This window comes from Protomyctophum bolini (genome assembly GCF_963924005.1).
Source record: "Protomyctophum bolini genome assembly, chromosome: 6".
Classification (NCBI taxonomy): domain Eukaryota; kingdom Metazoa; phylum Chordata; class Actinopteri; order Myctophiformes; family Myctophidae; genus Protomyctophum; species Protomyctophum bolini.
The window spans coordinates 2110-74198 of NC_137867.1; the positions used below are offsets into that span (position 1 = coordinate 2110).

The 72089-nt window shown below is 41.5% G+C and overlaps 2 protein-coding genes and 1 long non-coding RNA gene across 3 annotated transcripts; 2 read left to right on the top strand and 1 right to left on the bottom strand.

The window, feature by feature from the left end:
* Positions 1-3822: 3822 nt before the first annotated feature.
* Positions 3823-22130, top strand: LOC308317793 (troponin T, fast skeletal muscle-like; the record flags this gene model as incomplete). Its single annotated transcript, XM_080767070.1, has 12 exons — positions 3823-4070; positions 5939-5956; positions 6675-6692; positions 8161-8179; positions 12764-12812; positions 15220-15336; positions 16990-17067; positions 18918-19028; positions 19288-19400; positions 19536-19626; positions 21268-21308; positions 21825-22130. Coding segments are annotated over 12 exons (940 nt in total), but the record flags the coding sequence as incomplete, so codon positions are not given.
* Positions 22131-23121: 991 nt separating this feature from the next.
* On the bottom strand, positions 23122-42120 carry LOC308316475 (myoblast determination protein 1 homolog 1-like). Its single transcript, XM_080765123.1, has 4 exons — positions 42108-42120; positions 25792-26555; positions 25520-25589; positions 23122-24783 (listed from the first exon to the last, which is right to left on the bottom strand). Exons 2-4 carry the CDS (start codon positions 26365-26367, stop codon positions 24506-24508), a joined length of 924 nt encoding a protein of 307 aa, XP_080621249.1. The 5' UTR covers positions 26368-26555; positions 42108-42120; the 3' UTR covers positions 23122-24505.
* On the top strand, positions 39035-43188 carry LOC308316477. Its single transcript, XR_013964163.1, has 3 exons — positions 39035-39161; positions 41081-41248; positions 43159-43188. It is a non-coding gene; the product is annotated as an uncharacterized lncRNA (long non-coding RNA).
* The last annotated feature ends 28901 nt before the right edge of the window (positions 43189-72089 follow it).

Here is a 72089-nt window from a genome sequence, read left to right on the forward strand (position 1 = left end):
CACAGTTATATAGATTCATGCAAACGGATATTATAATATAATCCCTCACAGAGGACAGTCACCTGTAGTACCACACCCTTGGAGCAGTTCAATGGCATGCTCAAGAGCACTGTGGCAATGTTGATGGTTGGGGTTCATCTGTAGATGTGATACATTGAAACCATGTTAAATTCCTGGCAAGAAGCGACAAGAAAAAACAGCATAAAATTTGGTATTTTTATGTTTCACGCATTGTTGGCCTAAAACTGGACTACACTGATGTTTTTCAGAAACTTGGATCTTTCATTCATGTCCAGTTTGTCCACTTTGCATACACAGCCAATCACTGCACTCACTGAGCATCATTTAATGACCAACCAACCAACCAAATTATTTGCGTGTGTGGTGGTGGTGGTGGTGGGGGGGGGGGGGGGGGGGGGGGGATTATTGTATGTAAAAAGAAAAAGGATATTTTTCGTATTTGTTCTATAGAGTTTACATAGGCCTATGTATATGAACATGCATAATTGTTCCTTAACGATTATGTCTGGTTTCAGTATTTATATAATGTTGTACTGTATGTCTGTATTTTATGTTATTAAGGTTGGGGGGGGGGGGGGGGGGGGGGTTGTGAGACATGCTGCCCAAAGCATTTCCAGGGGTCCCCAGTCAAAAAGGTTGATAAGCCCTGAATTAGATGGTGTGTGTGTGTGTGTGTGTGTGTGTGTGTGTGTGTGTGTGTGTGTGTGTGTGCGCGCGTGTGTGTGTGCGTGTGTGTGTGTGCGTGTGTGTCTGCGTGCGTGCGTCCGTGCGTGCGTGCGTGCGTGCGTGTACGTGCGCATGGGGGATGTGGGCCTACATGGCACTGCAACACGTTATGGACACATTATGGAAAAGCTGCATCCGTGTAGGTCTGTGATCTATACTGAGTGCATGTTTCATCGGGTGTTTTGTTACAATCTCTACAGCGTATAACAGGAAAGACATGCCACATGTGCAAGTCATGAGTCTGATTAGAAATCAGAGGTTAACTAAAAATGGATAAATGAACGCTGAGTAATTTATTTTTTAGGATTGTACCTTGATCCACCAGTCATTTTGTCAGCCAGGCCACCTCTCTAATGATGAACACACTCGCTGTTGCAATAAAGGGGATGTTGATCCTGAACCTTTTTGGTTGCAGGAAGGGTCTTATAAATGCAGCAACTCATCCATAATGTCTTCTTCTCCGTTAGGTGATAGAAGTCTATTGTTGTCACCATGTCTGACACTGAGGAATTGTAAGTGTTTTTAAATCACTCAATCAAACATATATATATATATAGCAGTTTTTATACTTTGAAATGTAGTGAAATGTGTCCTTTAAGTTTAGTTAACTTTAACTAAATGGTTAAAGTTTGCCTAATTTTTATCAGGCCTGTGGATTGCCTCAAACAATGCAGGACATTCAAGTATAGGACATTCTGCAAAATGTCTAAAGAATATCCTTTTCCCGTTTTTCAGGGATCAAGTTGAGGGTAAGTGTTAAAAATTATAATGACGATAATGATGAAAGAAATGTTTTGTGTTTAATGTTTATTACAGATGCCTTTTGTGTGTGATGTTTTTCATAAAGTTAATTGATTCTGTTGTAATCTTTAGTCTTTTCTGTCTTCTTAATGCATTACTTCATGTACTAATTTCTTCTCCTCTCCGACTGGCCCCCTCATCCTCATTTCCGTCCTCTGTCCCTGTCGTCTCTTCTCTTCTTCTCTCCTCTCTCCTTCCTTCTCCTCCCTCTCGTCCCATCCTAATGTCCTCCACCATTATTCTTCTCTTCCTCTTTTCGTCCTCCCTTTTGTCCTCGTTAGAGTCAATTTCTGTCCCCTTTTGGAGCCTGAGTCATACTTGGCTGCGTGCCATACCGCGCACACACCGGAAATAGCTGTATAAGCCCTGCAATGCATTGTTTGTGTATCGGCTATTTTCGGAAAGTGACACTGACTGTCGCGCAACTAACTATAAAGCACCCTTAGTAATAGTATATAACTTAATATTATTATTAATACACAATTATTCAGTGGTTCACAACTCTGGTCCCATTGAACCGTAGTGTCTATTATTGGTTGTCTGTAGTCTGAATATTTAACCCGTAAACAATGATGTCGCATAAGTCAGGCTTATTAAAGTGGCATAAAAGGCCAAGGCTTCACCTGTAATGACATGTATCGATCGATTGAATGCTTTATTAGTCAGAAATATAAACAGCGCATACAGTGTCTGTACTGTCAGACATTAAGGGTAAAAGGATATCACAAAAACACCCTGAAATGGCTTGTTTCCATTGTGGTCATATGCATTCAATTAATCAACATAGCATTTTTTTTTTTACAAATTGAAACAGTTGACTTTATAGGAGACGAGAACCATTGACTTTAGAACATCTAAACATAACAGTTCTTATGCATATTTAGCAACAATCCAATAAAGAACTGTATAAATAATTATGTAATAATTATTCTGCTTGTTTTTTCCCCCCCTTTCACCTCTTCTTTTTGCCAAACGTGAAGACGAGGAAGGTAAACCTGACTGAATCAACTTAAAAATGTTCTCCATCCATACAGTACACTAATGAGACCAGCTGTTCCCTCGCCACACTCTTAATCTGACGTGTGTTTGACGATGCCCAGTGTCTGCTTAGCCAGTCGTCTTTATGACTCACCAGACACTGATGTTTACCGTATTCATGATTTGCTATCGATTTTATTCTTTTTTGACATACAACTCGTAAAAACCCTTGTTTAATTACTGATTTAACATCAACTGATTCTCCTGGGCAGATGGACAGATAAACATGACGGATGCAGACGGACAGACAGACAGACAGACAGACAGACAGACAGACAGACAGACAGACAGACAGACAGACAGACAGACAGACAGACAGACAGACAGACAGACAGAGTTACAACTAGGCTAAACATAGTGTTAATATTACCTTCAGATTTCGGTTTCTGAAGATCTAAGCTCACACTGCTACCTGTCAAACACTTCCACATTAAGGGTGACATCTCTGACTGAGTGACCTTTTTTGTTTTGAATGACAAAATGTGGCCAAAAAAAGAAGGAGACTTTTGTCTGGGCTTTTTCCACATTCTGTGTGGCGTGTGGCGTGTTCTCCCACCATAGGAAATGATTTCATCAACCTATTAATGTCACATTCTGTTTTTAATGCACAACGGCGTTAACTTGATCTCTTTCCCATCAACTGTTCCCAACCCCATCTCTCCATTCCATTCCTGTCCCATCACTGTTCCTTTCTCCAGCAGTGCTATCTCATGCTCATCCACCAAGTCAATGAATCAAGCTTCACTATTTTTCTCTGTGTAAAGCCTAATTTATGCTTCAGCGAAAACAGTTTTTTTCTTTTTTCAAATGAACCAACTCATTTTAATTGACGCACATTTTCAGTTAATTTTTTTTTTTTTTGTCACGTGACTCGTTTTCGCCAAAACATAATTTTTTTATAGGCTTACCTCAGCCCCAGTGCCAAGACCAAGCTGTAGAAGGGATTTATACTTGTGTCGCACACCAAATATCACAGATTCTGTACGACGCTGGTGCGGAAAGCAAGTATAATGGCACGTTTGGGCAATAATTCTACTCGCATAATAGGAATCCATATATATTTATTTTTAATCAAGGCACGTTGTTATACAGGACACACACACACACACAGCAAAATCTGGAGATTTTATTCCAACCTTATAGAGTTTAAATTATTAGCATTCCGGGATTTGACTGCAGGGCGCAATATGCACCCGCACGCACACACCCCGGCACTGGGGCTGACCGAGGTTAAAGTGTTGTGTGTGTAATTTGCTATGTCCCTGTCTCATCCTATGTGGTCTTCATTTATCACCCTTCTTTTGAACCTATCTTCCCTGAACCTGGTGGCTTTACTGCATGCCCCGTGCTGCCCCAACCCCACCTAGCCCAGGAGGAGGAGATAGTAGAGGTAGAGGTGGCCCCGGAGGCCGAGGCCGAGCCAGAGCCTGAGCCAGAGCCAGAGCCTGAGCCAGTAGAGCCTGAGGTGGTTCGTGAGGTAGAAGGTATGTGGCATCTCGGGGGGGCGGCTCTCTTCATCAGAACCCCCCACCAATTATATATATACACCTATATACAGCAGCGAACAGAAGGTTCTGGAACCGGAAGATATCTCCCCTATTTTTCTGTTCCCCAGGGGGGTCGTTTATAAAAGGCGTCCTTAGCGAAATGCCGACAGTTTAAAAAGTCACTGTTATGGAGTCCAGCAACGGACATTTATTTATTTTGAATTTCCATTCCCACTGTAAACAGACAGACCAAAAACATATACTGTAAATATCACAGAACAATTATCTTTTACGGGGGTCCCTGGCGCACTGAGCCTCAGTTCAGATTAACAATCCAAGTCTTTCCACACCGTGCCTCCCCTTCATACAAGCCCAGTATGAAGACTGCAATAGATGTGCATCGATCGTGGTGGAGGGCAAGTGGTTTACATGCGCACGATACTGTGATTATTGGGATTAATTAGGTTGAGGTGCTCAAGTTAAGTGTTCCCATAGTTTGAGGGTGCACCGTTTCCCCTAGACATTATATAAACGTCTTGATTTAGTGAAATCAGTATGCCACATGTAATTGGCCCTTTCAAAGTGAAGGTACTGTAACTACAGTAAGTAACTGTTACTCAAAGCCATATTCAAAGTAACTATACTTTTGTAATTTGTACTTTGGCATCAACAGTTTTCAACACAAGTAATCTACAGTAACAGTATCATTCTTTATTAGAATCTTCTAGTTAAGTATACTGTACTCTTCCCATTTTTAATGCCTATTGTTCTTATTCTGATTAAGATAATCACGCTAAAGTGACACACCAGAATGGTCAGAGTCTTAATTGGGTTCAGTACAAGGTATTTGTGTGTGTGCATGTAAAGTTTTCCACTGACAACATCCTAGACACTGAGCACTGCATTGGCCTTGTCTCAGTCCCTTCCTTATACCTGTGCAATGCACATCTATTGGAAAATATGGCGTGCCAGCAGCATCAAGCTAGCACCTAGCCATTATCTGTTTAATTATCTGTTCCCTACAGAAACCCAGCCACCACCCTACCCAATGTCATCATTCTATGACGGCAGATGCGACTTAAATTCATTATTCCAATGAACATAAGTCACATCTGCTTTAAGACTCACAAATCAGTATCTGTCTGGCAACAAAGACTTTCATCCTATAGGATCCATCACCAGCAATAGCAAACAAATCCTTGCAATTCTCATTGTCGTTAGCTAGTCCAATTAGGTAATCCAAAAAGGAAAAAAAAAAGGATTTGCCTTGTTTCCATCACATTTATTTCATGACACATTTCCCACGTGTGTTTTGAACGTGTATTCTGTGTATAAGGGGAGTTAAAAGAAAACAAACTGCTCTTTACATGACTTAACGCTGCTCTCCATTGATGGCCACCTATTGACATACAGTATATGAAATTTGCAAACATGACCATCCCTAACAGAATGGAGGGCGTGGGCGCTGCTCTCATGTAAAAGGCCATTTCTTCATCTCCCATTGGTCCATGTACTGTCCATTCTTATCTATGTGCTTGAATGACGAATGTGGTGGTTTTAAGCTGTTTGACACTGCTATCTCCATTTGCTCTGAAGCGTTTACATTGGGGTGTTGTAAGTCAATGAAATTCAGAATCTTATATCTATTTGCTCTAATGCTCATGTGCATTGTTTATTAATTTCCAAATTGTGTTTGTACACACAATACACATGTAAGAATATAAGAACACCTCAATTTTGGTAAATGCGCTTTTTAAGCTCTGCATTGTAGAGACACAAAGCTGCAATCTGCCACCGCAAGCCTCTGGAGTGTTGGCTAATGGTGTTTTATTCTGCTCTTGCTTTGGACGCTTTGCTGCATGCAGAGGCCTATGAAGAGGAAGGTACGTTCACTTGCATTCTTCTATCTGATCTTCTGACTGGACAAATTGCTTTATAATCAGGGGCGTCGTTTGGGGTCCCAGACGATGGTAATTGCCCCCCCTGTCGTGTTTAACATGTCACAGACATGTGTCTTGTCTGGCATCATACTTTCATTAAGCCACCTTCAAATTGATGGCCCTATTTTGAGAATGTAATTACAGGCAAGCTAAAATAGCTGATCTAGCCTGCCCTACACACGTCACAATGCGATGCGATAGACTGGCTATTTATGTTTTAAATATAGGGCTTAAGTGGTCACTTTCTTGCAGAACTATTTTTTTTCTAAAATGACGCCTCTGGTTGAAGTTGGTCTTTCCATTATTAGTCAGACATGGAGGTGTTGTACAATCTGTAACTGGACACTGCAGTCCAGTTAGTCATCCAAAAGTACTGATCAAAGGTTCTAAAGGTTCATGGGTGTTTATATACACAATACATACTATGTACAGTATGTATATATATATCCAAAACACATGGCAATAACAAAATAGACATAACAGAAGTACAGAATTAAATTATAATGCCATTGGGAAAAACTCTAGTATTCCAAATCCTCAAGATACAATATCAAAATGTAATGTCTGAGCCGAGGGCACCAAGCTATAATGACCCACAGCTCATCTATGCTCTGCTTCTTTCTCCTTTTGCATGACATGACATGATCATATGCCCTGCCAGAAGAGGGAGAACAAGATGGTACTTTGTATTTCCTGCTGATTCGCTCTTGCCTTGCCTGTTGTTGATTTGAGTGTGAGCGTCAAGTCAAATCCAAAATTCCTAATTCGAAAAAATAACAACTATTTTGAAGTTTTCATTAGCAATACAATTAACTATTGTAGGACAGTCAAACTGACAATCCTGTTGTAGTGGGTTTTTTTGTAAGTGTGTGTTGAAGTATATTTAGAGCACCAAGCTCTAAACAAGTATTAGCATATTTACACACTAATTCAAACCAAAATTAACTATTTTCTGAAGACAGCCCATGATAGTCAATTCATGGAAAAGGTTTGTACACAACAATATTCTTCTTTAAGAACTTCATGAAAATCTCCCTAAGATATTCAAATAAACTGTAAAAAGAAGGCATGGTTGATTTCATGTAATATATAGTCCGGCAGTTGGGGTGTGGACTGGGAAAATAAATGTATTGGCCAAAAGTATTGTCTATATACATTCATGAATCCACTTGCTGACTGGCTGTTGGTATTGAGCAATTTGTTTTATAGGGGTTTATATGTGATCCTAACATCCTTTAGAAGGCAAAAATGTCAAACCTTCCTTATGCTTCAAGTATAGCATGTCAAACTAGGGGGTTTTCATGATTCTGAATCCATTCCAAGCATTAGTTTTGCACAAAAAACACTCCTTGGGCTAAACACAGCCATAGCCACTTGCCCAAATGTGCCCAAAATGTGCTGACCTCATCACATTTGTCATGACGGCTATGGCCGTTTTTAGCCCAAGGAGTGTTTTGTGTGCCTTATATAGGATGTTAATGGTATGGTCACATGTAAACCCCTATAAAAACATTTGCTGAATGCCGACAGCCGTTCAGCAAGTGGATTCATGAATGTATGTACGTATAAGCCAATGAAAAAAGACAATACCAAATTTTGTACATTAAACAAAAGACACCTGTTGGCTGCCGGACTAATACAACCCCTTGTTATAAACTTTGAAAGCTCCCCTCTCTTTAAATGACATGGCTTTATGGTAGAATCACTTAAGTCTCTATTCTGAGTATTCTCCACTTCCATGCACGTAGTAGGGGAATTAAAGTTGTGCATGTTATAAAAATGTACAACTTGAGGTGACCAGACCACTATTGGTTACAAAAGTGCATTAAAGTTGTAATTCTTTTTGGATTATTGTATTTGCTGAGATTGTCATGGAATTCTTACTCTTTACTATTGTGTATTTACAATTATTTTTCATTGGTAAGAGACTGAAATATGGCCACATTGTGAAGTGTTACAAAATATAACACAACTGAAAATACAGTCTACACAGTATGTAACCACATGTACAGTTTGCCCGATTAACCAAGCAAACAAAACACCCAATTTAGCCTTTTGAAACCCGGTTACTCTTTACAAATGTGTTTCTCTAACGAAACCAACTCTTTTTTTCTCCCTGTTGTTATATGTTGGGACCAAATGAACAGAGGAGAAGCCAAAGTTCAAGTGAGTATGTTGTTCCAAATGTGATAATGTGTTTAGTTATTTTTTGTTTGTTATCAAATGTTTTTTATTTAAGACAATAAATCACAATAAGACACGTTAACACCATGAATGACTAAAGAAAACCAAACACATATAAAAACAACACATAACAGCAAAAGCAAGGAACACAAAAACAAACAAACAATCCCAATGTCATTCCTCCATACAGTATCGACAGGCAAGGTCCCATAACTAGATTCTAATAAATAATCATACAATATGGAAACAAAACCTCTTGATCTAATATCACAGATAAGTCTATGCAAAGGGGGGTCTGCCATGGAACCCCATATGTCCTCATGGCAGTTCTGAATTGTAAATAGAAAAAAAAAAAGAGTTACCACCAGGTAAGTTAAAAATATCACATAAATTCTGGAAAGAACGTAAACCATTAACATCAAATAAATCAGCCAAAGTATGAATCCCCTTGGAACTCCATCTGGGAAAATGAATAGGACGATTGTCCAAAAGCAAACCATCATTGTTGAACACTGGGGAAAATTCCATTTCAAATCAATCTTGCACAATTTTTCAGCCGCTCTCCACACTGTTACTAACTGAGAAATTATTGGCCCAAAGCAAACTTTGCATTGACTATTCGTTATGTTTGAATAGATCAGATCTCTCAATTCAACAGGATGAACCAAACTCTCCTCAAGCTCTCGCCAACAGACCTTCAGAGTTGAAATGTGTTTAGTTCTTAATAGTACATAGTTGTCCCTACAATGCATGCATGACATCATGGAACAGAAGCATCTCTGGCCATGGACACACACCGTATGGACAATCTGCACTATCGTAGTGCAAGTGAAATGAAGAGTGTGAAAGTTGTATAATGGTTGATATATATATGGAAGCATAAAGCTGCTAAAATTCTAATGAAAGGGCAAATACAAAAAGTCAATTGCTTTTTCATTTTCAGGTCATTAACGCATTTCTTGAGACAAAAATACAATAGCATTTACATTTAATAATAATAATTGTGAAGTTGCCCGACGGCCAAGGCTCCAAGAACAGTCAGAAATTGCCGTTTCAGGGTATTTATTTCTCCCCCAAAACTCCTCCACCAAAGTCCAGTACAGGTTCAACAGGAGAATAACAATAATACTGAAAAATGATTAAACGAAATAAACACTTGAGCAAACACTACTGAACAAAACCCAAATGGATAAGAGCTCTCTTCAGGCTGTACCTTGATCACACAAGGCCCTGTAGCTCTCCCTCAGGGATGTTACCTGTGTCATTGCCCACTTCTAACTAACTAGCCTGTCCCTGCAGCCTCCTTTAAATAGGAGTGCATCCTACCACTGGGCACAGACTCAATTAGCACATTTCTTCTCACATACTTCACTAATATAAATACTTCCATCAACAACACCTTGAATAAACAGTAACCTAAGCATTCTCAATAATGTGTTACAATTAAACAAGTATAAATAAGCATGAACTCAATGACAAATAATCAAAGCATAAGGAGGAACCCCTCTCCTGCATTGCACTTGGCCCCTTCCTCATCAAGGGAAATGCCACCAGCAGTGCAGGAGAGACAACTAACCAATCAGTGATTACAATCTCAATGAAGTTAATTAAAACCATAGTCCTGGCATGTTATAGGAAACAGTTTCATGTGTGTTTGCATATAGGGCACGGGTTGCCCCGTGACAATAATAATAATGAATTGCATTTTTATAGCGCTTTTCCAAGTGCTCAAAGTGCTTTACAATGGTTCATTCATTGGGAGGTGAAGCGGCAAACAGTCTTCCACATTCACACACCAATGGTGGCAAGCTCACACCGACGACTTTTTGGAGGGCAATGTAGGGTTCAGTGTCTTGCCCAAGGACACTTCGACATGTGGAAAGGAGGAGCTGGGATTCGAGCCGCCGACCCAGGGTTCATTGGACGACCTGCTCTAACTCCTGAGCCACAGCCGCCCCGTTTTAACTGTGATGTGCTCATTCTATGACACAATTAAAAAAATTGATTTGATTTTTAAATGCCCTGCTAATTAGTGGACAATATTAAAATAAAAAAATGCAATTCAGAAATGTTCTAATGAAATAAGATATATGATAATGAACGCTTTCAAGTGACTATATATAATGCAATAGCATTACATTTCATCTACACTAGTGTGTGTGCTCATTCTGTGTGGATGGTGTCGTCGTGTCGTCCACAGTAACAGTGGTTTGTATTACCTTTCGTTTTTAAATCGGCTGATAGAACCCGATCCCCCTCCTCCGGAGACGCACACACCCGTGCAGGCGTATAGCGTGTGTGCCCATCCGCAAGGGAGACCAGCATGAGGGGCGGCTAACCAGGCCATCAGCATGGTAGCCAGTAATTAATCCCTAACTAAGGAGCCGACAGCTCTGCTGCCTTAGGTGCTCCGTGAAAGGCTTGATGGTTAACCATCTCATACGCCGCATGAGACGGGTGAAATGGGTTCCCCCTTCCACTGGGGGCCCCAAGCAACAAAGAGCTGATCACTCATGTCTAAAGGTCTCATGAGAGCCCTGCCCTGACAGGGCAGAGACAGTTCCACCGAAGAGAACAGAGGTGGGTAGAATGCTGCCAGGCTGCCAATATACCCTGTAGTGGTCTGCAGGTGGCTCGTGGTACAAGGCCAGGTCGTCCAGGGGCTGCTCTCTGTCCATCACGTCCCCCCAGACAGTCATAGTCAGCGGAGAGCTGCTAGAGGAGAGCGGAGAGAGAGAGATGGGCGGTCTGGACTGTGGGGCCTGGCTGTAGTATGTAGTAGGTCGAGTCCTCCCTGTGGTCCCACAGGGTGGAGCGGAGGTCCAGAGGGCTGTGGGCCCCTCTCAGCTCTGCGGGGCCGCTTAAGGAGTGTATAGGAGAGCTGCCGGTGGTGGGGAGCTAGACGTGGCTGTGCCTCCACATGGGACGAGCTCAGTTCTGGTACCAACCATTTTGGTCCATTTACCATTTTGGCAAATGGTAACGCTACAAAAACATTTGCCAAAATGGCAACCACAAGTTACCAGACGGCTCACTTGTGTTTTATGTGTCCGTGTGCTGTGCATCTGCGCCATCTAGTGGCTGGACCCCATATGACTCTCTCCGAGAGGGACTTAAGCAAGTTAAGCTATAACCAATCAGGAGCCAATGGAGTCAGCACCATCAGGGGAATACACTGGGGATCGGCTCACATAACCAGCTGTCTGTGCTGCTCATCCTACAAATGCAGGATGATTACAAATGGGACATAAGTGTAAATGGACAAGCTTCCCAATTATATAAAGAGACCACTAGATAGTACGCTACAATAACAACAGGTTATGGTAATCGCACAAACACACATTTACAAACGTTTCCCCCCCTCCGTTTATGAAGGTCCCTTTTCCCATTTGGCCAATAGAAGTAGAGCACACCACACTGACACTATAGTCAACATAACCACAAGCCCATTACCTGTACTGTATGACTTTTATGCTATGAGTAATGTAGATAATGAGAAAATAACTCCTAAAAAAATATAAGATACTGAAACAGGCGGAAGAGTGTTCTCTGATTAGCCAATGGATACGTGTCAATATTATATGGTGTAGCCTAAAACAAACAAAACTAAAACAAAGTGGGCAGAGAGAGAGAGAGAGAGAGAGAGAGAGAGAGCCTTGGCCTATTTAGTGTATGGTCACAAATGCATGAGAGAACAGGAACTTCTGTCTACATAGCAACATCACTTCACTTGGAGTTCAACTTGGTTGAACTTTGACTCGTTTGACGTCACCTCACCATGTGTTGACCACTCCCCTGCCATCGCGTGTGTGACCATAGCCTTAAATGCCTGTACACAGCTGCCTGCAGACAATGAACTCGTATAGTACACCTGTCTTAAAGAAACAGAGAGAAATATCAGGCAAAGTGCAGGTCATATAATATAGGCATGGCCGAGGGTTGTTAGCCTGGTAAAACCACTCCCCCTGCTGGACATTTAATTCGGCAGGATGCAAATCTGGCGAGGGAGAAGGGGTTTACCCAGGCTAGAGGGTTGTAGCCAAGGGGCCAGCTAGGCACTCCAATGTTGAAGCGCTGGGCCCTAGTGGTAAGAGGAAGGACTGCAGGCGGACCCGTGGATTCATGACGAGGAAACGTGCAGCTGAGCTTTAACATTGAGTGCTCGGTTGCACTTCCGCATTTGACCTCCAAATTTTGGAGGTCAAATGCGGAAATGCGCCCAAAAAGGCGGAAATAGACGGTCCCTCCGGCGGCTTCAAAACGCCACTGAGCAACTTACACTGACATGAATAGCGGAGGGGGCAGAGCTTCGCGCCAGTTCAGTCTCTATCCTTTTAATACTCTATGGTTGTCACACACTGCACAATGCATTTGTACACAAACAGCACCTTACAATCAATATCATTAAACTATATCTTGCATTTTTCATATTATTATTATTAGTATTAATAATAATAATAATAATAATAATAATAATAATAATAATAATAATAATAATAATAATAATAAACAATGTTCACTTCACCTTAAGAATTAAACAATTTTTGTTTTCTTACTGTTCTATAGACCAAGTGCACCACCTAAGATCCCTGATGGTGAGAAAGTCGACTTTGACGTAAGTTAACCGAGCATCTTCTTAAGCACTCTTCTTTACCTTTACCAATACCAGGGCACACGTTCTTACCTGGTAGCTTCTAGGTACAGCTATAGGACCCTGACTGGGGCCCATTCAGGTACTTCTAGGTACAGCTATTATAGTAGGCTACCAGAGAATAAATTGGGTGTTTAATACTAGATTGATTGTAGTTGCTCATCAATGCAATTAAACTGCAAAGCCGTTATGTTTCATGACGTTTTGGTTGCAACTTGGAATAGGCCTAGGGCTATATAGCCTATACAAGTTTAAGGGGATAGGATTATAGCGATAATAGCGTATTCTTGGGACTGTGTGTGTTTGTGTGTGTGTGTGTGTGTGTGTGTGTGTGTGTGTGTGTGTGTGTGTGTGTGTGTGAGAGAGAGAGAGAGATTACTGAACAGCGGACTGACGGCATTTCGTCTCTCGCTCCTCCGTCTTTCTGTGAGTCCCCAGATGCACTGTAGCCTGCCCTAGGGCAGGGTTCCCCAATTAATTTTCCTCAAGGGCCATATTTTGACTACCGTACCAGGCTGGGGGCCGAGTCGGCACGCGCGAGGTCGAGGTCTTGCCCTGAAATGAAATTGTTCAGGGCAAGACCCCATTTGAAAAGGACCCCCAGTTTGACATGCAGAGGCTACTGACCCCAATTTAGTGCCATTTATATCTGGGACCCCCCCCCCCAAAAAAAAAAGACAAAAAAAGAAAAGAAAACCCCTTTTTTTGGGCCACAAGGGCGCAGATGGCCCGCGGGCCGCTAATTGGGGAACCCTGCCCTATAGGGTATAGCATCAAGCATCCAGATACATATAGGCTGGCTATAGGCCTATAACCTATCAAACATGTTTGAACATTATCAGAGTGATCATCAACTCGGGACGGTTGGATCTTTGAACAAACAGATCAGGGGGATCACTGCTGCTGCTCCACGTTTTTATTTTATTTTTTATTTTTCGGAGCTGCAAAATGCACGAAATAACCGCTCTATGTGCAAACTCCTCGGCGCACCTCGGATATGAGCGCCTTGGAGTTGGAGCGCCTATAGCTTGGAAATGAGCATGCTCGGAAAGACCAGAAATACATTTACATCCGAAGCAGTGTATACATGAGTCCAATTTTCTTTAAATCGCATTGAACATCGGAAAAATCCGGCCAGTGACGGAATCGGAATGGTTTTTAAATCGCATCGAGCATTTTCATTCGGATTAAAGTTTTTGTAGGTGTTTACATGACAGTACGTTTAATAGGATTTAACTTCTATTCGGAATGAAAAGGGGATTTAACTGCCCATGTAAACGTAGCCATTTTGTCTGCACTACTTGGGATTACTATCCAGCGTGTGTGCAGTGACACTGCCAACAATTCATTTCCAGTGCTTCACAATGCAAATCAGCACAATCAGCGCTCATATTCAGTATCGACTAACTGAAACGTCCAAGTGACTTTGGTGCTAGAATGCAGTTGTTAGTCTCTTTATTTGAACATTGTGTTAATTAACCCCTAAACCTAACCCTCTCTACACCAAATCTAACTATGAATGCACCAAAGCTCTGTGTGTACGTCTGTAATCCACGTAACTCGAAAACCATTTGCCCCACCGACTTCAAATTCGACTTCGTCAGTCGGACGTTTTGTGGCGGTTGTCCAAAACCGCCACAACACTCCATATTTGGACATGGCTGACACAGAACTCCATATATATAGGAATAAAGGGACACAGAGAGACACATACTGTACAGAAATATGACATCATTCTGACATCGGACATAAAAGGGACACAGACATATCTGAGTGGGGCATTCATTTCCAACTTGCATCATTCCAAGTAGGCCAGTGCACCACGGACACCTCTCTAGTATAATATAATTTGCCAAAAATCATTAATCTACATAGCTAATCTTGTAGATCTGCTATTTCCCCCAGTTCATATTTAGCACTCCCAAATGCCTGGCTAACCCATGTACCACCATCAGGCATCAGAGTGTTGAAATCAGTGTTGTTTTTGTCGACTGACTAAAACGAATTGGAAACTAAATGAAAACTAAGCTATGATGACTTAAACATAGACTAAATGTATTGACAATTGTGAGCGGCTTGTAGATCGGCTATTTTCAGCAAGTGTAAAATCAGTCATTAGGACAACATCAGGCCCACCAAAATACATTTCAGTCGACTAAATCAACCGTAGATGTAGTCGACTAAAACTAGACTAACACCAAAACATTGCAGGTGGCTTAAATGTGACGGAAAGTAAAAATGAAAACTATTCAAGAGACTAAATGACTAAAACTAAAATCAAAATTTGCTGCCAAAAAAAACAACACTGACGTTGACTTGAACTGTCTCTGGCTGACTATAATGTATACGTTCTTCTTTTGGCTTCCCGCAGGACATCCAGAAGAAACGCCAGAACAAGGACCTGAATGAACTGCAGGGGCTGATAGACTGTCACTTTGAGTGCAGGAAGAAGGAAGAGGAGGAACTTATTAGTCTCAAAGACAGAATTGTGAGATGAGATTCTGCTCCCAACTGTTTTTGAGCGATGCCTATAGCCGCTCCAGTATACGCAGCTGTGTGGGTGCATGTGTGTGTGTGTGTGTGTTTTTTTCTTTTTTTTTTTTTTTTTTAACAGCATACACAGCCAAGTAGAAAATATACAAAAGCAGCTTGCTTGATTAATCGGTAATTGACTTTAGAACACTTTCCTGGGGGTCTTTATGTGTGTAATATGTGGTTTTAGATATTTTAGATTGTAGCAGTGAGCGTTTTGTCTCTGATGTCATGGACAATGGGCTCACTTCCTTCCTGGACTACATGTTGTCTCAGTAAGACAGCTCTCCCCCCCATCCACAAGGAGGAGCAGTGCACCAAATAATTATGGGAATTGTAGTCCAGGAAGGTAGTGAGACCAGTGTCCATGACATCAGAGACAACAGGCTCACTGCTACAATCTTAAATATCTAAAACCACATATTACACACATAAATACCCCCAGGAATGTGTTCTAAAGCTTCTAAACGTCATTAACATATATTTTTTTGCAAAAAGGGTGAAGTGTCCCTTTAAGGTATAACTGGAAGGCAGCATACAGGCTATACAATGATGCAATCGCAACTGTCAGTTATAACAATCACATAGTTGCACCGCTCAGTTCACACGGGTGTGATTTTGTAAACTATCCAGGATATTTCTCCTGAAGGGCATATGTTCGTATCTAAATTACATCTAAAATCAACCAATATTAACCACATTTTAAAGCAAAAAGAAAATGTGGTTTTTGGTGACTGTAAAGTTGCCAGAGGGCCAAGGCTCCAAAAACTGTCAGCGATGCTTTTTGGTGGATTTTATTGCTCCAAAACGGAAAAATCAAACAACAATAATAATACAAAACAAAGAACTCAAAAATACTTAACGCACAATGTAGGAAAAAAGGAAAAATAACAAACTACACTAGGCTATGCCCATGACATGGGCCCTCGCAGCTCTCTCACTGGGCTGTCAGCATGAGGCCTGCCCGAGCATAAATGACTATAGCTCTGCCTGCAGTCTCCCCTTTATAGGAGAGGATCCTACCACCAACAGAGAAGCAATTAAATATACACAGCTTATCTACAAGCTTACAGATATCAGCTGTACCTGAATAAGTAACCCCCATACCTAGATGTTCTATTTTAGATTAATCATCATATGGGGTTACATTCATTTCCCCAGATAATAGACATACTTTGATAATTGACATTGTGGAACACCCCTACTCCTCAACAGTACTTGACACCTTCCACCCCTCTTAAAGTGCCAGCACTGGAGAGGCCATACAAACACTGAGGTTACAATAAACACACAGGTTAATAAACGGAATGTTTTCCCTGTGTGTATCATTTCATTTGTACATCCTGTAAATGCATACATCAACAGTATTGAAATTATATGATAGGACCTGTCTGCTACCCACAGTCTGTGTGGTGTGTGTGTGTGCGTGCAATGTCCTTAATCAGTGTGTGTGTGTGTGTGTGTGTGTGTGTGTGTGTGTGTGTGTGTGTGTGTGTGTGTGTGTATAGGGCACGGGCTGCCCCGTGACAGTGACATTTTTGCATGCAGTACAGTACTTCATATTTAGCCCCAAGCAATATTAAAGAATACCTTACTGTACTTTGTTTAGGAGAAGCGCAGGGCTGAGCGTGCTGAAATTCAGAGGGTTCGTGCTGAACAGGCCAAAGAACGCGAGGCCAAACGTGAGGTATGTAATTGGGAATTAGAGTTCAAATATGCAATTCAGTCAGACAACTCAAGGAGGATGTAATATATATATTTATTGAATATAAGATAATCAATGCAATATATTTATTATGGTTTGGCGATGTATTGGATCTGCTTTTTAGGTACGGGTCAAGCGCATCAGTCCCGACCATAGGGACTCCGAATCCCCCGTACCTAAAACAGTAGATCCAAAACGACAGGTGGTAGCTGGGGTGGAGGTGGGTGAGCACGCATTTGTATACAGCAGCGCACAGTATACAATAAAGCATTAGCAAGTAAGCAAGCAGAATGAGCGCAAGTTGTATGACAACAGCACGCTGATACAGCAGCAGTGGGCAAACAAGAAGGCAGAGGAATGCAAACCTCTGGTTCAAGTAGCCGGTATGAGAGATGGGGTGAGCTGTGATTGGCTGAGTGAATCATGTGGACGATGCTGTGGTGGCCCAATTAACGGCCGGCGCGCTGACTGAGGTTCCCTGACTGAACTTGCTCTGCGCATGTCTACGACAGGCGCAAATGCTCATGTGTCTTTCCAGCACTCATAAACATACATGTATATCTGTTTTTCGGTGATTCCATTCATTGTACATGTTACAACGTTCAATGTTTTTGTTTGGAGTAAATTGAGGTCACAACTCTAATACAACATTTCAATGCACATACATAAATGTACAGTATGAGAGTAATGAATAAAATCTCATGAATCATAAATACCCGCAAAACATGCATCTTCATTAGGGCGGACAGACAGACAGACAGACAATCAGTAAGAAACAAACCAATTATCTACATATATACACATAGTACTTGAGGTAAGACATTCTATTTTGCGTGTCTTAAGTACCAGGTCTTATTCCCTAACTTGAGTAAACTAAAGACCTGGAGGCGTGATCAATGCCATTTGGCTATTCTGAGTGTCCAAAGAGCATTGATCCACACCTCCAGGTCTTTAGTTTACTCAAGTTAGGGAATAAGACCTGGTACTTAAGACACGCAAAATACAGCGCCTTCAAGGTGTACCTGAGAGGTAAGTAGTAGTAGTAAGCCTTGCCGAGCCATGAGGCCCATAGGGCAGGAGCCTATCTCCTGTTTCTGTAGCGTGAGGCAGCTTGATGTAAGTAACACCCCCTGGACATGACGCTAGTATGTCGGAGGGACTTACCCCCAATCCAACCCGTGCATTGACTGAGTGTCAAGCAGGGAGGCATTGGGTCCCATTTTTAGAGTCTTTGGTATGACCCGGCCGGGGATCGAACCCCGACCTCCTAGTCTCAGGGCGGACACTCTAACCACAAGGTCACTGAGAGGTAAGACATAAAAGTGCATGAGCATAGCAGCAGATATACTGTACAATGTACAGTAAAGTCCATAGCAAATCATGTACAGTGTACATGATATGCTATGGACTTCATGTTTTTTTTTTTTTTTACGCCTGTGTGGTTTGAATACCTGGATTGAATAATACAAAAAATATCTGCTTGATAAAGATAAAGAAAACGTTATTGCCCATAAAATGTAACATAAAATGGCACACTGCCAGTCAGTATACAAGAATAAAAACATTTCATAGAATAAATACAAATGCCTTAAAATACTATATAAAAATGCATTCCCATAACACAGCAACATAGTGATCATGGGCTGTATGGTGGATTTGGTGGTAGAGCTATTTAAACAAACAAAGTCTTGCAACCCTTTTTTGCTAACGGTAATGGCTGATGGCAATATGAGCGATCGAATGACGGTGGGTTAAGATGGTGTGTAGAGTCATTTTTAAATCTGAATTGCCATTTGGATGATTTGTTTACATTTTGATTGGTCCTTTGACAGGCTGAGAGGCAGAGAAAGGAGGAAGCAGACATGGGGAAGAAGGCTGTGGATGATGCCAAGAAGAAGTCCGCTCTAACCAACATGGGATGTGGCTACAGTGGCCTGCAGAAGGTACGATGGAGAAAGAAAAACGCTCTTCCTGTGCTTCTCTCAATGTTGACATATTCCACGTCTATATGACCAGAGTGGTGCAAATTGCCCAAGTTGAGTTTGTTCCTATTCAAGCGATTTTCACCAAACCGAACAGAGGAACAGCCATTGTTTAATTCAACTGCATTTTTTTCCCCATCACATCCGGTTTAAATGCACCTTTTTACCTGGACATAAACCAAACAAGCCTGGTTGTTTGTGATTTTTTATTCTGTTCAAGGTGGAGGCGAAGAGAGGGAAGAAGCAGACAGAGAGAGAGAAGAAGAGGAAGGTCTTGTTGGAGAGATGCAAAACAATCGACAACGTTGACAGTCTCAGTGATGACAAGCTTAGGTGACCCACAGGAGGGATTTGACAACAAATTAATGAAGACAAAAAAGAAAATACAAAAAATACAATTTCTGGTGTGGCGTTGTTATATATATATATATTTGTTGACATTAAGATTGATGTGCCATTGCTTCTCAGGGAGAAGGCCCAGGAACTGTGGAACTGGATGCACAACTTAGAGGCAGACAAATTTGACACCGTTGAGAAACTTAACAGGCAGAAATATGAGGTCAGTAGCTAACTAAATGATATGATGATATGAGGTCAGTAGCTAACTAAATGATATAATGATATGAGGTCAGTAGCTAACTAAATGATATAATGATATGAGGTCAGTAGCTAACTAAATGATATAATGATATGAGGTCAGTAGCTAACTAAATGATATAATGATATGAGGTCAGTAGCTAACTAAATGATATAATGATATGAGGTCAGTAGCTAACTAAATGATATAATGATATGAGGTCAGTAGCTAACTAAATGATATAATGATATGAGGTCAGTAGCTAACTAAATGATATAATGATATGAGGTCAGTAGCTAACTAAATGATATAATGATATGAGGTCAGTAGCTAACTAAATTATATAATGATATGAGGTCAGTAGCTAACTAAATGATATAATGATATGAGGTCAGTAGCTAACTAAATGATATAATGATATGAGGTCAGTAGCTAACTAAATGATATAATGATATGAGGTCAGTAGCTAACTAAATTATATAATGATATGAGGCCAGTAGCTAACTAAATGATATAATGATATGAGGTCAGTAGCTAACTAAATTATATAATGATATGAGGTCAGTAGCTAACTAAATGATATAATGATATGAGGTCAGTAGCTAACTAAATTATATAATGATATGAGGTCAGTACGCTAACTAAATGATATAATGATATGAGGTCAGTAGCTAACTAAATGATATAATGATATGAGGTCAGTAGCTAACTAAATGATATGATGATATGAGGTCAGTAGCTAACTAAATGATATAATGATATGAGGTCAGTAGCTAACTAAATTATATAATGATATGAGGCCAGTAGCTAACTAAATGATATAATGATATGAGGTCAGTAGCTAACTAAATTATATAATGATATGAGGTCAGTAGCTAACTAAATGATATAATGATATGAGGTCAGTACGCTAACTAAATGATATAATGATATGAGGTCAGTACGCTAACTAAATGATATAATGATATGAGGTCAGTACGCTAACTAAATGATATAATGATATGAGGTCAGTAGCTAACTAAATGATATAATGATATGAGGTCAGTAGCTAACTAAATTATATAATGATATGAGGCCAGTAGCTAACTAAATGCTGCATGCCAGCAGTGGTGGAAAAAGTACTCACTTGGTTTTACTTAAGTAAAAGCACCAATACTGCAATATAGAACTACTCCGTTACAAGTAAAAGTCCGGAATTTAAAATCTACTTGAGTAAAAGTACAAACGTATATTGGTATATATCAGAATGTACTTAAAGTACCAAAAGTAAAAGTACTCATTATGTAGAATGTCCCATTTCAAGTTTTCAAATGTGATCTACACGTTCACAAATGCGACGCGTTGTGAGCTTGTAGATCGGCAATTTTCAAATGGCTGAAATGTATTATATGGCTGAAGGGTTTAATGTATGTTTTTATATAATCTACAAAGTAACTAGTAACTAAAGTTTCCAAATACATGTAGTGGAGTAAATGTGCAATATTTGCATCTGAGATGTAGTGGAGTAGAAGTAAAAGTATTGGAAATACAAAAAAATGTAGCCTACAGCCTACTAAGTAAACGTACTTAGTTACAGTACTTTCCACCACTGGTCAAATGTCTGTCTGTCTCGTATGTTCTCAGGTCATCTCGCTCAGAAACCGAATTGACGAGCTACTGAAGCAGTAAGTCCCCACAGACCATCACTGTATCCTTGTCCCCTATCTGTCTGTCTTGTCTTTCTGTCTGTCTGTCTGTCTGTCTGTCTGTCTGTCTGTCTGTCTTGTCTGTCTGTCTTGTCTTGTCTTGTCTTGTCTTGTCTTGTCTTGTCTTGTCTGTCTGTCTGTCTGTCTGTCTGTCTGTTTGTCTGTCTTGTCTTGAGTTTTAGTGTGACACTGACTGAACAGTGACTGAAATCAGATTCTAAAAATGTCTTCTACATCCTGACAGTTTTCATTCTGACCTGAGATCAGATTCTAAAAATGTCTTCTATGTCAGTCGCTCTTCGATTTTTCAAAAATAGCAGACCTACAACCTCGTAGCGCGCCATTCGGTGGCGCGCTATGGCTATGAGCTTGTAGATCTGCTATTTTTCAATAGCTAAAGCGCGACATGATGCCAACACCAAAATGGGTTCCCGGCCCCAAAATGGTTCAACACCACTGACAATCTGGCATCATGTGCTTATTGACACTTTGCAGCAGCAAGAAGGGCGCTCACACCCGTCGCAGGAAGTGACCGGCCCCGTGCTGGCGATCACCACCAGGAAGAGGTGCCTTGCCCCCATGGCTTCCAACCAACAACCCACAGAGCCTGCCAACCACTTGGACGTCTTACAGTGTTATTTCTTATGTTAGGCTATTGCAAGGAAATTGGTGGATTTCTTGTGTGTCCCCCTATAACACCGGACCGTTGTTACATTATTTTTTTTGTAAATACAATGTGACGTTCTGGCACTAGTGCAACTCTGCTCTCCGCAGCATAATAAAATCCCTATTCAGCCCAAATGGTGTTGTAATTATGTTTGAATGGTCTGGGGTTATTGTTGTGAAGATTTGTGCAGACTTTGTGTTCACTGCACACCTATTCGTTTAATTAGTAGGCCTTAGTAGTAGCATTGTTAAAACTATTTTTTGGCAAATCACAAATGTGGTCTTATATTTCCTCTGGGTGTTGCTCAGTTGAAATAGACCTGGCTATAAATATTTAGTTGTCAAGACGTGTCTATATAATTGCCCACAAAATCAATCAATTAAACGTGTTAATAGTTATTATGAATTACAAAAGCAGCAGATGGTCCAAATTTAAAGATATTCACTGTGTGCATCTGATATAAGGCTATAAGTCATGGGTTCCCAAAGTGAAGTGGGGTCTGGGTCCCCCTAGGGGTACTTGAGGGAGTTCCAGGGGGTACCTAGCTAGAGACAGGTCCATGTGGTTCCATTTGTACACTCTCAGAGTTAAATGAACAGTGGATTTACAATATAACTTGGGGTACCAGATAGAAATACCATCGGGTTCCGTAGCATAATGCGTGTGAAACTGGGGTTCCGTGAAATGTCCCTGTTTCGGAATCACTGCTAGAGCAGTAAAAATCCTCCCTTATTGGGATTACTGGCATGTTCTCAAATGGGGAGTCCGTGGCCTAATAAATGTTGATTTGGGGGTCCTTGACACGAAAAAGTATGGAAGTTGCCACAATCCTCTTCCAAATGTCTGTTGTGCTATGTTCTATATATGGTTCGGTGAGTATGTTGGGTTTTTTTTCGTGATTTTCATAATGTTTTAATCGTCGGAAATCATGAAAAACGACATACTATAGTATGTTTGTTAAAAACCATGAACTATAGTATGTCGTTTTTTCCTGATTTTCATCTTTTGTGTCGCTATTAAGATTATTGCAAGATCAGCAAACAATATTGAAAGGATTTTAGTAAACGAGATTTTTAGGAATCTCTGTGCACAATTACAGACCATCACCGACACACCATTTTTTTTTATAAATAATGTTTTATTGAAATAACATTCACTCAGTCTTAAGAATAAATAAACATTTTACACAACCTTTTCCATATAGCGGCCATGTAGGCCAAATAGTTAATTTCAGCAATTTGTATGTACAAATCTACAGAATGGTCCTCATTTTTATAGCATTTCTGCCCAAACAGGAATCACAAAAGTTTTCCCCCTCAAACGGCATCATAATGGCATATCTTTATAGAACGCTGTTTCCAAACAGTGGGTCAGGACTCAGGACCCCTTGACCAATTTGAATGGGTCACGGGTAAATATCCCCTATTTTCATTTCATAAATATATATATAAAAATTTCAAAGGAATTCTAAAAAGGTTTTAACGGAAGAAAAAAAAAAAAGCACAACGTTTCATCAATTAAAAACAATTCCCAACATTGTTTTCAAAAGAATTTCATAAATAAAATTAAGAAATCAAATAATTTCCATAAATTATATAAAATAAGCAAGACAAAATTAAAAAAAAATAAAGTTTAAGAAGTATAGGCCTATAGTGAAAATAGCAGATCCGCAAGCAACGCAGCCTTGAAGGGACAAGTCGTGTGACTGAGCTTATATAGATCTCCGGGCAAACGTCTTAATTTCTCTTTTGGGTCTTAAAACTGTTTTGGAACCACTGGATAGAGTATAAATGGCAGTAATGTCCACGGAGGAAACAGCAGGCCTTGCATTCACGTCATTCATTCATCAACAGCCGTGCAGGGCAAGGCTCGAAACGAAGGATTTAGGAAATTGGCCTCGGCTTGAACTTACTTTTTTTCAGGTTGTGTGTATAGCTGTGGTTCCCAAAGTGGGGAGGGAGTTCCAGGGTTTCCCCAGCTAAATGATAATTAAGAACCAAATGGACCCTTATGGGTCTGTAACTCTGGAACAAATGTACACTTTGTACACTCTCAGGGTTAAATTAACAGTGATTTTACAATATAAATTGGGGGTCCCAGAGATATAAATGACATTTAAGGATCCGTATAGCCTAATTCACTTCAAATCGCGAGGGTCCTTGAAATGAAAATGGTTGAGAATCACTGCTAGAGCCGTAACAATGGGGGGGGGGGGTCCGCCATACTGGGGGGTCCGCCATACATTTTACAAATGGGGGTCTTTGACATGAAAAGGTTTGGGAACCACTGGCCTATACAGTTTAGGTCAACGTCTTGCCTCATGGGAATGGGATATATGACTGCACGAGCACTGCCTAACATACCGGTATGTTCTGTTGTCTATACCCTGGGCCTTGTCCCCCTTCCAACACTGTCCGCATCCACCCCCAACCACAGCGCGCTGTGTTGTTGGTGGTCAGGGCTATATATTCTGCACGGTTCTATATACGTATAGCTCCTAGGGGCTCACTCACAGCACTTCATAGACTGTTAATTTGGGGTCACTGGGGGTGGGCACTGTCCAGCTGCTCGGGGAGGGAGGCAGAGAGGCCCCCGAGGTCGAGGAGCACTCCGAAGGAGGACAAGAAGAGCCGGCGCTGCTGCTGCTGCTGTCCTCTGAGCTGTCCACTAGCAGCACCACGGGGCCCGTGGTGGAGGAGGAGGACGTGGTGGTGTCTGTGGTGATGCGCTCCACGATGCTGGACAGGCAGTCCAAGCTGGAAATCACTGAGTTTTTACTTCTGGAATCTGCATGGAAGACAGGGAACATTTGGTTAATATTTTCTCCGCAGTGGTGGAAAAAGTAAAAGTATACCAATATTGCAATTTAGAACTATATGCTTCGTTACAAGTAAAAAGTTACGGAATTTAAAATGTACTTGAGTATAAAAGTAACAAAAGTATCGACATCAAAATGTACTTAAAGTACTAAAAGTAAAAGTACTCATATTGCAGAATGTCCCATTTCACGAGTTCAAAATGTGTACAGAATCTATTGAAAATAGATGCGACGCATTGTGAGCTGCTATGTGTGAGCTGCTATTTTCAAAAGGCCGAAATGTATATAGGGTTGAAGTGGTTAATGTATCTTTTCTAATCAAAATTAAAATCGCCAAAGTAACTATAGTAAATAAAGTTTTCAAATAATTGTAGTGAAGTAAAAGTACACATTTTGCCTCTGAGACGCAGTGGAGTAGAAGTAAAAGTACTGGAAAATGGAAATACTCAAGTAAAGTACAAATACCTCAAAAGTACAGTAGGCCTACTTAAGTAAAAGCACTTAGTTACTTACACCACTGAGGCCTAAATAGGCCTATGGGCTTATAGTACGTTTGGGTGCAGAGTTCTATTCACTATTAGAATCAAAAGTAATCACACTTTATAATGATAATTAAATAAGGTTAATTAAATGACATTTAGCTCTCGAGTCAATAGAAATTGTGCCTATATAGCCAAGCATTTTACACACACTCACGTGACTCACCATTCGATGTTTGGTTCATATAGTAGTTTTCATTTTTGACTGGACACCGCTGAAGCCCGCTGAAGTCCATCTGTAATGAGGAGAAAATTTAAATAAATACAAACACATTAACAAACAGGCCATATCGCATTAATTGACTCATATAGTCTCCTCAAAGTCAACGTAGGGAGCCTATACATATATTAATGGACAATCAAGTCAGGACTATAGTCTATAGCTATATCACAATTGAATAATAATAATAATAATAGCTTATGGAATCTATTACATACCATGCCATCAGAGCAGTTGGAGCGCGGACTGGACGCGTCCGAGTCCCCACTGTAGTGATCCAGAACGGGGTAGTAGCTGTCCTCCTGTCCGCCGCCTCCTCGCAGCAGCGCCTGGAGAGACTCGATGTAGCCGATGGCGTTGCGCAGAATGTCCACCTTGGGAAGCCTCTGGTTGGGGTTGGCGGAGGTGCACCTCTTCAGGTTCTCGAAGGCGTCGTTCACCTTGGAGAGGCGTCTCCTCTCTCGCATGGTGGCCGCCTTCCGTCGGTCCTCGTTGGTGGACTTTCTCTTGCAGGCCTTGCAGGCCCACAGCAGGCATCTCCCGGCCTGGTGGTGTCCGCTGGGCGCCCTGATGTGCCCGTCCTCCGAGTCCTCGCTGCTGGCGGGCCGATGTTGGTGGTGGTGGTGGTGGTGGTGGTGTTGGTGCTCCTGCTCCGTCGACTTCAACAGTCCGACGTGCATCAACCTCGGGTCGAGGTCCTCGAAAAACTGCATGTCACCGATGTTGAAACACAAGTCGTCGTTTAAATCGTCCGCGGCAGGGGACATTGGGAAAGGAATATCTGTCAACTCCATGGTGTTCGATCTTCTACTTCTGGCTCACTGAAGACAACGGTAAAAATGTAGCCTATAGCCTTGATACAAGACTTATTATGACCGATTTGATCTAAAAATGTGTCTTAATTTTGCATGGCAAAGTTAGCAACACCCTAATTGTGGGACTATATAGGCTAGTGTAAAAACCCTGTATGTCTGTTAGACCTCTGTGCCCTTGTTGTTTTGCATGGTCACATTTTGAGGCTGGGGTCTTTATAAAGGGGCCTGTTAGGGGGCGTGTCGTGGGCCGGCACACTGTTATCCGAGAAGGACAATGTGACGTGCCAACTCAAAGGGAGACGTGAAGTGGTTTTATTATGACACAGTGACAGGAATTATCAGCCTTTAGTAGGCTACAGCGAAAGAGAAACCAAGACAGTGCATTTGTGGCTCATGCTTCACTGTTGGTAGCGGCCTGTCAACATCAATAATAATGTCAGATAGTTTTGGATAAATATCAGTGGAGAAACCGCCCACGTCACGCACACGCACGCGCGCACGCACGCACGCACGCACGCACGCACGCACGCACGCACGCACACACACACACACACACACACACACACACACACGCACACACACACACACACACACACACACACACACACACACACACACACACACACACACACACACACACACACACACACACACACTCCCCAGTCTTGTTGGCCTAATACAACTACAAGGTTACATAATATGGGCCTTGTGTTGAATTTCACTATACATTTCTCTTGAAGCATCACAGCACACCATTTGCCCTATATACTGACCTCTTTGATTGATTGAATGCTGTATTATTACCCAAATAAGCCCATTCAGGTTCTGCATATTCAATTCATGTGTATTAAGCTCTCTTATCAAGGCATAATGTCAGATTCTCTATAATAAGTAAGCTGTTTTAAAACCTACTAAAAAGTCTACTTTTATTTACCTGGTGGTAATGTGATGGCTGATTTGTTTGCACACACTATAGCATTTCATTCTAGTCTGGTTGGAAGCTAATGGCATTTTGATTGTTGTTGTTGTTAATGATGACATAATACTCCGATGTGGCCACAAGGGGGCAGCCAAGAGTGTATGCCTCCCTGCCATTTTCAATGAATACTGGACAACTCACCCCGGTGCTTGCCCGTTTTTCCTCCCGGAATTTTCCCCAGTGAGGGCGATAACTTTGTAATATGCTATTGGCTGTTTGTATTATTTTTGGAAAAATATAAAAAGTTACTCCTGTGGAAAGGCTATATTATTTTACTTATATTGACCATAAACAATTTAGTATATTGTTATTATTTAGTATAATTATAATGTAAGGTTTTGCACACTCAAATGGTACCTCGTCAGATAATCCCCACAACTTCTGTGAACAGACTTCACTGTATAGTAGCTTTTCATAAATTAGCTGTCTGCTGTCATGAAAGTTTATAGTTAGAGAAATTCAAAGTCCAGCCGTCTGCTGTCCAGCCTCTCCCACCCCTCACTGGGGAACATTCTGGGAGGAAAACGGAATAGGGGTGAGTTGTCTTGTTACCCTTTTCAATAATGATAACAATAATGATAAAAGCTTTACCAGTTCTCATACAGTACATAAAATGTAATGTTTAAAACCAACATCAGAATATCAATCATTGAGTATTAAAGCCATCGTATTTTGTTTCTCTCTCTTTTAGGCCATGATATGGACATTATTTTTGTCAAAATGATTCATTTTTTCAGATGTTAATTTCTCTTTCTTTTGAGATGATCTTTAACGTATGTGCTTCAGTGGATTGAAAGAAAGGAAGGATAGCTTTCAGAGAGAGAGAGAGAGAGAGAGAGAGAGAGAGAGAGAGAGAGAGAGAGAGATGATCAAGGAGAGGAGTGAGGACATTATGCATGCATGAGATGGATTCCACCACATGGTGTGAAGAATGCATACCAGAGACAGGCCACGGTACTTTTACAGAAATAAATACATTAAATAGACATTTACTGGGATTTTTTCATGTATATTCACGGATATACAGTGTACGGCATGTGTGTGTGTGTGTGTGTGTGTGTGTGTGTGTGTGTGTGTGTGTGTGTGTGTGTGTGTGTGTGTGTGTGTGCCTACATGTGAGTTCCCCCAGGCAGGGAGGAGTGGCATGAACCTGGGCCCTCTTTAGAGAGAGAGAGAGAGAGAGAGAGAGAGAGAGAGAGAGAGAGATGTAAACATATCTTTTCTCATGCCAAAAAATCCCAATTGAATTGAATTGAATTGAATTGAATTGAATTGAATTGAATTGAATTGAATTGAATTGAATTGAATTGAGAGAGAGAGAGAGAGAGAGAGAGAGAGAGTGTATGTGTGTGTGTGTGTGTGTGTGTGTGTGTGTGTGTGTGTGTGTGTGTGTGTGTGTGTGTGTGTGCGTGCGTGCGTGCGTGCGTGCGTGCGTGCGTGCGTGCGTGTGTGCGTGTGCGGTGTGGTGTGGTTGCCAGGCAGATGGTCTGACTCTCTCAGTAAAATGTTCATCCCTCTAACAGCTGCAGAAGTGAGATGAGCTCAATCCCCAAAAACAGACCTCAGTTACACTACAAACCATTGGGTTTACTTCAGTTCTAGGGGTCCTTGAGAGAGTTCCAGGGGGTCGCCAGCTAAATGGTGATTAGGAACCAAATGGACCCTTATGAGTCTGTAACTCAGAGAGTGTATAGGCCTATACAAATGGACCTGTTCACTTAACTTTGATTTTATACAATATATATAGATTCGGGGTCCCAGAGATAGAAATGCCATTTAATTGGGGGACCGTAATTCAGGTCAAACCTGGGGGTCAAAACTGGTTGAGAATCGCTGCTAGAGCCATAAAACATCTTCTCTTGGCATATATTTTCAAATGGGGGGGGGGGGGGGGGGGGTCTGCGGGCATGTATCATTTTGGGGGGCCCTTGACATGAAAACGTTTGGGAACCACTGGCCTATAATATATTAGATGGGATTGAAAAGTGCAAGTATGACATACGAAGTTCAAGCACTCAAAATACACTCAAATCCAAGACAACTGGGCTGGCTTGGATGTCACAGTAATAGGATGGATGTCACTCTGAGAGTTAAACGAGCGCTGAAGCTTTTACTGTGTGGAGGACAGGTCACCCGAGGCCCCCACGGGTGACACTAGTGGAAAATGACTCCCTGTCACTTTGGAAATCCAGTAGCAGCTGCAGCCATACCGGAGACAGTGTCCCTGTATTTGTGTGTGTGTGTGTGTGCACACACGCGCACGCACGGACATTAAAGTGTGCATGTGCTTGCATGTGTGACCAATGCACATGCCCATGCCCACGCATGTGGACATTTAACGTGTGTGCGAGTGTGCGTGCGCACTGACACAGGCACTTTCCTTTGCATGCAGTTGTATATACCTGCGCTGTTATTTTTATACTGATAGTCACACACGGAAAATACCTGATCTACAAGCTCACAGGATGTCGCGAATCGCAACGCCACCATATACACAAGGTCTATAAATTAAGCATAATATGTCTCAAAATAATCTCTATGATCTGAATGTGTGAAGTGCTGCACATGTGTTTGTGTGTGTGCTGCATGTGCAAAGTGAATTATGGTGGTCTTGTGTGATGCCGATGCTCTCATGCAAGCAGGGCAGCTGTCCAGTGTCTGCAGACCATGCAGCCGGTATATATGTGAGAACTTGAGGAGGCTTGCTTTGGCTTGACGCTAGAATGGCTTGAGGTTGGCTTGATGGCATGTGTGCTGAAAACAAAATGTCACAGGGTTGATTCCAGTAACCGTCATGTTGCTGCTGCGAGAGCGGTGACTCTGCCTGGTGACTGTCTACACTACAGTCTCTACACAGTGTAGTAGGCAGTAAATGGTAAATGGTGCATTTATATAGCGCCTTTATCCAAGGCGCTTTACAGAGATTTATTTTTATTTTATTTAACCTTTATTTAACCATAAATCACATTGAGACTGCGTCTCTTTTACAAGTGGGAACTGGCCAAGAGGCAGAAATAAAAATTACACTTCAATACCACATCATCAAAGTTACATTTTAAACCAGCAAATCAACATCCATAATACACCTTAAAATACCTATGCATAAATACAAAATATACAATAAATGTCCTACTTTTTTCTTTTTAGTAGCAGGGCAAAATACACCATATACACAAATATACACAATCTCCACGATTTTAGCCGATATAATAAATATATAGGCATAAACATAGGCTAGTACATATGTGCAAGTGTTGGATTGTACATCAAAGATGATCCTTTTGAAAGTTCTCAAGGGAACTTTCAAAGCCAGTTTTAGTCTGGACTGTAGGTCATTCCACGACCAAGGGCCAGATTGTGCATTACATTCACCCATTCAACATTCACACACACACACACACACACACACATTCACACACCGATGGCGGCGGAAACCATGCAAGGCACCAACCAGCACATCCGGAGAAATTAGGAGGTTCAGTGTCTTGCTCAAGGACACTTCGACACTATAACTCTGGGTGGAGCCCACAGGGTTCGAGCTGGCAACCTTGCGGTTACCATCCAGCCACAAGACAGGCCCAAGACACAAGTCACACCCAGACTGTTCTAAAGATATAAAATCACACCCGTGTGAACTGAGCGGTGCAACACCGACCGTCTATATAGGACAGAGAAATCGCTTCAGATTTTGTTGCATGCTTTCTGAGTCTGTGCTCGTCTTGTGCAGCATGGCGGAGGTCGGAGGACATCGTTGGACAGAGCAACTCGGAGTTTCTCCGAGTCGTCTTTTCCCACGTCTTCCCAAGCTTTTATAGGTCTCTGTAGCACTTCTTTAGCTTTCTTTTAACCCATTCTGGGCGGGGACCCTTTTTGGTGTTTCAAGCATTATATGTTATACTTTATCTATTTAAAAATAGCAGATCTTACAAGCTCATAGCACGGCATGTATAGGTCTGCTATTTTTGAAAAATCGTGAAAATCTGGCGCAAATCTTTGAATATAATATTCTTTCACAGCGAACGTTTTTTAACTAAAATCTTTGCTTCTATAGGGTGGGTCCCCATGGAACAACATATTTTCAGATCTGGGTCGGCGGCCAATTACATAATAATCTTGGGGGTCCTTGACATGAAAATGTTTGAAGACGACTGACATAGAAACATAGGTTTTTCAGAAAACTGTCGTGATTTAGACGACTTTTATATAATCGTCCTCTAAATCCATGTACCTCATCTTTTGCCCGCAGGGGCCCATTTCCCTTTAACAAGCTGGGAATAAAGGACTTGTTTTTGGGAGGTGAGAGTCAGGCATGCGCATAACACGGCCATCTTATCTTATACACATGTTATCCTGACAAGAAACAAGACAACATAAGATAAGATGACATGAGACTGATTAAATTGACTGATGATTTTATTGTCGAAAGGGATTAGACACAATAAAGCTTAAGAGCTTATTTCCATTGTGTGTGTGTGTGTGTGTGTGTGTGTGTGTGTGTGTGTGTGTGTGTGTGTGTGTGTGTGTGTGTGTGTGTGTGTGTGTGTGTGTGTGTGAGACGCGTGTGTGCGTGTGTGTGTGTGTGTGTGTGTGTGTGGTGGGGGGGGGGGAATCCACAAAAATAACAAGACTCAAGATTCAAATGAATGTGGATATTTATTGTAGTTGGTGAAAAGGTGACTGTCATTTTGTTATTATTCCCCTGTTACATTCTCTCCATTTGACTTGACCTTTCTGAAACACCTCTTCCCTTCTTTCCCAAGCCTCCTTCTTCCTGACATGGTGGCATTCTCATCAAACATGTCAACGCTGCTGCTACTTTCATTTGGCCTCTCCTTTTGTTACAGTCTGTTCGAACCGGGGCTTTGTGGATATGGCATCCCGTGGCTAATTACGGAAAAACATCCTCAGATCAAACTTGCACCAACAGCTAGCAACAACAGGCCTACTTTAATGTGTTAAAGTCCTCACGAGTCGTATTTTACACTCTCTGAGGTACATTAGCACTCTGTAATCATGAGTGTTAATTCAACTCTGTAAGTTAATACAACACAGAGAGTGTAAAGATTGACAGGTAAGGTCCATTTGGGGAATGAGTGTGATTGGAAGATCCATAACAAAAGCCGTCACCTACAGTTACTGTCACCTACTGGTTCTGGGAATCTGCTCACTAACACAAGCAGACCTTAGCCATCAGGAAGAAACCCCACAAACTTCACCAAATTATAAGAAAACAAAAACGTGTTTTCTTATCATTTGTATTAAAATTAAAACCACCTGACCTGACACACTGGAAAGAATCAACCAGAAACCAGAGGAAGTTAGAATTCTATTTGGTCTTAAACAGAGAGTACACAGTGGCTAGAATGCTGTGAGGGATACCGCCACATGGGCAGACCTATAGTTACCGACGCGAGTCCCAAGAGAAGACAAACTGGCCCCTTTTCCACCGGTTGGTTCCCAATGGGAACCGGTTCAGTTCTTTTTGGTTCTTAGTCCATGAGCCAGAGCTACAAAATTGGAACGTTAATTATGAATCGAGTGGGCAGAACTATACCTATATTAGATTCTTATCACCATGAAACTTCCCCAGTTGATTACTTATACACGAAGACAATGATTTATTGATATTACAAATGTTATGAGTCATTATGTAGGAAAATATGCAAAATAATAGAACATATGAAAAAGCTACTACTGTGGAAGGGTTATCATGTATTAATTTACTTGTATTGATCCTATAAACAATTTAATATAGGTCTAGTTTCTCCCACCAATTTTGGAGCTCTGGCTCACGGACTAAGAACCAAAAAGAACTGAACCGGTTCCCATTGGGAATGGGGGTCACTGTGCAGTGTGTGCACCCACCACTATACACACAAAACTGAGCTACAGTTTCCTATACATGTCAACTGTACCAAGACATCAGAGGCACATACAGTACGTCCCCATAGACTACAAATATTATAAGAACATATGACAAGGATATCTGCTGGGTGAAGTAGACCGACAGCAGTGTGAAATCACAGCAGCACGATTTGTGGGCTTGCTCATGTGACAGGAAAAGGATGTCCAATGGAATACAACCACCATAAAGCTGTCAATCATTCACCATGCATTATCTGCGCCGAGCTGATCGACTAATCTATTCTATATATAGGCGTACATTTTCATTGTACTGGGGTTTCTTAACTTTTTACTGTTATTCTTCACACTTGCTTTGGCAATGCAAATGTAAAATTGGAGGGAGGGAGGGAGAGAGAGAGCGTCCGAGAGAGAGACAGAGAGAGAGAGAGAGAGAGAGAATAGACATGACATTTGTCCCCCAGTCAGGAAGTGTCCTAATGGTTTTATTACAGACAGGAGCAAATAGGGAAAGCAGGTTCTATGTTTTAGCCATTAGAATTGACTTAACCTAAGACCCCTCCCCCACCCCCACCCCCTTCCAGGGGGGGCTGTGAGAGCGCTTGATGTGTGGGAGTGTGGACAGAAGCCAGGCATTAATCTATTCTCAAGGCTTCCTCTTGTTAGGTAAAGGGGGAGGAGGGAATTAAACAGAAAAAACAACAAGGCACTAATGAGTGCCCCAAATCACCTTGGAGTGGTGACTGCTGGGGACGCGTCATGGCTTGTTCAATGCCAGCACTTGACCAAAATGTAGATGATTCTGATTCAAAGCCTGTAGAGATATAGAAACCTTATGTCAGAATAAGTTTCCAACGAGCATTGGCCTGCCCTAGTACCATGCAGAGATGGGCAGTATTTGAAATTCATGTACTTCCGTCTTATGTATTTTAGATGTCTTCCGTATTTTCTGTATTTAAAATACAGAAAATACCATATTTTGATCAATATTCGTTAATGATCATAACAACCACAGCACCATAACAAATAGCAGTGGTGTAAAGTAACTAAGTACTTTTACTTAAGCACTGTACTTAAGTACAACTTTGAGGTATTTGTACTTTACTTGAGTATTTCCAACACTTTTACTTCTACTTTTACTTCTACACTTCTACTTCCAAAATGTGTACTTTTACTCCACTACAATTATTTGAACACTTTAGTTAGTAGTTACTTTGAAGATTTTAATTTTGATTAGAACACATATACACTTCAACCCTATACATTTCGGCCATTTGAAAATATGCTATTTTCAATAGATTTTGTACACATTTTGAACTTCAATGTGACATTCTGCTATATGAATACTCTTGCACTTTTACTCAAGTACATTTTCAATTACGTACTTTTACTTGTAACGGAGTATAGTTCTAAATTGCAGTATTGGTACTTTTACTTAAGTAAAACAATTGAGTAGCTATACCTTTTCCACCACTGACAAATACAAACAAGAAAGCACAACAGTGAGTGTACACATGGATGATATTTAAGCACATGGGTGCCCTCCTCCCTGGACAGGTTATAAAAAGCTTGATACCATAGAGGCCTACTGTAGTAATCCATCTGTCCCGGCCTGGAAATCTCAGCGCTGAGTGTGAATGATAAGAATGCAATGACACCACCACCAGCTCCATCTAAATTTAGCATGGTGAGAGCAAATATCCGGTAATGTGTTATTAAAGTCTAGAAGCACTAGATTCACGTTTCACTTTTCATTTCACAGCTGAGCTAAAACCAGTTTTGCACACAACTCATTCTACCTCTTTTTCAAAGGGGAGATTCAATTCAAGGGGAGATTCCACCTAAATAAACAGATACAGCATATTGTTGTTGCCTCTCGGTCTACTCTGTGCCCAAACTAAAATTCAGAGCATACCTATTTACACGCACCTCGACAGTGGGTGCAGGCAATTATAATATATATATATGGCATATATATAATATATTAATAAGGCAATTATGGAAGGAGGTAGGGCCCGCACACCATTCTTTTGGTAAAGAATTACTTTATTGAATCGACAACGTTTCGATCTTCACAGATCTTCGTCAGGTCAGTATACAGATGCAAACATTTCATCACTTTTATCCAGTTCCCTCAGATTGAGTCCCTCCCCCCGTTATGTGCCACCCCCACAAAACACAGCTGAGTCCCATTACTCCTGAGGAGCCAGAATTGTGACAGTATACAAAATATACTTAATACCATACCATACCATACCATCTTTATTTATATAGCACATTTTAAAACAACAACGTTGTACCAAAGTGCTTTACAGTAAAACATTAAAAAACACAACTTCATTTAAAAACCACAAAAACAACCACGAACAACATGCACAGTGTCACATTAAACATCGAAACATCTCATACTGTGCTTGGAAAAGCCAAGGAATAAAGGTAAGTCTTGAGGCGTGACTTAAACACCTGGAGGGTGGGGGCTTGTCTTGTGTGCAGAGGCAGCTCATTCCAGAGCTTGGGAGCTGCCACTGCAAAGGCTCGGTAACCTCTGAGCTTCAGCCTGGTTTTAGGCACCACCAGGAGAAGCTGGTCAGAGGACCTGAGCGTCCGTGTCGGAGCATAGGGTTTCAGCAGCTCAGATAAATAACTGGGTGCCAAACCATTTAGACACTTAAAGACAAAGAGCAATACTTTAAAGTCAATCCTGTATCGCACAGGAAGCCAGTGGAGGGAGGCTAGTACAGGGCTGATGTGGTCTCGCTTACGTGTGCCTGTAAGTAACCTAGCAGCTGCGTTCTGGACTAGCTGTAATCGAGAGATAGAAACCTGGTTTACTCCAATATACAGGGCATTACAGTAGTCAAGGAGGGATGTCATGAAAGCATGAATTACAGTTTCAAACACAGAGCGGGATAGACAAGACTTAACCTTAGATAGCCTCCTAAGCTGGAAGAAGCTCTTTCTTACTACTTCATTTATCTGTTTGTCCATCTTTAGGTCAGAGTCGATTTTGAAACCTAGATTGGTGGCAGTAGGCTTCAAGAAGGGCTCAAGGGGGCCTAAAACACCAGGAGGGGACACATGTGCTTGTGTAGGCCCAAACACCATAACTTCAGTTTTGCTGTCATTGAAGTTTAGGAAGTTTAATACACACCATTTACATAGAATACATCATATTAAAAACATTACTTAAAAACATTTTTTCTCTCTAGTTGAGACTCCAGTACCACATTATGAGTGTGGACATAGAACAATTGAGCATGGACACCATAAATACAGAAAATACAGAATATAAGGGTCCATTTGGATATAGGAGGGTTCATATATGTCCCTCTAGTGGTGACTCAGGATGCAGATACACAGAAGCAACTCACTTGGGTACTTTGTTCATAATTATAGGAGCATAGAATTTAATTTTTCTCAGAGGCTCTTTTCAAGATTCACGGTTACTGAATACCTCTTTGGAGGGTACAGCTTACATTAAAAGGACTCATTTCATTTTCTTGATTCAGACCTTTTGGAGACATGGTTTGTAGTGTATGTATATAATAACTTTCACGTCTAAGTAGCAGGTTGTCTACAAACTAAAATGCAGCCCATCACAATTAACTACCTACCTCTGTTAGTCACGGCCATTACAGCATATCCAGGGGTCAACACCTGAACGACAAGCAATAGGAAGCTGTAAATCACATCACAGTTGGTGACCACTATAGTCAGCACAATGCACCCCTTCTCCACAGACAGACCCGCTACACCTGTTAACTGACATGGGGCAAGTGTGCGTGGCGTGCGTGCAAATGTTGTTGCTGGTCCTGGACCCTGAAAAAACTAATCAGGGCAGGCCAAAGATTATTTAGAAAACAAAGGTTTTCTCAGCATTATGTCAGCTCAATGTAACAAAAACTGTCAAATGAATATATCTAAAGACAATGCTAATAAAAGCAAAATAAAGTAGCATTTTAAATGAGAACACTTTCATTCACTTCAAGTGGATACAACTTCAATACTTTCTTTTCCATTGCAACAATCATGGAGCAAATGTCTTCAAATGGCAACCCTGATACCTGGTGATACCTCTGTGGCTCATTAGTATATGCTATACATGTAACAACATCATTATTATTATTATTATTATTACATATTTGAATAAGAAAGATAGTACAAAATAAAATGTACATTTTAACAAGCCTGCCAATAAAATGTACATTTTAACAAGCCTGCCTTTAATATAAGATTTTAAAAGGTTTTTACATTTGTCATCTTACCAACCCTATTTTGTCATCATCATCATCATTTATTTAACTCACGACCATGATCACATGGTTTGGAGCACAGATTCATAAAAGTATACAATCGAAAGTATACAATACATTACAGATTACACGATATACATAGACATATCGGAAGGCTTTCCCTATTTGTACAGTGGAAGAACATTTTTCAGAAAAACACCCAATTTATAGATTACGTTTTGTTTTTCAGATTTTAGTAATGCAATTAATTTAAACATAGAAGGGTGGGTAAAAAAATAAACTGGCAGGTATTTTTGCCTGAAATTCACAATGCCAGTGTTCTTACATTCCAACAAAACATGATACTCATCTCCAATTCTGGCTTCATTACATAGGTTACAAATCCTCTGACTTTTTTCCAATCCTTTATATCTACCGATGACCTTTGGGATTCTTGTGTTGTTTAGCCTAAGGTTGCAAATAGCCTGTCTATACTTACGGTTTTCACATAGAAGGTATTTTTCTAGTTTGAACTCTTGTTTCTATTCAACATAGATGTCACATGATGTCATACTATTGAGTTCACTTTGCCACTTTTGCAGAAACTGGTCTTTCAATGCTATTACATTTCTGGGCCAACCAAATGTAAGACATACCACAGTCATCCAGTATTTTCTTCACCTGTGCAACCCAAGGTGACACATGGGCACCTGTGTTGAACAGGTTCGTCACTGACAGTATTGTACCCTACTGGTTCACCTGCCAGTGAGAAGCCCCCACTGGGAGGACATAGCACCTCCCGCCCAAGACCCCCCACTGACAGACACCGCCCCCGCCTGTTGGAGTCCCTGGTGCAGTGACAAAAATCACCCTCCCCGCCTCGCCTGGCTTCCCTCCCTCAATCACAGGTGTGTGCGGGTGTGTGCGCGTGTGCGTGCGTGCGTGTGTGCGTGCGTGCGTGCGTGCGTGCGTGCGTGCGTGGATCTGACACCGGTGTTGTTCTTGGCAGCAAATTTCTATTTTAGTTTTAGTCATACAATTGTCTCTGGAATAGTTTTCATTAGTTTCAGTCACATTTTAGTCGACTAAATCTACAGTTGATTTAGTCGACTAAAATGTATTTTGGCGGGCCTTGCATGTCGTCGTAATGGCTGTTTTTACACTTTACACGCGTTTGAGCTTGTAGATCGGCTATTTTCAGCATGCAACCAATTGTAAAATGACTTATATTGGATCTCTTTGTCCACTATAGTCCCTTCCTAACATTTTAGTTTTTATTTGTTGACAAAATCAACAGTATATTTAGTCATAGTTTTAGTCATCATGGCTTAGTTTTTATGTAGTTTTTTGTCAGTGAAAAAAGGTAGTCTACGAACATTTTTCATCATAGGGTGCGTGCGTGCGTGCGTGCGTGCGTGCGTGCGTGCGTGCGTGCGTGCGTTCCACTTGAAAATACACTGATTGAAAGGACAAAGTGCGAGTGGTAATACTTTGAAAGTTTGAATTGTCTGAAACGAAGGCCATGCAGTTAAAGTTAAAGTGTTGATGGATATCATAGCGAGAGATGAGGGTAAAGGACTCAGTCAGGCTTGGTGTGTGCTGGTATGGGAAGAAGTGGAGGGTAAAGGACTCAGTCAGGATTGGTGTGTGCTGGTATGGAGAGAAGTGGAGGCTGCAGCTGTTGCGACTGGATTAAGAAGGTAAGCCTCTGTGTTTCACTTAAAAATGATTCCTGCCCTCCCAACCCTCACAACAAAACCAATGCAGAACACGGAAAGTATTTACAGACATTAAAGGTTCTCGACTCCCTACCCAAACTCAAAACTAACCTAAAAGAATTCCTGTCCTCAAAATACAACTATAGGCCTACAAGTGAACATAGTTTAACTCCTTTAATATCTTGATAGTAGACTCCTCTCCCCCCCCCCTGCCCCCACCCCTTCGTTCTCTTTAAATATAGGATACCTTGTGATTCTACTGAGCTTTATTCCAATATTTTGCATTGTATTTGTATTGTACACTATGTATTCAATCACTGATGAATTAAGAACAAAGTCCTTTTAGCATAACCTTTGACTACCTGTACTGTTAATAATTGTGATTCGTGTTAATAAAGTATTCCATTAATCAGTCAGTGAGTGAGTCAGTTGTGTATAGTTGTTACACTAACTCAAACTATTGTCTTCAACCCTATCATACACAGATCTAGCTATTATCTTAATCTTATAGTTTGTACTACTACTTGATAAACCTAAAACATTTTAATACTTTGTTTATTACAGAAACAACTATTGGATTGACACTGTAGCATTTAATGTTTGGTGGCAGGAAATGCCTTTTCAAATTTTTGACATCTAAATGACCACATACTGTATGAATGTCAACATCATCTAGCCATGCAGGTTTCGGTCATAATTTATTGCACGAATGGCACTTGAAGTAACGAAAGCTTTCACGTCAGGGCAGAATCTCACTTCATCTTCACTTTCATCAAGTCAAGCTAAGTTGTCAGACACATACTGTACTCTATTTCTACTGTCATGTTCACGTAAAAAAAATTATACTTCCTCACGGAACACACTGAGCCCCAGGATCACGTTTCAGTGGCGCTTTGAGGTTGGCACAAGCTTACACTGGCATCTAATGATGACATGAGTGAGCGGGGCACCCCTTTATGCCCATTATGACAATGACAGTCCTGCCAGAGGGCCTGCGGTGCGTCACCCTGTGCCCTGCGTGCCACAGGTCGTTATGTGGCCTTCTCAGTCACACAGTGTGGTCTTAGAAAGATGAGGTGTCAGAAGACATGCATGCCTGAAACCATTCCAGGAAACAGTTACCCAACATCTCTGTGTGTAGCTCTGTCCTTTGCATATCTCAGGGAACCGATGTTGTGTACTGTTGGTGCTCCAAATTAGCCTGGCTAATAAGCCAGACCGAATCAGCCAGACCGAATCAGCCAAAAAATAATTGCCCGGCTAGCCAGGCTAGCTCCAAATAAGGTAAAAAGAAAAGAAAAAAGAAAGTCTTCTGATAAATGTATTTGAGATACAAATACGTATTTTGAAAACGCATGAAAATACATTTGATAAAATTTGATTAGTCAATTAAATTCATAGATTGATTGCCAAATGCTAAATAAAAATGTAATAATAAATTGATCATACAAGCAGTGTTTTTCATGGTGTTTGGAGAAGGCAGCTCCTACCTTATTGAACATACGTTAAAACGTTAAACGTAGGTTTAAATATTTATTGGGGTCGTCCCCAAATTATTTTTTGGGGTCCCCAGATGATTAGTTTAATGTTTTCTCACTCAACAGGGTACAGGGTATCTGCACATTTCCAAAGTCCTCGCAATTGAATTACTTTTTTTTGGTCAAATGTTACATAAGTAAGAGGCAAACATGAAAATAGCTGATCTACAATTGCAAGGCATCATGAGCAAAACATATTTCGTGAGCAAATTATTTGTTGCACTGGCAGATTTGTCTGGTTTTCCAGGGCTACCTAGTGCCTCAACTCCTACAATATCAAGTGCTTGTCAAGTATGCGGGTTCTCCAGTTCAAATATTATTCTTTGGGGGTTTTGACCTACTACAGAACAATGGTGTTTGTAGTTCTAGGGAAAGGGCCCTACAGGCTGCTGGCCTACGAAGAGCCCACCAGGCTGCTGTCAGTGAACCTCTCCAGTGGGGCCGTTCTTCTCCAGAGGGAAGACACCGTTGCAGATTCCACCCTGTCCCACTTTATGATGACTCCGGCACTCAGCACAGCCCGCCCACATGGTGAGGTGAACACGCTGGGAAATACACCCACCCACACATTTTATCTGGTTCCTTAGAAAGAAGCCTTGTCATTGAACCAATTGGTTCCCTATGAACTGCATAATGGAACCTTTTAGATGCTACAGGATATGAGCATTTCATTAGACACCACAAATCCCTATTTATGTTTTCAAAAAATGAAGAAACAAAACAAAAAGCAGCATTAATAGCTCACCTACGGTATGACATCACAACTCAGGTTCTTGACAAAGTTTGCTTACAGCAGTTTGAAAGTGGTTAAATGTTTTTTAAGTGATTTTTATCCACACTCTCTGACCTCTGTCCTGAATATTACCATGCACTCTTCTGTCCCAGGTATTCCATCTCATATCTATCAGTTATTCTCTTCACATCATTCACAGTAGTTCCCTCCCATTGCCCACTTGCCCCGGTAGCAAGCTATTCCTTTCCAACCTAATCTGTGAATCAGAGGTTTCAGACAACAACACTTGTTTCCTCTGGCCCTGGCCTGCAGACGCTGACTGAACGTGAGCCAGCCGGAGTTCTCCTCTTCCACTGTTTCCCCTGCCACGGAAAAGTGTTTGGAATGAGTTGTTTCCCAACGAAAACACTGATGCTGAAGACATGGAGTCCTGTTGACTTCCAGTGGCATACAGGCCCAGGGATCAGTTTACTGAATGCTAATACAGCAACCTGAGCTATGAGCTGTAGTAGCAGCTCCTTATCATGGCAAGATTGCAAGCTTACTTTAAGAATAGTATTGTTATTGGACTTGACTGGCTGTTGCCTCCAAGGCCTGTATATGCATGCTTAACCGTTTCAGCATTATAGGGAAAGTATTCTCCGGCCTGTCTTTCACATGTGCCCACTGCTCCTAATAGTTAGGAGGATGGGTAAAAACAAAGGGACGCATTTCATGTACAGTATGTGCAAATGTACAGTAACAAAAAAAAGAATACCCCAAAGGAGTTGGGACTAAATTCATTATTACAGTAGCTTTCATCTAGTCCATATACTCCTCTAGGTTGGAGCCTGTTTGCAACTCAGCAGACTGGACCATGTCACTGCAGAAAGGAATAGGACACATACTGAATTGAGTACAAGTTAGCTTATAAAAACAGAGAGATAAAAGAAAGAAAATGGAATATTAACAATAACATATTGTGATATCACAGAAATATCACAGTATGCCATTATCAAAAACGGTCCAAAACATGTCAAAATTCCCAACTCTCTACTCTCTCCTCCCTGCCGGTCTCCTCTGTACCACTGTATCTTGTTGATGCAGAAATGTCTGATCTTATCTTAACAAAAATAATATTTCAGTCTATGCTTGGGGCGGGTTCATGTGTTTGGTCCGACAGAGCATTGGTCCGAACGACAACCTACCTCAAACCCTCAACCTAACCCTATAACCTCCCCCGGGGCAGCACACCTAAACCTAACCCCAACCCTCTCCCTAACCCTAACCTCCCCCGGGGCAGCACACCTAAACCTAACCCTCAAACCCTCTCCCTAACCCTAACCTCCCCCGGGGCAGCACACCTAAACCTAACCCCAACCCTCTCCCTAACCCTAACCTCCCCCGGGGCAGCACACCTAAACCTAACCCCAACCCTCTCCCGACCCCCAACGCACCTCGGACCAATGCTCCTTCGGACCATAGTATGCCTCCCGCTTGGGGCGGCTGTATAGCTTAATAGTGATTAGTAGAGTAGCTGATCTGGTAATCAGAAGGTTCCCGGTTTGCCCTCTTGTATACGTCTACTATTTGTCTTAGTGTCCCTGAGCAAGACCACACAGTCTACCTTTTTTAAATGCCATGCAGAGCATAGGGAAGGCTATCCACAAAGTCTGTTTCAAGAGACATTTTAGGCGTTCATGTGTTCATTTGTGTCCATCCTCGCCAGACACTTCACTGGTCTCCTTCGAGGCTGCCCTTCTTCATCCACGCCTATGCCTCCTCATCTGCACCTCCTCAAGTACAGACACACCGCCAACTGTCGCAAAGCCACCCTGTTCAGGATGACAGGTGGGCTCAGCATCGCAAGCGTGTGTGTGTGTGTGTGTGTGTGTGTGTGTGTGTGTGTGTGTGTGTGCGTGTGCGTGTGCGTGCGTGTTGTTTGAGAGAGCTCCTCTATTTTCTAGTCTGACTGTTCCTATGTTAATCTTTTACTCTCACCTTTAATTAAACTTATCTATCCACTCAAAAGAGCTTAAACTACATTGCAGATGGGCCTGCAAAAGTACAGTGGCACTATAATATCCAACAATATTGCAGCAGGATGCAAAATGCAGCTCAATACAATTTAAGATAAACATGATATATGCATAAGAATAAAGTTGTCTATATAAACATTAGTCATTTCCACACATTTCCATGTTCCTTTCCTATACACGATGTGCAAAGCATTACAGCATGTCACTGAAAAACTCATTCACAATTTCAGCACACTCAAGTGCAATCCTGAGGGCCAAAGTTCAACTGCCCTCCAGTTCCTCTATGCCAGGGTCAGAGGTCAGCCATTAGTGAGGTCTCCCTCAGACACTAATTCAGCTCAGAGAAGATCAGGGGGTAATTACTGCTGCTAAATATACATTCACATTTGTCTTGGGTAATGTTGGAAAACTCCTGCTGGGTCCTAGCAGAGACTGCTGGCCAATAGCAGATTGTATTTCTTGCTGACATCAGTGAATGCCGTACATATTCTTAGCAGGAGAGAAGCCAGGGAGAGCGAGACCAATGTCCAAATGACTCCGAACGAAGGTGTTCTGTTCCCCTGCTGGTGGAGCCACGAATGGAGTTCTACACAATACAGTCTGAAGTGTTCATTTAACTCAACGTGTACAATATATTGACCCAAAAGTGTTATTGTAGCGTTCAAAGAGCTTCACATTTGATCTGGTATTTCATTCTATCTTAATATTTTTTATTTATTTAGAATTAATCTTTTCCTGTATGGTCTGTACTCAAAACAAATTCACAACATTCTGGTACAGTCAGAGCAGATACTATGAGAGATATGCAGAATATTGTGGGATATTTGTAGAGCACCTACTGTACCTGCTCAGTATTTGGTTGTGGTGTTAATCAAAAATACTATCATAGTATTTACTATTATAGCTCCACTGTCTATAGTACCCAAATGTTTACGTACAGTAGGTATATCTCAGTCTGGATATGGGCATCTTGTCATATTGTCGGATATTGTCTGCATTGGTTTAAAATAACTAGTTTGTGGATCTTAGCCAAACCTTCGCACACAAAAGGTAAGTGTGCGTCAAAGTGGATTAGCTCAACGCCTGGTTTGTGTAAGAGTTCTGATTTTAACTTGTCTATGAAGTATATGTTTTTCAGAGTCTGCCTCCAATTTGCTCACTAGACACATTTGGACAGACTATCTCACAAAAATGTTGTTTTGTTGGCATTACGACTCGTGTTCCACTAAATGTTTCAAAACATGCAGCGACCCGGCCATCAGGTGCACTGTGCATGATACCAATTATACTGACCATTATATTTTTATATAACATTTATACCATATCACAATAGCAAATATCCTAATGTATGTCACTCTAGTGTGTTGCCTTTCAATTATTGAAAGGCAAAATGTGACTATACTCTTGTCATTGTGTTTTTTGAGTGGTGCAACCACTCCAAGGAACAGCAATGTCCGTGTTTGTTAACCTATGTGACTTTAACCTATGTGACTTTAAGTACTGTTAGATACCTGGCCTAGGGGAGCCAAGTATGCAACAAAAATACAGGGGAGACACAGTACTCAAATAAAATATAAATGTATTTAGTAATCAAAATAAGAATTAAACCAAATCATACGCAAAACAAGATCGAACAGATGAGGTGTGGAAATCAGTAGTGTAGTGCATGTATGCATGAGTGAGATGTGTGTGCATGTTGTATGTATCAACCCAAATGCTGAAAAAGGTGCATGGTGGGAGAGGAGCAGAGGAGAACTGAATACAACAGAGCTGAGGAAGGGACTGGGGAGGCAGGCTTATATAGGGCGTCGGCACCTGGGCCCAGGTGCCGACCCTTGGCTGATTGGTCATCACAGCTCTGCTCCCCAATCCACTGCAACACAAGGAGAAAGGGAATTAGGAAACTAACCAAAGTGAATAATAACTATAATATATATAAAGCTACACCAGACCACCTAATATAAGATACCACATACCATAATATACTATATACCCTAATATAGTACAATACATACAGGGGGCCGTCACAGTACCTATGAGTACCAGTAGGGGCGCTGTGGTGCCAGAAACAGAGAGAGAGAGATAGTGCTGCACTGTTGCCTGCTAATGAGAGAGATAGAGGGGGGGAGGGGAGTTGCAACGCTCAGATTATTTTTCAAGTTAAAATTCTTAAAGAGTTTCTCTCTCATTTAGTGAGAGTAGGCTACTACAGACACCTATGCCATCATGCATGGCGGGGGTTGCATTTCATTTGTTCTCATCATAGGTGTCTTTCACACCTCGGAGTGTGACTAGTCTTTGTTTGATGATCTCTGACTGGGACCAAAGGAAAACAACTATAGCATTTAAACACAAGAGTTTATACAAAATCTCATTGCTTATTATAAATCTTTCGTTGAGATTTACATTGGACAATTATAAAAAATCCGATCTTTTCTCCCCGATTCCGATCTTTTGGAAATCATGTGATCGGAGCCGATTTCCGATCACCCGATCCGGGAAAAAACTGGGACAACCCTAACTACTGCAACTATCTATGTATAAATGCACCAAGTCTCTGTACATACAGTAGACATGTTTACGGCTGTAATCCACGTAACTCGGGAACCGACTTCAAATTCGGTGTCAACTTGCCGTCCCAGTGCAGGGTGCACATGGGAGGTGGTGCCCACTGCTTGTGGTGTTCTATATTGACAGCCTCCAATAACACTTTGCGGCGCGATCGATCTGCTGTTGCGTATGATGCTGAAATATTTTCACAATTACCACACGACTGTGATCAGGGCACGCGTGAAGGCATGGCCTGCTGCATTGGTGTGATCTTCAACCGTGTATAGCCAGTGACACGAGACGAGACTCGGCCGGGCTGAGGATGTCGGATGGAATGAAGGCTGTGGTGTCATAGTCTTTTGGATGGTGTGTCTGTCGATCCTCAGCTGGTAGAGTGGGCATTTCTGTTGTATCGCTATATCCTCATCAATTGCACTCTCCAACATTGCCATGCTGGATGTCACTGTCATTTCACTGCTGTTCCTTGGTAAAGCGTGCCTGGTGGGCAGCAGCCCCCAGCATCACCATTCTGCCGCCGCTTGACCTTGGATTTCAGCTTGGCATCAAATGATCCAAATGTGGGCCACTCTGTCTCCTTTCATGCTGGCCCAGGAAAGCAATAATGTCCTTTGGATTGCGGATCTGCTCCGCCGTGTTTGGAGACCAAAGTGGGAATGTGGCATCCAACTTACGCTCCATTCCATCTACCGAGCTGTAGCCTTACTGGAGCGCCTGGCCTGTGGAATGCAAGTTATGCAACGCAGCTTATTGTTGTCGGTAACATCATTGGGATATTGGCCTTGATGTAAAATGACCGCACCTGCTCCAGGACGACCTTGGCTGCCATGAACCGTGACAAGGCTGCATTGAAACCGCATGTCGCTTGTCATGCAGTTGCACGTCACAGTTGTACAGCATGCGCCGCAAGATCTGACGACCACTTGGCTCAAAATTGTGTTAGAAAAGGTCTCAATAAATATACCAAAGTAGCTACATCTCATGGCAATGATCCTTAACAGTACACCGACACAAAGAATAAAGAGTAGATTACCTCCATTTTCTTCAGGTCAATGGTGACATTGGTGACAGCATGTGATTCATTAGCTAGCAAGCATTGTCCTTGCTTGTGCCAGGTTAACATTCCATGTTGAAATGGAAGCTAGAGTGCATTATGCCCCATTAGGCATCTGTTGGTGATGACACCAATATTAAATTAGATAAAAAAAACATGCATAATAATGCTGGTTAACACCTTGATGATGACCGTTGGACCTGTAAATCACCATATATTGAAAAAATCAAGAGGTTGCAAATTTTGATGCACCCATCCCTAATATATATATATATATATAATACTGTATAAAGTATAAAGTAAATGGGAATTCAGAATGGGGTCAAAAACGTGACCCAGGTATAGGATGTGTAAATCTAAGTCAGACGACACATAGTGTGTGACATTAGTCATATATGTATAACAGCTGGTTCCTTCAATAAGGGTTAGGATACTGCTGTTAGTGCAGCTGGGTCCTTCAATAAGGGTTAGGATACAGCTGTCAGTTACATGTATAACAGCTGGGTCCTTGAATAAGGTTTAAGATACTGCTGCTTCGTAACTGTCAAAATCATCTTTCTATTCTGTGTCCATAATGTCCCCTGATTTTAACCCATAACCTGAGGACGATTATACGAAATGTCTTCTAAATCCTGACAGTTTTCTGAAAAACCTCATGTTTCTATGTCAGTGGTTCTCGAACATTTTCATGTCAAGGACCCCCAAAAATGTATGTAATTGGCCGCCGACCCCCATCTGAAAATATGTAGTTCCATGAGGGACCCCCCGAGAAGCAAGGCATTTTATTTATTTATTTTTTATTTTTTATCCCATGATTTTGCAACCCAGTTTTTTCACCCAGTGCCAATTATCTAATGTAATCCTGGGCGCTACACTTCCTTTGCCAACATGGGGGGGGGGGGGGGGGAAGGGGGCAGCGGACTGACCTCATGCCTCCTTCTATGCATGAGGAGTCCAAGCTGCTTCTTTTCACCTGCCAGGGGGTTATTTCCCTGGCCGGACATAGCGCATGGAAGGAACGCGTTATTCCGACCAGTTCCTGGCACCCCGGCTGGCCAGGGGGAGGTAGTTAGTAGAGACCAGGATTACTGCATGTTTTTGTGAGGGTACCTACCTACCCTATAGGGGACACGGGGAGAACATGCAAACTCCACACAGAAAGGCCCTTTCGCCAACCCCACCTATAGGGTATGGGCACTGATGACGCGGAGGAGGGAACACACCCCCAGCGCCCACAGCGTCCCCAGCTGGAATCGAACCCAGGACCTTCTAGCTGTGAGGCGACAGCACTACCGAATGTGCCACCGTGCCCCGTAAAGAAGCAAGGCTTTGAGTTAAAAACGTTTGCTCTGAAAGAATATATTCAAAGATCTGCAACACATTTTCACGATAAAAAGAAAATAGCAGACCTAAAAGACCTACAAGCTCGTAGCGCGGCACTATATGGCTAAAGTATAACACACTGCTTAAAACACCAAGAATGGGTTATGGACATAACACTCTCTTCCTCATAGCTTGTCCTTGTCCCGTATGTATGCTATGTTGAACGCCAGCCTCGTCTCGTGAGCCTTTCGACTAGAACATTTGATAAAACTGAATTAGCGTAACGTTTATTAGCGCTTGGCCGAGACTAATGAATTAACGTAGCTTACGTTTTTCGGATGTGTTAAGGATTATTTTTTTGCATGGAACATTGTGACGTTACAATGTGTATGGGAGTACCATAGGGGTACCATAGCTCAATTAGAGATAGTTAGGAACCAAATGGACCCTTATGGGTCTGTAACTCTGAGAGTGTAACAAATGGAACCAAATGGACCCTACAGGTCCGTGGCCTCATAAATGTTGATTTGGGGGTCCGAACACAAAAACGTTTGGGAACCACTGATTATTACTGTACAGTTATGACAACTGAAATACACAAAGACATCACCGACACATTTAATCCATTTTATAACAACCAATTCATAATTACAATGAACGCTTCCGTGCTTCACTTCTGAAAGGTCACACACAGCATTTCACCTAGGTATGTGCGTGCATGCGTGCATGAGTGCGTGCGTGCGTGCGTGCGTGCGTGCGTGCCTGCATGCCTGCCTGCCTGCGTGCGTGCGTGCGTGCGTGCGCTCATCATAGTTTAAATGTAATTAAATTAAATTCACTTTCCAGGCTTGTTTTCGTAGACGTGTTGCTTATTTCTCTTAAAACAATCTGGCAACACAGCCTGGGCGCCATGCTGGTAGAAATGGAGATATAGTTCATGTAGAACATACATTATACAGACATATGTATATATATAACTAAAAAACATCGCATGGATGCACCTGGGACGTATTCCTCAGTGATGTATCCTGAGGTCAACGGGGTTTCGGGTCTCTCAACATCATACCCCTCACTCAGGCGACCCAGCCGGGAGTGATCAAGTCCCGACTTACGTCCCAGTAGCTACCCTCAATCAGTCCCTCCAGGGGCACACAATCCGTTGGAACTACTCCAGAACTACTCTGCCAGGGCTGGGAGGTACACTTCTGGCACATGGAGGGACTAGGCTCTGTGGGTTGTCTCCTGGCCGGGCCCCTCCTACGTCTCACCAGGTCCACTCCTGCTCTCACCAGGAGTAGAGCGAGGACCTGTGCGTTGCACCAGAGTCCCAGCACCAGACAGTTCATTCAGGAGTGGTGGGCAATGGTTCCGCAGGTTCATGGTGCTGCGGTGCTGCTTGAACCTTGCATGGCCCTCCCAAAGGCCTCACCGAGGGTTGTTGGGCTTCCTCCTCACGGAGGACACAGGCTGGGGCGCTAACCCATACTGCTCACCCGGGTGCGGTCAACATTCCGGCTGTCACCCGTCTCTCCGGTGGTCACCAGACTATACCTGGTTGTCACATAGTCTATTCCTATGAGTCACTATAAATAGAAGAACTATAACTTAAAAACATCGCATGGATGCACCTGGGACGTATCCTCAGTGATGTATCCTGAGGTCAACGGGGTTTCGGGTCTCTCAACATCATACCCCTCACTCAGGCGACCCAGCCGAGAGTGATCATGTCCCGACTTACGTCCCAGTAGCTATACCCTCAATCAGTCCCACTAGGGAAAAACCAGGGGCACACAATCCGTTGGAACTATTCCAGAACTACTCTGCCAGGGCTGGGAGGTACACTTCTGGCTTCTAGGCTCTGTGGGTTGTCTCCTGTCCGGGCCCCTCCTACGTCTCACCAGGTCCACTCCTGCTCTCACCAGGAGTAGAGCGAGGACCTGTGCGTTGCACCAGAGTCCCAGCACCAGACAGTTCATTCAGGAGTGGTGGGCAATGGTTCCGCAGGGTCATGGTGCTGCGGTTCCGCTTGCTAGTTAATGTAGAACATACATTATAGATACATATTATAATTGTATATATAGCTATAGTTCATGTAGAACATACATTATACATATATAGTTCATGTAGAACATATACTATACACTTCTGCTATTTATTTTATAGTCTTGAATTAATTTATCATTTAAATAAATTTTACTTTTATTTAGTGGGTTTGACAGTTTAGTTTATTATCTTGTCTTTGGTCTTTAGTTAATTTAGCTTTTATAACCTTAAATATAGACGGTGTTAGTGTATGTTTGTCATTACAATCATGGGGTCATCAGGGTGATGTTAATTAAAACAATGGTTTCCTTATAGAAACATAAAGTTACAGTTATGGACGTAACAACGTTTGAAACAACGTTTGAAACAACGTTTTATTTATTATTAGTTTTATTCACACACTAGATGGACACAACTTACTTAACCGTTTCAAAGGCAACACTGCCCTCTGCTGGACTCAAGTAGTAACTGCCAGCTGTTATCCAACAACGGTTTATAAACATAATATTGTTCATTGAGTATCTGCACCTTTAGCTGAGTATTTGTATATAGGAGGGGCCCTCCTATATACAGGTTTTTAGTTCAATCTTTGTCTTAAAAACGTTGACAATGAAAATAATTTAGTGTTTGTTTTTTCCCTAACACAAACATTAAACACCATTAACAATAAAGATAATTTAATGTTTGTTTTGTCCCTAACAAACATTAAACGCCATTAACAATAAATATAATTTAATGTTGGTTTTGTCCCTAACACAAACATTAAACGCCATTAACAATAAAGATAATTTAATGTTGGTTTTGTCCCTAACACAAACATTAAACGCCATTAACAATAAATATAATTTAATGTTTGTTTTGTCCCTAACAAACATTAAACGCCATTAACAATAAAGATAATTTAATGTTGGTTTTGTCCCTAACACAAACATTAAACGCCATTAACAATAAAGATAATTTAATGTTGGTTTTGTCCCTAACACAAACATTAAACACCATTAACAATAAATATAAATTAATGTTGGTTTTGACCCTAACACAAACATTAAACACCATTAACAATAAAGATAATTTAATGTTGGTTTTGTCCCTAACACAAACATTAAACGCCATTAACAATAAAGATAATTTAATGTTGGTTTTGTCCCTAACACAAACATTAAACACCATTAACAATAAATATAAATTAATGTTGGTTTTGACCCTAACACAAACATTAAACACCATTAACAATAAAGATAATTTAATGTTGGTTTTGTCCCTAACAAACATTAAACGCCATTAACAATAAATATAATTTAATGTTGGTTTTGTCACCGTTTGTTTTACATCATCATTACATCACCTAATCCACATGAGTTAGACTTTAAAGGGTAAGACCACTTTTTTTGAGGTTTGGGTTGTGTAGTTACTTTGCCATGATGCAACTCCAAATGTGGACAAGAAATAAAAAATAACTGCTCCAGTGATTAGAAATTGATAATTGAAAATATGCTCCTCATTGACTTACATTGTAGCTAAAACAGCTCTCAAAGTCACTCTTTTAGTACGTAAACAAACACAAACAATGTTGATTCAGACAATATAGAGCATCACCAAAACTCATGTAGTTTTATTTTTTCATAAAAATGTTATCTTCTTGTTGATTGGTCCATTTTATTGGGAAGAAAACCCGGACTGGATCCGTGGATCCGGATCCAGATCTTCAAATAGTAAAATCAACAGGAATCTAACATTTTTATGAAAAAATAAAACTACATGAGTTTTAGTGATGCTCTATATTGTTTGAATCAACTTTGTTTGTGTTTGTATACGTACTAAAATAGTGCCTTTGAGAGCTGTTTGAGCAACAATGTAAGTCAATGAGGAGCATATTTTGAATTGTCAATTTCTAATCACTGGAGCAGTATTTTTTTATTTCTTGTCCACAACAGAGTTGCATCATGGCAAAGTAACTACACTAACACAACCCAAACCTCAAAAAAAGTGGTCTTACCCTTTAATAGAGTTAGATTAATAGAGGTTACACGTAAAACACACCTGTATGTCTTACGTTTGAGTCGTTGTATTTTCAGGTAAAAATACCTGTGTTCCCTTATTGGCCATTGATGATATCCTGGGTGAGTAAAGGCCCTGTGATTGGTGCGATTGTTGTCAGGGTAAAAAATAATGTCCTCTCCTCTGCGTCATCAGTGCCCATACCTTCTAGGTGTGGTTGGCGAAAGGGCCTTTCTGTGTGGAGTTCTTCCCGTGGCCCCTAGGGTAGGTACCCTCACATGTTCTCCCTGTGACCCCTTAGGGTAGGTACCCTCACATGTTCTCCCCGTGACCCCTTAGGGTAGGTACCCTCACATGTTCTCCCCGTGTCCCCTAGGGTATAGGTATACCCTCACATGTTCTCCCCGTGTCCCCTAGGGTATAGGTACCCTCACATGTTCTCTGTCCCTAATCCATTCTGTGGATTAGGGAGTTTCTGAGAGAGAGACCCCAACGAGTCTGTATTAATAACACTCTGTCTGACTGCCTTGTCCTAAATACTGGCATTCCACAGGAGTGCGTTTTATCCCCTCTGTTATTTTCCCTATACACAAATGTGTTGAAATACAACAACACAGAACGTTCTCTCTCATAAAGTACGCTCATGACATGGCCTTGGTTGCCTGCCTGCAGGACATTTCCAGTCTCTCCTACTCCCAGCACATTGACCGTATTCAGTGGCGGAAACTCCGTGGGTTCAGAGGCGCGATTGAACCCCCTGGCATTTTGGCAAAGGCGCGACTGAACCCACTGCATTTTGGCAAAATATATCTATATGCACTGCAGTAAATTATGCACCCACTGACTGTCCACTGAAATGTCCCCTCCCCAGTGGTCATGTTGTCATACACGTAGTCACAAGTGACATACCTTTACGAGGGGTTACAGGTGTTGGGCCGCCGCGCATGCCGCATTCAAATGCTAATAAGGTGGCTTTTGTTCGAAAAAACAAAACTCGTTTTTTTTCCACCGCTGGGGGGGGGGGGGGGGGGTGCTTGAACCCCCTGCCGTTATAAGAACTTTCCGCCTCTGACCGTATTGCCACCTGGTTTGACCTTAATGTCACTAAGACCAAGGAGCTGTGGAGGGGGGTCAAGAGCAGAGGGTTCAGGAATCAGGGTTCATCTTTAGGCCTGTTACTATGAGTGGGGAGGAAGTGGAGCAGGTCAGTGACTTTAAATATCTGGGAACGACCATAGACAATAAACTCACCTTTCAGACCAATGCAGATAACATCTACAAAAAGGCAACGCACCCTGACCATGGTCTATAGATCACTCACTGAGAGTGTAACATCGTGTCTTGGTTTGGGAATCTCTCAGTTAGAGATAAAAACAAACCCACCCAGGTAGTCAACCAGGCAAGTAAGATCATTGGAGACAAACCATTTCAACTTCAGGACATATACAACTGCTCCATACCATGACCAAAAAAGCTATTCAGATTTACAATGATTCTACCCATCCTCTTCACTCTGAATTTGACTTGTTGCCATCAGGAAGGAGGCTTAGGGCAAAATTAGCTAAAAAGAAGGGTTAAAAAACTTTGTTTGTGCCAACTGCTGTGGACATTTTAAATAAGAAAATGTTTAAATAGTTCACCTTTTCCCTACTGTTCATGATCACTGTTGCTGTGTTTATGTGAATGCATTTTATATGCTTTTCTTTTATTCTCCATTTTTCTGTAAAGCACTTTGAGCTGCATTTCATGTCATGAAAGGTGCTATACAAATAAAGTTTTATTATTATTATTATTATTATATAGTATTTTAATGCATCTGTGTAATTTATGTAATGTATGCACGCACGCACGCACACACACTGCAGGTCACAAAACCTAACCTACTGACTGCACAAACACACACACCCACACAAACACCCACACAAACACAACGCATTGAACCATGTGATATTTAATTGGTGTTATTGCAATGTTTCAATCAATGTTTCAATCTAACCCTTAGAGGCCTCTAAGGCTCTAAGGCCTCTAAGGGTTAATTAAATAACATCATTGTGTGTGTGTGTGTGTGTGTGTGTGTGTGTGTGTGTGTGTGTGTGTGTGTGTGTGTGTGTGTGTGTGTGTGCGCGTGCGTGCGTGCGTGACTCATAGTCTATTCCTATGAGTCACTATAAATAGAAGAACTATAACTTAAAAACATCGCATGGATGCACCTGGGACGTATCCTCAGTGATGTATCCTGAGGTCAACGGGGTTTCGGGTCTCTCAACATCATACCCCTCACTCAGGCGACCCAGCCGAGAGTGATCATGTCCCGACTTACGTCCCAGTAGCTATACCCTCAATCAGTCCCACTAGGGAAAAACCAGGGGCACACAATCCGTTGGAACTATTCCAGAACTACTCTGCCAGGGCTGGGAGGTACACTTCTGGCTTCTAGGCTCTGTGGGTTGTCTCCTGTCCGGGCCCCTCCTACGTCTCACCAGGTCCACTCCTGCTCTCACCAGGAGTAGAGCGAGGACCTGTGCGTTGCACCAGAGTCCCAGCACCAGACAGTTCATTCAGGAGTGGTGGGCAATGGTTCCGCAGGGTCATGGTGCTGCGGTTCCGCTTGCTAGTTAATGTAGAACATACATTATAGATACATATTATAATTGTATATATAGCTATAGTTCATGTAGAACATACATTATACATATATAGTTCATGTAGAACATATACTATACACTTCTGCTATTTATTTTATAGTCTTGAATTAATTTATCATTTAAATAAAATTTACTTTTATTTAGTGGGTTTGACAGTTTAGTTTATTATCTTGTCTTTGGTCTTTAGTTAATTTAGCTTTTATAACCTTAAATATAGACGGTGTTAGTGTATGTTTGTCATTACAATCATGGGGTCATCAGGGTGATGTTAATTAAAACAATGGTTTCCTTATAGAAACATAAAGTTACAGTTATGGACGTAACAACGTTTGAAACAACGTTTGAAACAACGTTTTATTTATTATTAGTTTTATTCACACACTAGATCAGGGATATTCAATTGGCGGCCCGCGGGCCACATGTGGCCCGCGGAGCGCCTCCTTGTGGCCCCTGGAAGAATTTGGAAAAAAAAAAAAAAAAAAAAAAAAAAAAAAAAAAAAATCTTTTTTTTTTGAGAATAATAATAGGGCTAATAAGAGTTACAGGTATGGTGTGTGCGATATTAATTGTGAGATTACCATAATGACAGTAATCATTAAAGGACCACTTTTCAACCTATCTTCATATAATAGGTCCTCACTAATAATCATGATAAAATGACACGTTTTTTTCTACTCTGTCTGTGTCACATAGGAGGGCTGTGGGCAGTTCAGAAACCCACCCAACAGTGACATCAATGGAGAATCCAAGCTAATAGAAACTGCAGGCTTTCTAGTCCTGAAAAGTTGCGAAAATGGAAGCCATCATTCTCACAATAATAAACCCTGTTAGGGTCCATTTGGTTCCATTTGTACACTCTCAGAGTTACAGACCCATAAGGGTCCATTTGATTCCAAACCATTTCCCTGGGGACCCCCTGGAACTGCCTCAAGGACCCTGGGGGTCCCCGGACCCCGAACCCCACTTTGGAATCACTGCTCTATGTAATGTTTGTGTGTGTGTGTGTGTGTGTGTGTGTGTGTGTGTGTGTGTCCGTCCAGCTGATGGTCGTTAATGTCAAAGCAATGTTAATGTTATGCACTGTCAAATAGGTCTAGGCCTACATCTATTCTAAGGTGGCATATACCTGTATAGACATATTACCCTGCTCATTACTGTGCGGAAATATACATAAATCTTCGTGTTTGAGCACAAAAAGCATTTTGAGAACCCACAAATTTCCGCACTTCGCGCGCACACAGTGCGGCCCCCCACACACAATCATTCTACAGTTGTGGCCCCCGGCCTAATCTAATTGAATACCCCTGCACTAGATGGACACAACTTACTTAACCGTTTCAAAGGCAACACTGCCCTCTGCTGGACTCAAGTAGTAACTGCCAGCTGTTATCCAACAACGGTTTATAAACATAATATTGTTCATTGAGTATCTGCACCTTTAGCTGAGTATTTGTATATAGGAGGGGCCCTCCTATATACAGGTTTTTAGTTCAATCTTTGTCTTAAAAACGTTGACAATGAAAATAATTTAGTGTTTGTTTTTTCCCTAACACAAACATTAAACACCATTAACAATAAAGATAATTTAATGTTTGTTTTGTCCCTAACAAACATTAAACGCCATTAACAATAAATATAATTTAATGTTGGTTTTGTCCCTAACACAAACATTAAACGCCATTAACAATAAAGATAATTTAATGTTGGTTTTGTCCCTAACACAAACATTAAACGCCATTAACAATAAATATAATTTAATGTTTGTTTTGTCCCTAACAAACATTAAACGCCATTAACAATAAAGATAATTTAATGTTGGTTTTGTCCCTAACACAAACATTAAACGCCATTAACAATAAAGATAATTTAATGTTGGTTTTGTCCCTAACACAAACATTAAACACCATTAACAATAAATATAAATTAATGTTGGTTTTGACCCTAACACAAACATTAAACACCATTAACAATAAAGATAATTTAATGTTGGTTTTGTCCCTAACACAAACATTAAACGCCATTAACAATAAAGATAATTTAATGTTGGTTTTGTCCCTAACACAAACATTAAACACCATTAACAATAAATATAAATTAATGTTGGTTTTGACCCTAACACAAACATTAAACACCATTAACAATAAAGATAATTTAATGTTGGTTTTGTCCCTAACAAACATTAAACGCCATTAACAATAAATATAATTTAATGTTGGTTTTGTGCCTAACACAAACATTAAACGCCATTAACAATAAAAATAATTTAATGTTGGTTTTGTCACCGTTTGTTTTACATCATCATTACATCACCTAATCCACATGAGTTAGACTTTAAAGGGTAAGACCACTTTTTTTGAGGTTTGGGTTGTGTAGTTACTTTGCCATGATGCAACTCCAAATGTGGACAAGAAATAAAAAATAACTGCTCCAGTGATTAGAAATTGATAATTGAAAATATGCTCCTCATTGACTTACATTGTAGCTAAAACAGCTCTCAAAGTCACTCTTTTAGTACGTAAACAAACACAAACAATGTTGATTCAGACAATATAGAGCATCACCAAAACTCATGTAGTTTTATTTTTTCATAAAAATGTTATCTTCTTGTTGATTGGTCCATTTTATTGGGAAGAAAACCCGGACTGGATCCGTGGATCCGGATCCAGATCTTCAAATAGTAAAATCAACAGGAATCTAACATTTTTATGAAAAAATAAAACTACATGAGTTTTAGTGATGCTCTATATTGTTTGAATCAACTTTGTTTGTGTTTGTATACGTACTAAAATAGTGCCTTTGAGAGCTGTTTGAGCAACAATGTAAGTCAATGAGGAGCATATTTTGAATTGTCAATTTCTAATCACTGGAGCAGTATTTTTTTATTTCTTGTCCACAACAGAGTTGCATCATGGCAAAGTAACTACACTAACACAACCCAAACCTCAAAAAAAGTGGTCTTACCCTTTAATAGAGTTAGATTAATAGAGGTTACACGTAAAACACACCTGTATGTCTTACGTTTGAGTCGTTGTATTTTCAGGTAAAAATACCTGTGTTCCCTTATTGGCCATTGATGATATCCTGGGTGAGTAAAGGCCCTGTGATTGGTGCGATTGTTGTCAGGGTAAAAAATAATGTCCTCTCCTCTGCGTCATCAGTGCCCATACCTTCTAGGTGTGGTTGGCGAAAGGGCCTTTCTGTGTGGAGTTCTTCCCGTGGCCCCTAGGGTAGATACCCTCACATGTTCTCCCTGTGACCCCTTAGGGTAGGTACCCTCACATGTTCTCCCCGTGACCCCTTAGGGTAGGTACCCTCACATGTTCTCCCCGTGTCCCCTAGGGTATAGGTATACCCTCACATGTTCTCCCCGTGTCCCCTAGGGTATAGGTACCCTCACATGTTCTCTGTCCCTAATCCATTCTGTGGATTAGGGAGTTTCTGAGAGAGAGACCCCAACGAGTCTGTATTAATAACACTCTGTCTGACTGCCTTGTCCTAAATACTGGCATTCCACAGGAGTGCGTTTTATCCCCTCTGTTATTTTCCCTATACACAAATGTGTTGAAATACAACAACACAGAACGTTCTCTCTCATAAAGTACGCTCATGACATGGCCTTGGTTGCCTGCCTGCAGGACATTTCCAGTCTCTCCTACTCCCAGCACATTGACCGTATTGCCACCTGGTTTGACCTTAATGTCACTAAGACCAAGGAGCTGTGGAGGGGGGTCAAGAGCAGAGGGTTCAGGAATCAGGGTTCATCTTTAGGCCTGTTACTATGAGTGGGGAGGAAGTGGAGCAGGTCAGTGACTTTAAATATCTGGGAACGACCATAGACAATAAACTCACCTTTCAGACCAATGCAGATAACATCTACAAAAAGGCAACGCACCCTGACCATGGTCTATAGATCACTCACTGAGAGTGTAACATCGTGTCTTGGTTTGGGAATCTCTCAGTTAGAGATAAAAACAAACCCACCCAGGTAGTCAACCAGGCAAGTAAGATCATTGGAGACAAACCATTTCAACTTCAGGACATATACAACTGCTCCATACCATGACCAAAAAAGCTATTCAGATTTACAATGATTCTACCCATCCTCTTCACTCTGAATTTGACTTGTTGCCATCAGGAAGGAGGCTTAGGGCAAAATTAGCTAAAAAGAAGGGTTAAAAAACTTTGTTTGTGCCAACTGCTGTGGACATTTTAAATAAGAAAATGTTTAAATAGTTCACCTTTTCCCTACTGTTCATGATCACTGTTGCTGTGTTTATGTGAATGCATTTTATATGCTTTTCTTTTATTCTCCATTTTTCTGTAAAGCACTTTGAGCTGCATTTCATGTCATGAAAGGTGCTATACAAATAAAGTTTTATTATTATTATTATTATTATATAGTATTTTAATGCATCTGTGTAATTTATGTAATGTATGCACGCACGCACGCACACACACTGCAGGTCACAAAACCTAACCTACTGACTGCACAAACACACACACCCACACAAACACCCACACAAACACAACGCATTGAACCATGTGATATTTAATTGGTGTTATTGCAATGTTTCAATCAATGTTTCAATCTAACCCTTAGAGGCCTCTAAGGCTCTAAGGCCTCTAAGGGTTAATTAAATAACATCATTGTGTGTGTGTGTGTGTGTGTGTGTGTGTGTGTGTGTGTGTGTGTGTGTGTGTGTGTGTGTGTGTGCGCGTGCGTGCGTGCGTGCGTGCGTGCGTGCCTGCCTGCCTGCCTGCCTGCTTGCGTGCCTGCATGCATGACATCACTAAGGGACTGTCATTTTGGACACAACTGGTGAGTTGAAGATGCCTTGGGTTTTGCTCTTGTTTTCCCTCACACTTCAGCGTAATCAGGAGTGGCCACCTGAGAAGTGGGGAGGACTGACCACTGCTCTGATTAACAACTTCAGAGCTGAACAGTTTTATGGTGCTCGAATTCTTCACGTGCCACTGACCGGCAACTTGCCACTGACCGGCAACCTGCCACTGACCGGCAACCAAGGTCGTCCTCAGACGAGCCCTCCATCGTCGCTTCCAGTAATCCCGGTTCTCCACACATCTGGCCAGCTCGTTGGTGCTTTGCGCTCCTGCGTCGTTCTTGAGTACAGCCACATGTTAATGTGGGACGTCGTCATGACCGGTGCCCGTGTGTTGGTTCTCACAGCACTAGTTTACTGGCTGGCAGCTCTTGATGCCTTTGGCAGTGTCCTGCTGTAGTCTCATTCTCCTGGCTGCTATTTTCTGGCTCACCCATGGCATTCCATCATACAGATTCTTGTTGGTAACATGTGTGCTCTTACTGATGTTAAGTACTGCACACAGCATTCTGGTATAGCACCCGTCTAGAGACTTCTGCAGAGTTGGCTTCAGGCTTCAGGGTCCAGCACTCACTGCCGTATAGGAGAACAGACTCTACCGTTGCGTAGAAGAAGCTGAGTTTGGTTTGACACTGACCACCAACCTGCCACTGACCACCAACCTGCAACTGACCACCAAGACACTGACCACCAACCTGCCACTGACCACCACTGACCACCAACCTGCCACTGACCACCAACCTGCCACTGACCACCAAGAGACTGACCACCAACCTGACACTGACCACCACTGACCACCAACCTGACACTGACCACCAACCTGACACTGACCACCAACCTAACACTGACCACCAACCTGCCACTAACCACCAACCTAACACTGACCACCAACCTGCCACTGACTAAGGCGACATGTTGCGAACCGATTTGCAAGTTTATTGCAGATCTCATTGTCTCTCGTAACGTACAAAAGTAATGGCATCAAAATGTACTTAATGTACCAAAAGAAAAGTAGCCTACTCATTATATAGAATATGGCCAATTTCAAATGTCTAAAAAATATATTTTTTTAAATAGCTGATCTACAAGCTCACAATGCGTTGCAACCGGCTATTTTCAAATGGCCGAAATGTATATAAGGCTGAAGTGGTTATAATGTATGTTTTGTAATAATAATCAAAATCTACAAAGTAACTAAAAGTTTCCAAATGAGAGGAGTAAAAGTACAATATTGGGGATTCGAGTAAAAAAGTACAGGTAAAAGTATTGGAAATGACAAATGCTCAAGTAAAAATACAAATACCTCAAAATTGAACAGTACTTCAGTAAATCGACTTTGTTACTTAAATTTCCACCACTGATGTATGTTAAGCCCTGCCTCTGTGTGCCTAAAGGCCCAGATCATCTGGCACAGGGGACGGCACTGCACTGTGTATAAAACCTAACAACTGGACAATGGTGGGGGGGTTGTTAGACAGAGGAGGACAGTCATGAGGGCTTCTTTAGACATACAACTGTTTTCATACTTGATGATGTTCTCTTGCTTCTCTCCTTTGTCTTCATCCTCGTCCTCTTCTTGTGAGTTACAGGCACCGTATAATCCTGGAAGAATGTACAAGGGTGGAGATGTGCTTCTGGGTGGTTTGTATCCATTCCACGTGTCCTCTGTGTTCCCTGAGCTGACTTTCACACAGTCCAAGGAACACAGTCCCACCTGCAGTCGGTGAGTATCACAAATAGCCAGCAAGACAACACCAACCTTGTTTTGATGTATAGAAACATGATTAGTTGATGTGTATGTTTCTGTCGGAAACCTTCTCAGAACATGTGTTTGGATGGATCTAGGGTAGTTTTTTTGTCACACTGTAGTATGACAAATTAAGTAAGTTATTAAACAGAACGTTTAAATATTGAGATACAAGGTTTCTACCCGACAGCAATGATATTCAAGGCTACAGTGTAATTGTGTGTGTTAGTTTTTTCATTCCAGCGTTCAGATGGGCACAGATCATGGCTTTTGCCATCACTGAGATCAACAGAGACCCCAGCCTGCTCCCCAATGTGACTCTGGGATACAGTATCTATGACACCTGTTTAACGGTTGGAGTTGCAGTCCCTGCAGCGTTGTCACTGATCAGTGGGAGAGAGGAGCAGTTTACACTGGATCAGAGCTGTGTTGGGTCTCCTCCAGTACTTGGAATTGTGGGTCCTAGTACCTCAAAAAGTTCTATTACCCTCTCTAGAATATTAGGTGTATACAGAGTGCCCATGGTAAGTTTCCTATCCCCTTTCACCATAGCCTATTTTATTTAATATTGCTTACTTGGCTATTTGCAAATCTATAATATGATAAATATTAAATGTGGTCTTTTTGCCGTTTGAAAGACATAGAACATAATCGTTGCTGTCGAGAAGAAACCTTGTGTCTCCATATTTCAACTTGTAATGCTTTTTAATGCCCTATTTCTTAATTATGCTAGTGTTAAGCAAAAGTATCAAACACAGCCGATCAACAAGTTCTGAGCTTGTAGGCTGCTATTTTTCTTTCTTATTCTGTCTTTTTTCCCCCTTTGTTTTAAGTGAAAGTGGTAAGTAACTGCCCTTGGCCATGATCATGACATCATTTTTCAGTGATAGGCCCCATGAAATCTTTTTTTTTTTCATGATGAAATATTGAAGAAGAGTAGCTCAAGTTGCCATGCATGAATTGCTGTACTTCAATATATTTTGATGAGAGATATATTTTTATGGAATATTTTACATTGGGTAAAATAGTAGACATGCGCAGAGCAAGTTCAGTCAGGGAACCTCAGTGCAGTTGCTGCCGGCCATTAATTGGGCCGCCTCAGCATCACGCTCTCATTCACATGATTCCCTCAGCCAATCACACACTCACTCCATCTTCATACCGGCTACTTTAACCGGAGGTTTGCATTGCCTGCTTCCTTTCTTGCTGCTGCTGTATCAGCGTTCCGCTGTATACAAACCTGCTGCTCACCCACCTCCACCCCAGCTACCACCTGTCGTTTTGGATCTACTGTTTAGGTAACGGGGGATTTGGAGGCCCTATGGTCGGGACTGATGCGCTTGATCTGAGTACCTAAAAAGCAGATCCAATACATCGCCAAACCATAATAAATATACTGTATTGCTCATCTTATATTCAATAAATATATATTACATCCATCCTTGAGTTGTCCTGACTGAACCTGTGTTTAGTGATGGTGTAACAACAAATATGTTTAGTGTTCTAGGGTTAAAGCATTCTGCACTCCCATCTATACAGAGTTCTTCTGGTGCAGTAGGCCTACCAGGTGATTGCCTAGAATGGCTTGTTGTTATTGCCCGTCCTATGAAAAAGCCAATATCCGCATGTATCTAGTAAAATCATGTGTAGCCTAGTAGTTCATTAGGAGTTAAAATGTATGTTTCGTGACAGTGTTGATGTCCATGGTGCTTAAGGACATATAGGTGTATTCAATCTGCACTGTGATCATATGGCAGGGTAGAAACAGCACAGGCTCTGCTTGCTTCTCCCCAAAATACTTTTGCCCCCCTAAATTAACCTGAGGATCCCCGCCTAGGGCAAGGCTACTCAACTTAAGATGGCTCAGGGGCCACTCCAAAAGTCCAAGGACCTTGGAACATACTACACAAGTCACGACTAGTCTAAAGATGAAGGAAACACAGAGTAAAAAGCCACATTTCCATCTACTTCCAGCCAAACCTCAATGAACAAAAACATTGTGATGAAGTTACAACAATTTACAATTTAGGCATTTAGCAGACACTCTTAATCCAGAGCGATAAATTAAGCAAGAACAAAAAGCATCGCAATACATCACATACATTAAACGTAGTTATCATGAATCATGCGTAAGCTGAGAACGTAACAGTGGAATATCTATATAATGGAACTATGCATACATGCTTTATAGTGCTATGTCTGAACTCAGAGCATGAGTAGCACTGCCCTGAGGGTACCAGACGCACTGTTGAATACCTATGATCGAGTACATTACAGAATAGATATTTTGTATTTGTTTTTATTCTGTTTTTCCAGATAAGTTACTATGCAGGTTGTTCCTGTCTGAGCGACCGGACTCAGTTCCCATCCTTCTTCAGAACAATGCCAAGTTTTGTCTTCCAGGTGAACTTCTATAACAATAGATGTGTTGGTATCTAATAGTTCATGTTTCACAAACTGGAATACTCAAACCCATGGGGTGGGCAACTTTGATGTAGGAGAGGGCCACTATATTTCTACACTCACTCCAGAGGGCCACTATATTTCTACACTCACTACAGAGAACCACTATTATTTCCACATTCACTCCAGAGGGCCACCATATTTCCACACTCACTCCAGAGGGCCACTGTATTTCCACACTCAGTCCAGAGGGCCACTGTATTTCCATACTCACTCCAGAGGGCCACCATATTTCCACACTCACTCCAGAGGGCCACTATATATCCACACTCACTCCAGAAGGCCACTATATTTCTACACTCACTCCAGAGGGCCACTATATATCCACACTCACTCCAGAGGGCCACCATATTTCCACACTCACTCCAAAGGGCCACTATATATCCACACTCACTCCAGAGGGCCACTGTATTTCCACACTAACTCCAGGGGAATACAATTGTAATTATGCTACTAATATTGACCATTATAGATATAACTAGAACTGCACTCTGCCGAGTGCATACTTGCTTGTTGCACACTAGTAGGCCATAAATGGCCTACTAGTGCGCAAGCAGAGCGTGCAAGTACTTTCGACCGCTGGAAACTATCACATCTCAGTATCTCTGTGAAGGAACGTTTGAAATGTATAATCATTACGTGTAACTATTTGCTACCTAACTACTTTTTTACAGAAAAATGAATCATTGATATGTGATGAAAAAAAAGGTATATAAACTGAATTAAAATATATTATACAGTATAATTATTTTATTACTTATTGTAAATTGTCAATTGTTTTAAATGTATTTCATTTTGTACTATAGTGATATTAATACTAAATCATGATCAGAGTAATATGTGTCTCTAACTTCAATTTCTGTAATAATACTTTCAAATTTGTTGAAATATACATGATCTAAAATACTTCCGAAATCTGTAGTTGGATTTGTATTTAATTGTTTAAAGCCTAATCTTGACATGAAGGTCTTTATATTTATATCTTTTTCAGTATAATGGTCTTCATTGAAATCTCCTATTATCATACTTGTGGAAGTCGGAGATGATAGATACTTTACCATTTTTTTGAGAAATGTGTTTAATTCCGAAAGGTTTGTTTTAGGTGATCTGTACATAAGAATGATATATAGATCTTTATTTTTTACATGTATACATACGTGTTCTACTTTCATTTAATAATAATTGTAATTTGATTAGCAGTATACTGTGGTTACTTGGTTCAAAAAGTGACAGCCAAGTTTTTTTCAACCGTAAGTCTGTGCCTGGTTTGCTGGGACCAGTTACCACATTACGTCATCGTTGAGAGCTGGGACCAGAGTACATGGTGTGTATATGTATGACTAGCTCTCAGTGATGACGTAAGAGAAATGGTCATCTGTGTAATCTGGTCCCACCAGATACCACATTACGTCATCGTTGAGAGCTGGGACCAGAGTACACGGTGTGTATATGTATGACTAGCTCTCAGTGATGACGTAAGAGATATGGTCATCTGTGTAGTCTGGTCCCAGCAGACCAGGCACAGATTTACAAATTACAAATCACATTACAACTACATACAGAGTATGTAGTTGTAATTTGATTAGCAGTATACTGTGGTTACTTGGTTCCAAAAAGTGACAGCCAAGTTTTTTTCAACCGTAAGTCTGTGCCTGGTTTGCTGGGACCAGTTACCACATTTCGTCATCGTTGAGAGCTGGGACCAGAGTACATGGTGTGTATATGTATGACTAGCTCTCAGTGATGACGTAAGAGATATGGTCATCTGTGTAGTCTGGTCCCAGCAGACCAGGCACAGATTTACAAATTACAAATCACATTACAACTACATACAGAGTATGTAGTTGTAATTTGATTAGCAGTATACTGTGGTTACTTGGTTTCAAAAAGTGACAGCCAAGTTTTTTTCAACCGTAAGTCTGTGCCTGGTTTGCTGGGACCAGTTACCACATTACGTCATCGTTGAGAACTGGGACCAGAGTACATGGTGTGAATACGTATGTAACTGGTCCCAGCAAACCAGGCACAGACTTACGGTTGAAAAAAACTTGGCTGTCACTTTGAAGAGACCAAGCGAAATGATTACTTGCGCGCTCTGCTTGCGCAAGTAATTAAAGCGGGTCATGTTTGCATGTCTGGAATTGTAACAGCTGAAATCAATAATATAACAGTATTCCAATATTAACCTGCAGGCCACATAAATGAACACACATGTGGCCCCTGGACTTTATGATCTAACCTAAGTACATTTCCGTCCATTGTTCGTCCACTCAGGTGCGAGCTATGCTGCAGACTATGAGGTGGTTGGAGTGGACCTGGGTAGGACTGTTGTTCAGTGATGATGATGCTGGCCATGACGTCGCCCGATTGTTCCAGTCTGGCTTGGACCAGTCTGGTCTGGGTTGTGTGGCTTATTCAGAGGCTCTGCCCTTCCACAATGACCTGGATAAACTCCAAAGGATTGTCACTGTGATGAAGATGTCCACAGCTCGTGTGGTCATTATGTTTGGATACGGGCCCTATATCCATAATGTCTTGGATGAGGTTTGTGTTACGATACATCTGTGGAGGATGTTAATTTAGGCATTCGTAATTAGAAGAATCTAAAATGAGAATGTATTGAAAGAAAGACATGCCTTTCATTTCTTTCGAAACGATGAACAGGTGGTTAAGCAGAATGTGACAGGTCTGCTATGGATCTTACCTGCCACTTCAGCTTGGTGGGGAGACGCTTATCTCCAGTCTCCTCACTACTTGCCATACCTCAGAGGCACCCTGGGTTTTGCCATCCGTCGTGGAGAGATACCAGGTCTCAAGGACTTTTTGTTAAAAATACGTACTGACAATGACAATAACATAGTATGTATTTTTGTTTAATTTGATTGTATATTTATTTATTTGTATGTCTTTAAATGTCTCAATGAATTGAATACACAGGACCACAACAGAAACACACCCTTAGGGCATGTGTTGTACTTTTTGCACCATTGTATAATTGTACCACTATAGTATCTGCAAACTGTGAATGAAGTGAAATCAATACATTAATCAATGAATTGTACTTACAGGTATTTTTATGAATTAACGTTCTTTCAGGTGAGGCAGAGGCCCCCCCCCCCCCCCCGCCCAGCCCCACCCCCCCTCTCTGAACTCTGGGTGAAAGCATTTTATCATTGGGCGAGGGGCATCTCACGTTCTGAATTAAGCACCATATGTTGATGACATTTTTCTGTACATTTTCTTACTTGTCTGTAAATCTTCTTACTTGCGGTTTGTACATAATGTGCAGTCACAAAACATCTACAAGTCACTATACAAGGAGTGGAGCGGTCCAAATGTCCCCCCCTACTTAAACGAGCTCTAGTGGTATGTTCCAACCACACTCCGTTTCCGCTCTGGTTACTGGCTGGCTTTCGTCTGTCCCCCGGATTCTACTTTGAGCGCTTTTGCAGTTAGTTTGGCGATATTACTTTTATATTAACTGTGTTTAGTCTTTAGTGACACTGACATAACTGCATTGTTTTGTGCATATGCTGCAGCTTGATAGGTGAATATGTGATGTAACATAACGGCCGGGCTACACAAAACGCGCGAGAAATGCCTGGTGTAGCCGGCCGTAACATTAAGATAAATTAATATCTGTTGGCGTGTCCTTATTAATTTAACTCGGGAGTGTGTACAAGTGGAACCGTACGGTTCCTGTGTCTGTTCTCAGACCTATAACCAGTACATTATTTAATATTTCGATGTGTTTTGAAACGTTTTTATCTTATAACCGGCGTTGCGCCAAAACGAACAGACCAATCGCGTGCTTTTGTATTGAATGACGTGTTTTATAGAGAAGTCTCAGTCAGACTGCATTCGTCCTGTTGTTATAGTTAGATGTTTGGTTATGCTGGTATTTTATAATTAACAATACTATTAAATTATAATAATGAACAAGCTTGATGTTGATCCAAATGTACAATTATGCAATGTTTCAGCTTGTTTCACATTGGAATGCAGCACATTAATCAGTTAATCAGGACCCCCCCCCCTTTTTTCTTCTTCTTCCAGAATCACAACAGTTTCAAGACTAGCAGCATTGAAGAAGACTTTCAAGGACACAACGTTACAAGACTGCATGTTTGGTAAGCTTCCTCCCTGCAAACTACTTCATAGATTATGTTTAGGGAGTGGCATGACTGAGGCACGAAATGAAACACTTGATCTTAAAAAATATATATGTTGGAATGAAGTGATGGTGACAGTGCAAGCTATTAGAAATAAACAAAGGACAATTGGTGAGCTTTAGAGTTGCATGGATACACATTGTATTGCCTAGATGGAGCCAGCTAGGCGTTTGCTCCTCTTTCCAGTTCAGTCTAACTGGATGCTGACTGTAGCTTTTGTTACTGTAGGCCTGCAGAGTGATTAAAAAAAACCACACACACACGTGAAGTGAGGGGCACTCTTATCATTCCGGCCAACACTCAAATTTGTCCATTCACTGTCGGTGGGAATGCAATGTTTGTGTGGGACAGTTTGTGCACACACCAAAAGCTGGACAGGAGGGTGCAGGATAATAAGAAATTGTATGGGATAGACTCTTATCTTCCTCACTCTTATTTTTGTGTCTTTCAGCTGCTGCTCGGCAGTTTGACTCCAAACTGACCAACCAGGACTACAGTGAAACGGTGAAGAAGTGGCTTCGTTATGCGCCAGACAGGGAGGGCGGCATCCTAAGGAACCCAAGTGACCCAAAGTCACACTTAGGGTACCCCACACACGGTTTCCCATACAGTACAACCCAGTACAAGTTCATGGACACTGTTCTTCCATGCCAATAGACTGTTGTTTTGTCAGTCAAATATGTTTACAGTTTTGTGTCGCTGTTATATGACAACCAAATGGACCCTGATTTGCAAAGTCCTTCATGAGGGAAGATCTTTATGTCCTATATCAACCATGGTTATTATTTATTTTTGTTTAAAAAAAATCTTTGTCAAACATGTCTGTGGAATTTATAACTGTGGTAAAACACAATTGCTGGCTGTCGATTTTCCTTAATAAAACGTAATTGATTAATATTAATACCATGTTGTCATCTCTAAGTTTGTTTTCACACAAACAACCTACCCATCGTCTGCCAACAATGTTGGTCATATTGTTGTAATGCTATGATGTGTAGATCTATATCAGCAGAAAGTTATTGGTGAAAAACTAACCTTTTCTAATGCGTAGACATTTTTATTATTTTTAATGTAAAATGTACATGAATCAATATTGATTCCTTCACGTTGATTCAATATAATATCAACCCAAATCTACATGTAGATTATGGTTGAATCAATGTTGATTCCTAACATTGATTCAATATAAAATCAACCCAAATGTGCATGTAGATTACCATTTAGATTATGGTTGAATCAATGTTGATTCCTAACATTGATTCAATATAAAATCAACCCAAATGTGCATGTAGATTACCATTTAGATGATGGTTGAATCAACATTGATATAGTGTCAGTTATGGTTGAAAACCTAATGTTGTTTCAACATGTAACTCTCTTTGCACTTTTTATATAATTTCAACGTCCGGTTTCAATGTGGATTCAATATTTCTGCCTAACCACATTTCAACGTTGATTCACCCATATTTTGCTATCTGGGTGGACACTGGTGGAAGGGTGTGTACTGGACAAGAGCACCTGGTAACGGCAGAAACTACCCTGTTGGATATGTCTGACCTCAGGTCAGAGTACAATGTGTACAAGGCTGTGTATGCTCTGGCCCACGCCCTCCATGACATGTTGCAGTGTGTGCCAGGAAGAGGGCCTTTCCCTGGGCACAGCTGTGCCAGTTTGCAGACAATACAGCCATGGCAGGTGGGATATTAATTCAGTTAACCTGTAGGATTATTTTTATTTATTGTTTATTTGCACATTTACACCACATTTGAAACAACAACATATTATTGGGTTGTGGAGGTGAGACTTAGGTGACATTCACACCAGAAAGCATTACTGCGATAAAACAAATCCTGCTGCACATTGTCAGAAAGTGCGCTTCGTTTGGCAGGTGTGAAGCATCATTCGAATCCTAATGCACATCAATGAACCACATTCTACTCCGACCAAATGATCTGACAAAGAACTGAAAAAACAGATTATAAATACACAGGGAAAACAGGGCACAGGTGAACATAACTAATAATCAACACTGGGATAGGCTGGGGAACTAACAGGACAAGGTGGAAAAACTAGGCTAATCATGGTGAGACAACACGTACAGGCAACAAAAGCAACAGAGGAAACCAAGAGACAAAACGTACTACAAAATAAGAGTAAAGGAAACTCCAACTGTCTGGAACTAAGATACAAGGAAAACAATATAACAAAATCATAGGAAAATAGTAAGGTAAAGCACTAACTAAATACAGAAAGTGTCACGGAACGTGATAGTGCCTCCCCCTCAAGGATGGCTTCCAGACATCCCCAGAACAAAGTCCAGAACATCGAGCAGGGTGGGCGGTGGGGGTCTGGAAGGAGGGACACAGAGTCAATGGACCAGAGCAAAGGGGAACCCGGACCCCACATGGGGAGCCAGAATACTGGACAGGGGCAGTGCAGGTGCCTTCAGGTGGGCGGCCTGGAGGCTGGGTGGGGGTAGCCTGGTTAATAAACCAGACTAATATCGCACGGACCGCGGGATATTAAGTCTGGGGAGGCTCAGCTTGGATTTCATTTCCAGGGCGGCGGGTTGAAACATTTTCTCTTTGACGCAATTGGTCAGAGCTACTAAAGCCCGACCTTTCCCACTGTGCTGCTACCTTGCCGTGGTGGGGAGGCTTGCGTACCTCCGTGACTCTGAAGGCTATACCGGAGGGGGTTCATACCCTCAGCAGGTTCAACCATGCCGGGCAGGTTTTAGAGTAGAGGTCAGACAAAAAGCCTCCAGGTTGGGGGTTGGGCGTGGGGCCAACAACCCCACCCCGTAAAACACTTTCCGTTACAGAAACGACGACAAGGATACAAGAGAATTCGGCACTGGGAGAGAGAAGTTCTTCAGCTCGAGGACGTATGACGTTAGGTGGTGAAAGCCAGGAGCCCCTGGAAGCCGCAGGACCGACCACCCTTCTCTCAACCAGGAAAAGCATCACCATAGGAACATGGAATGTAAGAACAATGTACCAAGCAGGGAAGACCTTTCAGATAGCGCAAGAGATGAAAAACTACAACCTGGCACTACTGGGAATCAGCGAGGCAAGATGGACGCAATCAGGACAGAAAAGATTGATGAGTGGAGAGATGCTACTTTACTCAGGCCATGAGGAGGACGGTGCCCCACACACAGAAGGTGTAGCCTTCATGCTATCAAGACCCGCACAGAGAGCACTAATAGACTGGGAGGCCCATGGACCAAGGATCATCACAGCATCGTTCAGAACAACAAATGATAAGATAAAGATGAATGTCATCCAATGTTATGCACCAACGAACAACAGCGAAGAAGGAGAAAAAGAGGAGTTCTACGATAGACTCCAGAACATCGTGGATACTTTTCCAGAGAAAGATACCACCATCCTCATGGGAGACTTTAATGCAAAAATAGGAGAAGTAAACATCGGCTACGAAGAAGTGATGGGGACACATGGACTTGGAGAAATGAGTGAAAACGGAGAGAAGTTCATGGATCTCTGCGCACTGAACAAGCTCGTTATCGGAGGCAGCATCTTCCCCCATAAAAGGATTCACAAAGCAACATGGGTATCACCAGACCACACAACAGAGAACCAAATAGATCACATCTGCATAAGCAAAAAGTTCAGAAGAACATTACAGGACGTGAGAGTTAACAGGGGAGCGGATGTAGCATCAGACCATCATTTGTTAACTGCTAGGCTGAAGCTGAAACTAAAGAAGAACAAGACGGAGACAACAAACCGACAGAAATTCAA

Coding starts and splice junctions, on each gene's coding strand:
- LOC308316475 (XM_080765123.1), bottom strand. CDS start 26,367: ATGGAGTTGACAGATATTCCTTTCCCAATGTCCCCTGCCGCGGACGAT. Junction 25,590..25,791: donor CCAACTGCTCTGATGGCATG/GTATGTAATAGA, acceptor TCCTCATTACAG/ATGGACTTCAGCGGGCTTCA. Junction 24,784..25,519: donor TATGAACCAAACATCGAATG/GTGAGTCACGTG, acceptor TCTTCCATGCAG/ATTCCAGAAGTAAAAACTCA.